General features: G+C 38.0%; 1 protein-coding gene and 1 long non-coding RNA gene across 3 annotated transcripts in view; both read left to right on the forward strand.

The window, feature by feature from the left end:
• Positions 1–2,857: 2,857 nt before the first annotated feature.
• On the forward strand, positions 2,858–55,840 carry LOC136852610 (urea transporter 1-like). 2 transcript variants are annotated; one of them, XM_067127495.1, is made up of 9 exons: positions 2,858–3,288; positions 23,169–23,294; positions 27,988–28,107; positions 44,421–44,575; positions 45,327–45,555; positions 46,456–46,603; positions 51,842–52,026; positions 52,532–52,669; positions 55,420–55,840. In XM_067127495.1, the coding sequence occupies exons 1-9, from the start codon at positions 3,214–3,216 to the stop codon at positions 55,441–55,443; spliced, it is 1,200 nt and encodes a 399-aa protein (XP_066983596.1). In that variant the 5' UTR covers positions 2,858–3,213; the 3' UTR covers positions 55,444–55,840. The 2 variants fall into 2 exon arrangements, with proteins under 2 accessions (XP_066983596.1, XP_066983597.1); XM_067127496.1 differs by lacking the exon at positions 23,169–23,294 and having other exon boundaries at positions 2,889–3,288.
• An 8,719-nt stretch (positions 55,841–64,559) lies between these two features.
• LOC136852612 (uncharacterized) overlaps positions 64,560–72,089 on the forward strand; it is a 7,603-nt gene continuing 73 nt past the window's right edge. Inside the window, exons 1-3 of the long non-coding RNA XR_010857197.1 lie at positions 64,560–64,979; positions 71,294–71,491; positions 71,806–72,089. The exon at positions 71,806–72,089 is cut by the window's right edge and continues 73 nt beyond it. This is a non-coding gene — a long non-coding RNA (uncharacterized lncRNA). The remainder of the gene's footprint in view (positions 64,980–71,293; positions 71,492–71,805) is intronic.

The following is a 72,089-nucleotide window of genomic DNA, read 5'->3' on the forward strand; positions in this document are numbered from 1 at the left end:
TATCAACAATAGTAATCATTCCTTATAATTCAAATTTTGCTCCCAAAATATTTCTCTATTTCATAGGCTTTGTATTCTTAGGTACTATAAAAACCAACATAACAAATCTGACCTGGCATTACCATCTAAGAAGGGTCAAAGATCAAATATGAACCCTGAAATTTCTCAAAATTTAAAAATATTCGCCTATCTTTCATATTAATATTTAGTTTGTAATACACATAAAATTTAAAAATATTCGCCTATCTTTCATATTAATATTTAGTTTGTAAGTTGTTCCTGTTGAATACACATTTTGCAAGACGTCAACTGACACAGAACATGTCAACTTTGTCAAAAAAAAAAAAAAAAAAAAAAAAAAAAAAAAAAAAACAGGATTCACGTAACTACGAAAGACATTGTATTCAATGTTTATTCAGTTGATTTACACAATTATGGTGCTGGTTGGTTGGGTAAGGGGTACAGTTACTAACACAGGGGTCATTCAAACGGGACCCATGAATTCTGTCCTAACAAAGATTATTGAATTTCTTTCTCTTGTCAAAAGAAGACAATGCGTTGCTTCAGCTGGCGTCAGGCCCCTCTCTGCAGCTCGTGCTGTTATTCCGTAAGACAAGGTTTTAATTAATTTTTTTTTTTTTTTAGTGCTTGACATAATATTACGCACTTGTAATATAATGTATCTTGGCTGTGAAAACTTGCTGATTCTAGTGATGTGATGCTGAATAGCGAAAACTACGTTGATAAAAGGATATCACGTGAGATATATTGTCAACCTGATATTTTTTTTTATTCTGTGACGTAGTGCAATGTAAATAACGGTGTCAATAGCGGATGTACCCCCAATTTAAATCTCAATGCGGTAAGCAGAAAACTCACAAGGTGTTTAATCACAAGTTCTACAGTCAGTGTCCTATTGTCATAATTCATGTCTTTTATTCTACATACATATACCTAGGCCGTTTCCTCCCATATATGTCTTTTATTCTAATAAGCATTTATAGTTAGAGAATTATATTAAAGACTTTATTTATATGTTCTTGTGTTGTGTTCTTATTTATTTTTCAGCAGAGAAATTTTGGTATCATATTAAGACACTTGAAGTTGGTAAATATACACTTATATTTGTGAGCCAAAAGGTTAACGAATGTCTTAAATCATTCTTCCTAAAATATTTTATTTCAGACTCAATTTTTTTCAGTCTCACTCTCCATTTTAATAATGATTATGATGGTGTTTGGATCATCCCCAGTCATCGTTTGGACGACCCCCAATTAGGGGGTGGCCCGACAAAGTGGTAACCTTTTTAAAACCTCTTACCAGTGGGCAAATATTTTGAATTATGAGGACTTTCAGGGCTCATATATGACCTTTGACCCTTCTTAAATAGTAATGCCATGTCAGATTTGTTCGTAAGTTGTGTTTTTAGATAGTACCTAAGCATACAAAGCCTATGAAACAAAAAAATATTTTGGGCGCGAAATTTGAATTATAAGGAATTAATTACCATAATTACTACCATTCTTAAATGGTAATGCCATTGATTTTTTTTTCTTAAGTTGCATTCTGAATGACTGTTCAACAGGAACAACTTATACACTAAATATGAACAATGGGCACATACTTTGAATTTTTAGTGCTTCTAGGGTTCATATTTGACCTTTGACCCTTCTTAAATGGTAATGCCAGGTCAGATTTGTTCTTAAGTTGTGTTTTTGGATAGTACCTAAGCATACAAAGCCTATGAAGTAAAAAATTATTTTGGGCGCGAAATCTGAATTATAAGGAATTAATTACCATAATTACTACCATTCTTAAATGGTAATGCTGATGAGGTTTTCTTCTTAAGTTACATTATTGCTCTTTACTATATGTTTCTGCTATGTACATATAGTTTCGTGAATGGGAGCGGAAGTTGAATTATAAGGAATTTAAGGGTTCCCTTTTAAGGGTCCCTTCTTCCAAACCCCAGGAATGCGAAACTTAAGAAATCCCTCCGAGTCATTCCTATTGCATATACAGTCGGTTAAAGCAGTCAAACCTTTTGGGCACAACTTTTGAATTAAACGACGCTGGGCCCCTGAACTACACGTGCTTCTGTTTCAACCATTCGGGAAGGGGTAGAATTCTAATTTTTCTGTTTTTTTGCATTTCAATGATCTTTTCCGTATATACTTCGAGTTAACACAGCTAGGACAGGTTTTATTGGTTTTGGCCTTAATTACTGCCGAAATATGTAGTTATCTGGGAGAGAGAGAGAGAGAGAGAGAGAGAGAGAGAGAGAGAGAGAGAGAGAGAGAGAGAGAGAGAGAGAGAGAGAGAGAGCCTGTCAAATGAAAAATCAAATTTTTGGTGTCTGAGATTCAATGTATTTGGGTTTGCTTTCTCGTTAACGATAACCTAAGAGGCTTGATCAAATATTTCAGGACGATTCCATCAAACTGACAGTAAATTTTTCGGCCCAAAACCCGCTCCACGGCAGAGAATGATAAGGTACCGGTTGAAACATTTTCATTGCCTAATGATTACCGGGAACGGGAAGAGTTCTAAACAAGTACTGGTTCCTAATTACCAAGATGCGGATCCTTTTCAGCTCTCATGGGCAAGCAGTCACAGAAAGAAATTAGTAGGAGACTTTATATGGGCCGTTTTCCTCTACGACGATTCAATAAAAAAGAAAAAAAAAATCCCTTGATGCCCCGACAGAGAAGTGGCAAATACCGGAATTTGTGGTTTTTAAGTTACAAATGACAAAAAGGTTCAAAACAAATCATCGAAAATGCCCGACGACCGAAACGTGATGAATGCAGCACTGTTCATCCAGCTTCATCCATGCGCGCGCATGTCGTGGGAGATCATTATATTGGTCAGCATTGGGAACCCAAGGCAGTATCACTCTGCGAGCTAAAGCAAGAACTTCGCCGGCCTGCTTTTCGAGGGCTGTGGCCCGTCGCTGACGCGAGCCTTGTTTCAGATACATTCGAAAATTCTTTGAACACCAAGACGCACGGTCGCAAGCTACGTAACAACATTTGGATTCTGATTTTGTGAAAATTTCATAGCATAACGTTGAGAAACTTTTTTCAATTTTTTTTATTTACTTTACTATCTCTCCAAGAAAAGTGGATTTAATAACAAATCTGGCTTCCAAAACGAAAAAGTTTATATTTTCAAAACAAAAAACTACGTTTACCGAATAAAAACCATATTAAAATGGCGAACGACACTACCATCCAAATTACGTCAAAAGACAATAAACTAATGAAGACATCACTCTTCTTGGATCTGGTAAGGCTTCTTTATGTTTTTGAGCTTTCTCTGTAAATTATTCAGCTTTTATCTCTAGCATTTTGTTTTCAGCACCACTGTTCCGTTTATTTTGCATCATCACTGCTCCGTGCTGGCTTTACAGAACAAAAATTGATTCACGAACACTGATGTAAAAACAGAAAGACCAACTGCTTTTCAACAATCTAGTCTCACAACTACCAAGGTTACTGACGCAAAACACAAAGAGCTATGTGTGATGTCACTTGGTAAATATAGCTGGTATTCATGTATGATGTACGTTCATTGATTGCACAGATCTTTATCACATCAAAGTGTGCACATAAAAGAATACTTACCTCTTATTCCCAATTGATTCTACTGTCCAAATTAAGTTGACAAAAAACATTCAAGAATGAAAAATAGATAAAGTTAATATCTTACAAACTTTTTTTTGTCTAACTTTCCCTTTTCGATGTTCAAGTTAAATCAACATGCACAGCAATCATTCCACGCCACTCCATCTGCTTCTACATACGCAATTTACGAGGAAATCTGATTGGTATCACTGTTCTAAATCATTCTAAAAGAGAATATCTTCCCCGACCAAGATTTCCCTACTATTGATAATGTTGCAAAGACAGGTAACCCGTCAAGTTCTTTGAAGAGGTCCTGTTGTTTTAAATTAAACAATAGCCTACGTATTAAGACATTTAATCAATTCACTTTACCAAACACCTTAAATCTAACGCATTTCTTTTGGAATGCCGGTATATTTTCCGTTGCCCTACATAAACTTAAGCTAGTCTCTAATTACCTTTCTAATGGCTTTTAACTGAAACATCTACTTCCTTACTCAATATTAGTGGTGAGGATTACTAATCTCCACCAATCGGGTCTTATCTTGATAACATCTGAATGTAAAGCTTGTAATTCAGTCAGATTTATCAGTGTAAAAAAAATTCCATGCTTTCTTTCTTATCACCACTCCTTTTTGTGAAAATTCCAGTTATTATATAAACATTTGGGGACTTACGTTGCTTCAAATCTGCCTTAATTGGCTTCTGAAGAGTAAAGCATTTTGATTTTATTCAAAATCTTTTCCCCAAGGTTATTAATTTAATAATTTTATTAAGCTTTAAGGTCGTCTCATACAGGTTTTGAATATGATTCTCATTCTACCAGTTTTTTTTATTTATTTATTTATTTCCTTCTTGACAAGAACGAGCAGAACAGACTGTTATTAGAGATACTGCCCTCACCCTGTTTTCTACATCCTCCCACTACCACTACGTTTCACTGCACTCTTGATTTTAAGCATTGCCTCAGCCTCTTTTCCTTGAAACTTGTGGAGAGTTTCCCCTCTTAAATGACCATGTAATACTTGCCTAATACTTGTCCAATTTCGTACGCTATTAATAGACGGAGACATTCACGTTACAAAGGGAAGTAATTTAATATTAGTGGATGATTCGCAACGGACCCATTATTGATGTCCCTGTTTAGAAAAGAACTTAAATACGTACCCGAAAATGTTAATCAGCAGCCGACAGCCTATGGAGATGCGCTGCTGTATACAGTACTTTCCTGCCAAATTCCTGGCGAGAAAATTAGACCACTGCTTATATACTTCTGGGTTCCGTTAGTTTGAAATGTAGAATGAAACAGTGCAAGCCCTGTCTTTAGGTGTGGTTTTATTTTATGTACAAAGGAATGAAGAACGGTAAGCTGTGAAGAATGTATAATCCGGAAGTTCACGGATGGAGGATGACATGTAAACTGTCAGACGGGCGTCATGAAAGAGGAACTAAAAAGGGAGGTTTGTAATACATAGCATCAAGAGAATGGTGCAGTAGGAGTTGGGAGCTTAGGCACGCTGCTTATTTGCAATGTGTGGAGTTGTATGAAGCGGTTAGTGCTGTTAGAGGAATCGTAATATACAGTATATATATATATATATATATATATATATATATATATATATATATATATATATATATATATATATATGAATATTAAGCTACAAATGTTGTTTAATATCAAATTCGTTCTACTTGGGGAATATCTCCCAAGGGAAATTATAACTGATAAATGATTCAGTACCTGGGAGACTGGAACTTGACGAGTGTTTAATATGTCGACTGAAAGTCACCGATAGGTACTGGATGCCGTTCGAGTCTCCCAGGTACTGAATCATTTATTAATTGTGATTCCCCTTCGGTGGTATTCCCAAGGTAGAGCAAACTGAATATTAAACATTTGTAGCTTAACAGTTCTGTATGTAAAATGGCACGTTGATTCACACACACACAATATATATATATATATATATATATATATATATATATATATATATATATATATATATATATATATATATATATATATATATATATAAGGATTCAGGCGAAGATATATGAAGGCATACAGCAGGGTCCACAAAACACATCAAAAAGGCCATAATTTATTTATGAGACGTTTCGCACATGTACTATGTGCATCTTCAATCTGCAAATATAACAAATTTGTTATATTTGCAGATTGAAAGATGCACATAGTACATGTAAAGAAACGTCTCATAAATAAATTATGGCCTTTTTGATGTGTTTTGTGGACCCCATATATATGCCTTTATATATATATATATATATATATATATATATATATATATATATATATATATATATATATATATATATATATATATAAAAATCAACCTTCAGTCAAAGCCCTTTTTGTCTCCAGTACTATAATGTTACCAGTGACAATATCGATGTTATTTTCAAGATAAATCATGTGGATAGTATTTGCATACTTAAAACATTCGGAATAAACAATTACTTTGGCACACTGAGGTTGCAGTCGATATATATATATATATATATATATATATATATATATATATATATATATATATATATATATATATATATATATATATATATATATATATATATATATTCTTCCACCTGAAGGTGGGGAAAAGGGACCTTACCAAAAGGATGCAGCAAATCTGACTATTACCTCCAAGAGTAAAAATAATAAGGAAAAGGGGCTGAAGGTCCTACTTTAGAGGGATTCTGGAGATAAACTCTTTGGATATCCAAATTACAAGTATTTACAATACAAAATCAGAAGATAAGGAGGAATAAGGCATGCCACTGGGGTCCCGTTGCAGCACATAAAACGAATACTAGATGTTAACTGGGTGCCAGGAATTGCACTTCAATGGCAAGGTTCATAAGGCTGTAATGGGGTTTCCTTCGGTGCAATCAACAAGCATACAATCATGGCAGAGAGATTCACAGTGGCAAGCATTCCTTTCTGCAATAGAGAAAGGCATACTATCACTGGGCAAATTCACGATACTAGCGAGGATAAAAGGCTAGTGGTGAGGGCAACAGAAATCCTCTTTTCATAAAACACTACCGAATAAATTTGCCACACAAATTTCATGACAGGTCAGGTCTATGTAAGAAATGCATTTTAAAACAAAAACGTTTAGAAGAAAAAGATAAGTGACTAGACAAACTCAATTCCTTACTGTACTTTAATTCTGAAAAGATGTCTTCTGCAGTCGTACCAAAGGAGGGGTAGGGGGAGGGAAGGGGGAATTGGCATTGGATTTAAGATATAAGGACTGGGCACTCAGCCACAGAAGGATGTTCACTCTGAGGGAGCAGGCAGTCAAGAGGTGACTCGGTTGGCGTCGTTTTTGATCTCTCCCTGAATCTCTGCGAGGCAGGGCTATTTATTAGCTCTGGGGATTACCAGCTTCTTGATTCCAGATGCATTTTGGGTACCACTAGCCGGTTAAATATGGTTAGATGTGTTCAACTTTCTATTTTTGGAGAAGGTTGGTCAGTAATCTGTGCCTGGGCCATTCAGGACCCTTCAAGGTGGGGCCAGTAACCTGAAATAAGGTTTTTCATAGTCACGGAGATCAAAAGAGGATTAAAGCGCCTGGCGTCGGTCTAGCTTCCCATGGAGACAGGGTGCATCGTGCCCTGGGAGATGCACTGGCTATGCCACCAGAAGTCGTCAAGTTCTGGTTAGAGCGTTTGTTCATTCGTTTTCATGGGTGTGTCATAGAAAGTGTGAATTATTTAATTTCAGTACAGGTTACACATTTTAGGATTAGATCCCTTTGTGCTCAGATCCACTTCCCTGGAAGACTTTGTGACTGCCTGTGAGGTGAGCTGGAACTTTATTTCAAAAAAACCTGAATGGGTTTAATTAACTTTGTTTAACTTGTACTTATTCTTTGCACCAGTTACCAAGCTGAATATCTTTTTCCCCATTTATTTTTTATCTGCTATTTTGCATATTTCTTTTGGGGTTGGTAACGTGGGAAAATATCCATTTATTTTTCTCTGTGCCTGTTTTTAAAAGTTGTGTTTTCCCCTTTGTTTCCTCAGATGTATTGAATAGAGGTCAATATAAATGGAGGGGACTGTTACTTATCATGACTACGGTCATGCTGACTTATTTTGACTCTCGTTGTACAGAATCAACTGGTGGACGTTGATAGCACTATGTTATATTTCTTATTTGGTTAATTGGGTTAACAATTCTGGGATCCAGATATTCCCGTTTCATTCCTATTTTGATTCCAATCTACTTGCCATTTAGATTACTGAATAAATTATATTTTTGTAGTCATGTTTTTGCTGTTTTTCCTTAGTTCTGTTAGTGACTTGGATAATGAGAGAGAGAGAGAGAGAGAGAGAGAGAGAGAGAGAGAGAGAGAGAGAGAGAGCTGACCCAGTACGCAGGCTGGCCATTGCTACTGTGGTATCTCTGAGATATAAGTTGATATGACATTGATCTTAAAACAGATGTGGAAGGAGGTTATGACCCTACGTATCTGACCTTGTATAACAGGGCACAATAACAGCTTCTGAAGGGACTGGTAACAGGGACATTAGGCTGGAATAGGGCGTTCCAATAATCTTTGAGACGTTTGGTTGGTAGTACTTTGATGGCCTAGGCGTTTTTTTTTGTTCAGCCAAGACAGCCAGATGATTCATGGTCAGTAGCTAATAGCCTGTGCTGGTGTGAGTGGGTTTGTGTGTTGTGAGAGGCGTCGGAGTGTTTGTTTTTCAGGTTGGGAAATTGTTTCCAGGTATTTTTGCATCACTTGGGGTTTTGAAGACGAAGGGCAGATATTTTCATGCGAGTGTTTTTTATGTTGATTTACTGTTTAGTGTCGTAGAAGGGAATAAGCCGGTTCAAGGGGAGCGACTGTTTTTTTTCTGATTACGTTGCAAGTGACCTGGAGTTGCTGTGCGAAGCGACGTACTCATGATGTAGTTTTGTGGGCGGAGTATCCCGCTTCCTTTCCATTCACTTTGAGCGGATTTTCTATGTGTGGGGGTAGACTGGGTAGTTAGAGTGGGAGCCACTTTTTTTTTTTTTTCGCGACCGGCAGTTGGCATCGGCGATTAGGAACTACTTGGGGATTACAGAATACTATGTGTTTTTTTTTTTTTTTATTATTTGTGGGGAACTTGGGTTATTGCGTTGATAATTGCTTGACGGTTGGGTAATTGGGATAAATATTTCTTATGCTACTGGGTAAACATTTCTTAGTCTTGTTTTTTTTTCTTTCTTTCTCCTTTTATTTTTTTTCTCTCTCGGAGGATTTCCCATTTGCCTTCACGAAGATTTTCTTTTGGAATTTTGGGTAGTGTATGAAGTTGAGATCGGGTCGTGTTGTTGGGACTTGGAGTTTTATCAGTCCCGACAATATGGCGGAGGGTGCCGGTGACAGGGATTAGGTAACTCTCTTTCACAAGTTTACATCAATCACCTTCGGGGTTCAGCCATTTCCAGAGTTGGTTGATGGGGTTGTTCCAGTACCTCTCAAAATTTTTATAGAGGGTGTTGAATTACCTGGTCGGCAAGAAAATTACGGATAGGGTAGAGGCTTTGAATGAAGCAAAAGGATTCCTCAGTTTAGATAAAGGGGACATAGGACAAAGTTGTTGGAGTCATCAATTTGGAAATTGAAAGACATGGGATGATCTCAAGAAGTTTCTGATGACAGAGCCGGAGATGCAGTTCGAGACCTTACGTTGCTCTTCAAGATTTGCAAGGGCCAGGATTCTTTGGTTAGTTTTAATACCAGGTGCTTTGATGCTGCGAGAGATTTTTCGAAGAAATGAAGAGCGTCCAGTCCAGTTGGGTAAAGGGTGACAATATTTCTGTGGATGACCTAGAGAAATTGCTTCAATTCGCATGGATGCTCAATGATGTTCCTGATGCCACAGTAGATAGTTTTGATGAAAGGATAGAAAAGGGGTCGGACAAAGCCTTGCTTTTCTTGCAGGTTCGCAAACACCTGTCGAAATATCCTGCTGTGGATAGCACTTACATGAGTGGGATGCCAAGGGCTTCTGGTGCTATTCCAATGCACCTGCCACAGGGTGATTCTAGTTACCCTTCTACGAGGTTGTGTGCCAAGACACAGCACAGTAGGGGTTCTATGGGTTCAATGTCACAGGTCCATTGCTTTAACTGTAATAGGCAGGGTCACACCAAAAAGTTTTACAGGGTGAGATATTGTGGGGTCTGCAAGACTTCAGAGCACGATTGGTGGTTTTGTCTGGTTCTTAAACAGGATGAATTTTGGAGTGCGCCTCAGGGCTCTGGCATTTCTAATAGAAGAACTCGAGGAGTTTTTTTGAGGGTTTCTAGGGACCGGCAGAATTTTTGGGGGGCCCGAACAAAAGGGGAAAAGGTGATGGGTGTTTCTTGTGATATAGGACTTCTGGCTGAGCCCTTAGAGCCAAAGCCAATTGTGAAAGGGTCTGTGCATGGTGTAGATGTCTTGGTGTTTATTGATACTGGTGCATCTGTTAATCTGATGAATTATGATATATATCGGTCAATGTTTTCCCATTACTGTTTGAGGCCTACTAAAGACAGCATGTGATGTTCAAGCAAATAGGTTGAGTGCTTTGGGTTGCACAGACTTTTGTTTGAGCTTGGGAAATAAAGTTTTTATAGTGCCATTTTTGGTTTTACAAGGGGCTGCTTTGGGGAATACATTGTTATTGGGTTATCCAGCATGCCAGTGAAACAGAATCTCGGTTCACAAGGGGGTAGGCAGTATAACTGCTGGGGTACCTAGGGTTTCTGTCCTGTACAAGGATATTGATGAGATTAAAGGGGATCATGATAAGGGATCGGGTGCTGATAGCGGCTTACGAGTTGGTACTGAATAAGTTTCTGAGGGGAAGAAGTGTGGTTCTGGGCCCAGGTATGGCTGCTCTGGTGAAAGTCTGAGTGAAAGATGTGAGGGTAGCGAGAAGCTCAAGGGGGTAGTGAGTACAGTTTCTGTAACCAATATATCTGATACAGGGGTTAGTTGGGTAGAATTACTAAACAGGAACGATTCAGTTCAGAGATGTCAGAAGGATACATATGTGGTAGATTTTGAAGATTGGGTTGATGACAATAATTCGGTTGCTATTGTAGGGGACGCCATGAATTTTCAGAGGCAGAATTGCAGGTTAGGAGACAGGTTTTTAGGAATCATTTAGCTAATGCTGATTATGAAGAGTACATAAGAATAAGAGGGGATAGAAGATGTTTTGGCTGAGTTTGCATATATTGTTGCTCTTAAAGGGGATAAGTTGGGGTTAACTAATGTATTAGAGCACAAGGTTCATTTGGAGGATCAGGTTAAGCCTATTATTGTCCCTTCGAATAGGATTCCTTTTAAGATTAGGAAACATGTAGAGCAAGAGGTCAATAGCTGGGAAGAGGAAGGTATAATAGGCCCAGTTCTTCTCCATTTAATTTTCCAATGTTAGCGGTGCCTAAGAAGGATGGCTCAGTACGTGTGTGTGTGTGGATTTTTGTAAGTTGAATGATAAGTCCATCCCAGACCACTATCCTGTGGCATACATGCTGGATTTGTTTGTAGAAATCAGGGGTAAAAATATGTACTCTTCAACTGATCTGATGCAGGGATTTTTGCAGGTTCCTCTTAGTGAGGAGAGTAGCAAGCATACTGCTTTTTCTTTGCAGAAGGGACATAATGAGTTTACACGGATGCTGTATGGTTTATCGGGTAGCCTTATGACTTTTACGAGATTAGTGAATACAGTTTTGCATGGATTGTTAGGGAAGTCTATTTACATCTACATGGACGACATCTTGATTGCCACTGATTTTGTAGAGGAACATTTAGAGGTCTTTAGGGAGGTTCTTAGGAGACTTAGGTTAGCGGGTTTGAAAATTAAATTAGCCAAGTGTGAGTTCTTGAAGAAGCAGATAGTATATTTGGGTCATGTTATTTCAAAGGAACGTGTCAGAGTAAATGGGGGACACAGTTAGGGTTTTCCATCCTATCATCTCCGTTGACAGACGTGTTGAGGGATGATGTGCAGTTTGTGTGGGGTGAGAGGCAACAGTTGGCCTTTCAGAATATTAAAGAGGTTTTAATGAGTCCCCTGGTGCTGAAGTTTCCAGATTTCTAGCAACCTTTCATGTTGATGACAGATGCCAGTCATGAGGGCATAAGAGCTTGCCTTATGCAGAAATTTTGCATCCCACGTGTTTCTACAGTAGGAAGTTTAAGACGCGAGGGAGTAATGAGATGTCTATGTGCACGACGGACAAAGAGGCATTTGCGGTAGTGTCTAGTTTGGTTCATTTTAAGATGCTATTGTTGGGCAACAAAGTTGAGGTTCTTACAGATCATAAGCCATTGTTGGATCTTTTTAATAAGCTGGACCTTTTTCCTAAGATAGCTAGGTGGTTTTCGACAATTAGGGATTTTGATGCCAAGCTTAGGTACATAGAAAGTACACATAATGTTATAGTTGATGCCCTTAGTATGAGTTTTTATGATTCAGATGGTTCTCGTGTTTGTTATGTATCTGGGGATTGCTCAGGCTGGGATATTAGTTTAGTGGAGGCTAAACAGGATGAGGATAAAATTTTGGCAGACGCAAAGGCATTTCTTAAAGGGGAATTAGTTGGAAAGGGTTATAGGATGCCTTTTCCGGGTCTACAGTTATGAAAATTAAATATAAGCTGAGGAGTAGTGAGGATAAAGGAGATACAACACAGATGGTTGTCCCAAAGAGCTTAGTACATAGTTTTGGATACTGTTCATTGTAAGTCTGGTTGGCCACATTTGGGTATTGAGAAGACGCATCACAATGTACGGGGGAAGTGTTTTTAGAAGTACATGCTTGCATCAGTGGAGAGTTTTGTGAGGGGATGTTCAGTTTGCAATACGTGCAAGCCAGCGAGGGTTACTTTGTGTAAACTGGGCTCGTTTCCTATCCCCAGTAGGCCATCCCATCGTGTCTATATGGACATACTTTCCAGTTTCTGTTATGGGCACAGACATTTGTTGGTTATTGTGGATGAATTAACTAGGATTGTAGAGATTTTCCCTTTGAAGCATAAGGTAGTGGAGGAGGTAGCAGTTGCGTTTTTCGAGGGTTTTATTGGTTGTCATGGGCTTCCTGATATACTTATTACAGATAGTGGGAGGGGTGAATAAGACGTTAGTGTCTTGCAGAGGCTATGGGAATTCGGAAAGTAACTGTTATTCCGTACAGACCAGAAGCCAATGGGTTATGTGAGAGGGCCAATACGAAGGTAATTGAGGCTCTCAGAATAACTGTAGGGGGTAATGATGTGAATTCGGATCGGTATATCGCAAAGGTTCAGCATAGCATTAATATTATGGTTAGAAATACTATTGCATTGCAATGTCTCCCGCTGAGACGGTCTTTGGTTATCCAGCGCGAGGAGAGTTTGATTTATTATCCATTCCGTCTCGTTGTGACTGATATGGTTAGATCGTTGGTCTCTACTGCTAAGGAGAGATATGAGCGCCTTCCTAGGAATCTTGAGTTGAAGATGCAGGAAATGGTTGATAGGAGAAATTCAAAGCCAGATAATGGTAAAGTTGCTGTCGGTGACCGGGTTTTTGTGAAGATAAATGTCAGGAATCAGTTGAACTATAAATTAGGCCTAAGTTTGAGGGTCCATTTCAGGTTGTGGAAATAAAGAAAGGGAATAGGTTTGTTGTTCGAGATGGAAAAACGGGATTGTCTAGGTTGACACATATATCTATGGTTAAGAGGACAGCTTAAAGGGGAATTGATGGGTTCATTTTTTTTTTCTCTCACTTCTTTTTCTTATGTACTTTTGTTCTCTTTTCATTTTTGTTTGCTGGTTTCCCAGAAACATACTTTGGGGGTTTTTGAATATGGGAGGATGCTTGTCTGTGGAGTTTTATAGATTTTGGTTTGTCTAATTTCGGTCTGGTTTGTTGTTTTTTACCTTTCTGCACAAGTGCGGTGGTTTGGCATGATTACTCGGAATTTTGTCAATCTGAGGTCAGACATGTTAAATGTTGTTGTTTCGAGGTCTGGTTAGTTATAGGTATCTTTTCTTTGGCTTTTTGGATGCTGAAGTTCTGTTTGCTCAAAGCCTTTGGGTGACTGTCTATGCCAAAGCAAAAAGTGCGGTGGTTAGTTTCTTTCATAATGGGGCGTTATGGTTTTATATATTGTTTTGGTGACTTATGGTTTTGTGGCTTTTTGAGATTACGTTTTGCAGATTTGTTTTTGGTTTTCTGATCTTTTGAGGTGTTAGAGTCGTTGTAATGGTTTCATGTAATTTGTTTTTTTTTTTGGTAGTAAAGGTGATTTTTTGTATTTATAGGGACATTAGCTAGTATGTCGGCTGCAAGCTTAATCAGGGTTGAACAAGTGACGGCGGAATTAGCTATACGGGTAAATCTTTGACGGCATTACAAGACAGCAATAATAAATTGCGTGAGGGTTTGAGAAATTGAGGACATCTTTGAATGGTGGTTAATGTTGAGGGTGTTGAGGGTGTTCAGGGAGGCTTAGATGTTTCAATTGCTTTTTCCTCTTGTCAAACTACCTTACTTACTGTTGAGAAAGAAGCAGAGTTTTTATTAACGGTGATTAAAACTTAGGTTCAAGCAGTTGTAGCTGCTTCTATGGGGCATATTTTCGGGGATATTTTACCACTGGGGGCTCTGGAATCTACTTTGAAAAATGCAGCACATCTTTATGGTTCACAAATAATTTTCACTGGGGGGAATTTGTATCGTTATTATGGGACTTTGAAAGTACACTTGTGGAGGTTCCTGTTAGTGATATGAAATTGTTGCACAGTTTTATTATCCAGCATTTTCCTAGTAGTTTTGATGGTTCGATGGTGACATGGGATGGAATAGAGACTATGTATATTTTGGGTGATCAGTATCAGTCCTCTGCTATTAATTATAAGTTGGGTGTACTTTAGTTTATGACAGATACATTTGTGGCAGTAGGATTTTTGCTCTTAGGAACGTTGACTTGTTAGGATGTGAACCGTCACTTGTTCATAATCAGGCACCTTCAGGCTGTGACTTTACAACATTCCCGCTGGAGTTCAAGCGGCCTCTATGAAGACTCTCATGGCAGCTTTTTGTGCAAGCTGCCATCTCCACCTGATGTTATAATACATCGGATACCTTTGATGCTACTTGTTGGATCATCACACCAAAATTCTAAGTGCTCAGCAGGATTGTGTACAACTTGAGCACTTGTATCTTCATGCGTCACCTTCATAGGGAACATGGCATTATCCCTGTGCCTTCTCCTAGGGGGGACATAACCATGATTCCTCCATTTCCCCCACTGCCTGAAGAAGACTTCTTTGTTCCAGAGCACTAAAATTCTCTCATCGATTTTCTTGTTGGTGGGGGTCTTAGACATCATGCTGTGTGTAGTGTTGGGGGTCAAATGCGCAAAGAAACTGTGAAAATAAACACTTGGCTAAGAGAAGCCAGCCCCAGGTGTTGCTCTTCAGCTGGTGTACGAGTCAGGGGAATAGAATTCATTGCTTCTCTTGTGCCAAGGGCGGCAGAATTGGTGGCAGTGCTACTGAAAAACATTTAGGATGAATATGTTAATTTCATTTTTTTCAAGCTAAGCAGTTTTCTCAAGGTTATTCTGGGAAAAGGTAAATGGAATCAGTGCCTACGTATTAAGTGAATCAGTGCTGACAAAGGCCTGGCGTCAGTCTAGCTTCTCATAGAGACAGAGTGCATCGTGCCCTGGGTGATGCACTGGCTATGCCACTGGGAATTGTCAAGTTCCAGTTACAGCGTTCGTTCGCTTTCATGGGTGTCATAGAAGGTGTGATTATTCAATTTGAGTACAGGTTACACATTTCAGGATTAGAGCCCTTTGTGCTCAGACCCACTTCCCTGGAAGAATTTATGACTGCCTGTGAGGTGAGCTGGAACTTTATTTTAAAAAAAGCCTGAATGGGTTTAATTAACTTTGTTTAACATGTACTTATTCTTTGCACCAGTTACCATGTTGAATATCTTTTTCCTCATTTATTTTTTATCTGCTATGTCTCTCTGATTTTTATTGATGTTTGATTTTACTATGTTTGATTTTGTGCATTTCTTTGGGGTTGGTAACGTGGGAAAATATCCCAGATTTAGTTTTCTCTGTGCCTGTTTTTAAAAGTTGTGTTTTTCCCTTTGTTTCCTCAGATGTACCGAATAGAGGTCAATATACTCGTAAATGGAGGAGAATGTTGCTTATCATGACTGCGGTCATGCTGACTTATTTTGACTATTTTGTTGTGAAGACTCAACTGGTGGACATTGATAGCACTATGTTATATTTCTTATTTGGTTAATTGGGTTGACAATTCTGGGATGCAGATATTCCCATTTCATTCTTATTTTGATTCCAATCTACTTGCCAAGTTAGATTACAGAATAAATTATATTTTTGCAGTCATGTTTTTGCTGATCTTCCTTAGTTCAGTTAGTGACTTGGATAACGAGAGAGAGAGAGAGAGAGAGAGAGAGAGAGAGAGAGAGAGAGAGAGAGAGAGAGAGAGAGAGAGAGAGAGAGAGAGAGAGAATGTGCTAACTCAGTATGCAGGTTGGCCATTGCTACCATGGTATCACTGAGATATAAGTTGATATGACACTGATCTTAAACAGATGTGGGAGGAGGTTATGACCCTGTCTGACCTTGTATAATGGAGCACTTGTAAATGCCAGAGTGTAGAAACAGCTGTCGTGACAGAAAACAACAAATGGAACAAAGGAGTTTATCTGTTTTTCACCGAAGATTGACGCCTGATAATCAGAAAAAACTCTGACGATATGAAGATTCCAGCAAAAACTCAATGATACCACAAAAGCACACACACATATATATATATATATATATATATATATATATATATATATATATATATATATATATATATATATATATATATATATATATATATATGTATTTATGCATGTACGTATTCCAGCATATGGCTTTTATTGTTTTGGAGGGCGTGGCACCATAAGAAACAACCATCTGGTTTCTAACCAAATTTTACCTCAGAAGACACTCGTACCTATTTATGGCAAAATGCTGCACGCCAAGAGATATATCTACGGGCCTAGCAAATGTTATATATATATATATATATATATATATATATATATATATATATATATATATATATATATATATATATATATATATATATATATATATATATATATATTCTAAACCCAGAAAGGGGACTCACCACAAGGGATGATGCAATCTGACTACAATTCCTGGGTTGCTAGAATATAGAAGAAAACAAAATGAGCTGAGGGCTTTACTAGAAAGGGGAATTTTGGATAAACTCTTAGGATAACTAGAATCACATATATTTACAATAACACAAATCAGAAGATGGGCATAATTAGGACAGGTAAATGGGATCCTGTCGGAGCACTAAATTAAGATGAACAGATGAAAAATAGATGCCAGGGATTTCACTTCAAGGGCACGATGAATCAAATTGCAGTGGGTTTACCATAGCAATGAAAGCACATATGAAGCAGAAAACTCTGCCTGCAATGGAGAATGCATGCAATTAACTGATGAAATTAGAACAATTAAGGGTTCAAGCAAAGAAAAAGGAACTATGTGACTGGTGAGAAAACTCCATCTGCAATGGAGAATGCATGTGATTAACTGACGAAATTAGCACAATTATGGGTTCAAGCAAAGGAAAAGGAACTATGTGACTGGCAAACTTGAATTCCTGGCACTGTACCTTGTGTTGGAGAAATGGGTCCTCGCAGATGCCGATGATGGGGAATTAAGGGAACTGACACTGGACATATACTGAGCTGAAAGTCAGCTATGTGGTTTGTGAAATGGCTCTCAGGGAGTGGAGCTCAAAGGGTAGTAGGTGTTAGGACTGCATCTGGTGTGTCTCTGAGAGGCGTTGTGTGTTGGTCCACTTATCCCTTCGCCCAGATTAATTTACCATTCTTGCAGGAGTCATCTGTTTTCTATCATGCCACCTTGACCTCATGTTTTGCTTTTTTGACCACATGCTAAAATGCTGGGCCTGCATGGGTGATCTCGTGTCAGGTGGTCGCCCAACTTTCTCTTTTGGTGTGCGTGCCAGCTGTCCAGGATTAGTGCCTCCTTTGGCGCTGACTCAGGAACTCCCTTAAGTAGTGCCTGGGACGATCATACAATCGAGGCTTGTCTCCAAGGCTGGTGAAGTGACTAGAAAGGAGTTTTAATGCAGTCACATGGTCTAGGAAGGGAATGAAAAGACTGCAAAAGGAAAGAATAACAAGAGCTTTGTAGGAGAAGCATATTCTCTACAACCGCAAAAGGAAAGAATAACAAGAGCTTTGTAGGAGAGGCATATTCTCTACAACCGACTGAATGTTGACAGCAATATGAAATTATTTTACTTTAACCTCTTTTGAAAATGATGTCCTTGAAAGGAGAGTTGGCTTGGAAAGAGGTGTCCCTCATGCAACTCCCCCAACAAGTTGACATATTGCACCTTAAACTGGGTGAGAATGTCTACAAGCAAGACAACTTTACTTTAACAATGTGTGGTTTGTTATTTCCCTTTGTTGCACTAATTTGCTTAAAATTAGTATTTCTGCAGTAAAATACAACTGCAAGTTATTTCACTTCAGTGTTAGTAATTGTTATTGCAGAATAGAATTGCTGCTGGGATTAACTGACTTGAGAAATATTTGTTATGAAGCTAAAGCAGCATAGTTAGTAAAATATTAAGAAAGTATTTCATGAACGTATATCTCATGACTTAATGTAACAACATAAGAATAAGATTACCAGGTTATTACAAGAATAACATCTAGATTCAATCATGCACTTAAATATAGGGTTAACTTCTTTAAGCAAAGTCACACGGTTAGTTTGCCTTGATGAGGAGGTATAAATGAGGTACTCGTGGGCTTATGTTAGGTGATGCCACGGTACTCGGGTACAACGGGGTACGGTGCCAAACAGGCAATATAATCGCAAAAGCCTAGTAGCTCTAATTTAAGTACAAGTTAGAGTGCCATACACCATGTAGCTGTATGGTTAGAGAATCAGGGACTCATGGAGGCCATCTAATCTGATGGTTGGCACTCGGGATAGTAATAATACAAGAGTAATAAGAAATGTGAAATGATAGAATCAAAGAAGGAAGTCTCTTACGCTTTCTAGGGGAGTTATTCTGAGTGGAAATAACGTGACTCTTCACTCTGCAGAGAGTGCCATGTTACTCCAGGGGTGAGGGGGTAACAGGGAGCCATTGATAGGGGCATTAGCTCTGATGCCTAGAAAGGACATCAGTGATTTTGTTGTCTGTACCCTTGATGTGTTTGATTCTCCAATTGTAATCTTAGAGATCGATGCACCAACTTATTAAATGTTTATTTTCGTTCCTGAAAGTTGTGAGATACTTGAGGGGATTATGATCAGTTAAGACTGTTAAGGGGAAGTTATGATCAGCATGATAGGACTCGAACTGTTTCATGGCCAGAATCATACCCAGAAGTCCTTTTTCTATGGTACTGTACTGGGTTTGAGCTGAGTTGAGCTTCTTAAAATAGTAGGCTACTGGGTGCCTAACCTCATCCCTTTCTTAGAACATGACTGCCCTAGTGCCGAACTGCCATGTAGATGGGCCGGTCGTAGTCGGGTGTATGCAGAACTAGTTGGCTGATGAGTACTGCCTTGAGATGGTCGTATGCCCTCTCACACTCACGTGTGCAGTGGAAGGGCTGTTTGCCGCAAAAGAGGTTAGTTATAGGGGCAGCTGCATTAGCAAAGTTAGGAATGAACCATCAGAATTATTGGACCGTCCTGATGAAACGCCGAGCTTCCCTCTTCGTCCTCGGGTATGGCATATCCCGAATGGCACAGAAGTTGGCATCTTTAGGCACCAGTCTACCATTTCCTACTCGGTGACCGAGATGTTATCTCGAACGCCCAGAACTGGGACTTCTTGTTTATAACCAGGTTGGCTTTTTGTAGGGCAGCATGAATTTGGTCAAGGATCTGTAGGTGCTCCTCCCATGAGTGGGTGTAGGTAACTATGTCGTCTAGATATATGACAGTTTTTTATACTTGCCAGGATCTTGTTCATTAGGCTCTGGAAACAGCTAGGTACATTCTTTAACCAGAAGAGCATCACCTTACACTGGTAAAGGCCGGTGGAGTGGTGAATGCAGTCAGAGGGCACAACTCATTGGACAGGGGCACTTGCAAGTATCCCTTTTCTAGATCGATTTTGCTCAAATAGGGGACACTGCCCAGGCTGTCTAAGCAGGCCTCAATTCACCGAAGGGGGTACGGTTATGGTTTGGTTACTTCATTCAACTTCCAAAAGTCGATACATAGCCTATCTCCCCCTCCTTCCTTAGGAACCAGGACTACTGGGGAGGACCACTCACTGCAGCTGTCCTTGATAGGGCCGAGGTCGAGTTGGAGTTGTACTTTTGCTCCTTGATCCTCTTTTCCTTCTGCAGACTGACTCAGTAGTGGCCTTGGGCGATAGGAGTGACACCTTCCCACAGGTATACTGTATGTTCCACGATGTTGGTGCATCCAAGGCGGTCCTGGGTGACCTGTGGGTTTGCGCTAACAGTTGTATGTCCTGACGCTGGTGACTCTTGAGTCCTGGGGTAACAGGCTCGAAGTACAGTAGGACTTCGGAATTAGTCGAGGGAGGTGGCATCGTGGTGATGGTGCCCACGAGGCCCCTGGTAGCAGGAAGGACTTCTCTGGTTTCCTTTTCCTCTTAGGTTAAGTAGGGTTTTAACAAATTAATGTGCAGCCATTTAGCTCACCTCTGCCCACAGTCTATGAGGTGGTCAAGGTTCCTCGCTTGCCGAGTATCTTGTGGGGGCCCGTGAACTGAGTTTCGAGGGGGAGAGTGGCTCCTGTCCAGGGCACCAGGACCTGGTCTCTGATTTAAAGGATTTATTTCTGGTTTTCTTGTCAAGTTTGAGCTTAACCCTCTCTTGAATGGCTGCCTCCATGGCTTGAGCAACTGCCCAAAGGTTCCACTGGATGTTGGGCAGATCCTTCGGTCAGTCCACCTTTGTCAGTTCGGCCCAGGTCTCATACCGTGTGTCGAGGGGGCTCCGGGTGGAGTGAACATAGAGAAATTCGAAGGGTCTGTACCCTAGGGTCTCAGAGGGTGCCTGGCGGATAGCAAAGAGGGCGTAAGGGAGGTTCTCCCAGGTTGCTCCTCCTTCGTGTTCTAGTTTGGCTAGAGTAGAGCTGAGGGTTTGGTGGAATCTCTCCACTATTCCTTGCTTTTCAGGATGGTAAGGGGTGGAGTGGATATGTTTTATGCCATGGCTGGCCATGCTGTCACAGAATTCTTTAGACATGAAATGTTGCCCTTGGTCACTTTGGATTGTGGCTGGGGGAAGTGGCTTTTACAGTGTTCTTGGAGCTGTTACTTCTCATGGGGATAGCCTCAGGATACCTTGTAAACCAGTCTATGATAGTAAGGCAGTGGTTGTGTCCGGTCTTGCTCCTGATAGGTCCCTGGGGTGCATAATAATTGATGATGACATCCTGGAAGGGGATGCCGACAGAGGGAACGTTCTTGAGAGGAGCCTTGGGGACGACTTCATTAGGGCTCCCTGTGATTTGACAGGTGGGGCAAGAGGCTACGAAGGCCTTGACAGCCTTTCGTAGTCCTGAACAGTAGAATCTTCCTTCGACGTCTCAGACAGTCCTGGTGACACAGAAGTGCCCTCCGATGCCATCATGCACCAACTGAAGGAGGTCCTGTTGTAAGGATGGGGGATACTTGGTAGAGTACCTTGTCCTGCAGGAGGAGGTCATCCTTTACAAGGTCCTTCATTTCTTCCCCGTCAGTGATAGCTTCTGAGTGGAGGCGCTGTAAGGTGGAGTCCTCTGTCTGGGCACGGATAAGTTGTTCCCTGCTTAAGGTAGGAGGGGAGGCATCTGCCCCTGTGATGAGGAGGAAGGAGTCTGCCCCCGTGATGAGGAGGGCGGCCGCAGGCGCAGAATCAGATTGGTTGAGTGGGGTGTCAGGCTGTTCCTAGGGCCAAGGCACTTCTGATAAGGAAAGATTGGCAGGTGGCAGATCAGCGAGTAGCGGATCGAAGCCAGCAGTAGGTGCCTCCTCCTCAGGTTCGTCAGGGGTCGTGGCTATCATGCAGCAAAGAGGGATCAAGGTGTCCCTTCAATGAACGAGATCTTGGCCCACTGGAGGAATCAGCTGTGGTAACCCGTAGATGAACTGTTGGGAGGTCCCTGACATCACCATTTACCCAGCAGATGGTTATCTGCTCGTCTTTGCGGATGGTGGCATTGGGAGGCACTTGCTCCTGAGTGATGAGGCTGACCTCTGACCTAGTGTCAATGATGTTTGGCAGCATTCGAGGTAGACTGGAGCCATCGAGGGGCGCTGTGGCCAGCATCGAGGCCTATCCACTTAGCAGGCTGTCGGAAACTGGCATATATATATATATATATATATATATATATATATATATATATATATATATATATATATATATATATATATATATATACATACATACATACTGTATGTATGTATATTTCTTAAACTAAAACAATTCAAGAAAGTACATTATTACCATTTCAGCCATTAATTACTCCTTAGCAAGTGTATATGAACACATTACTGTAATTAACAAAAAGCACTTCAACCTTTTTTCTTTCTAAAGAATAATTATCAGAATTCATTACGAAACTAAAAAAATTTCCTTTATTCGTCACTTTTCTATAACTCAACTCCACATGATTTTCTCCCTTCCTGTACAACGGGCACTCCAAACCCAACCACTCTTTCTCGCCCCCTCTCTTTTAGTGTTTTCTTTATTGAAACTAACTAAAAACATTCTACACCTGGTCCACTAATAAACATCAGGTAGTATGGATTCCTTATCTCCCAGAAGAGATCTCTTTCATTTTCATAACTACATTCATAACATAGAAACTAAAGTCCCAATTGGGAAATGCATCCACAACAGGCAAAACATAATTAGAATGATAATACTTAATTTCTTCCACCTGGTTTCGAGTGGTAACGCATCAAGTGAAGCTCAATAATTAGGTCCCACAAACAATTTTTCAATGACCTTTTATATCCAGTTATTTTCCATGATTTTTCGGCCTTTGAAAGCGCTGGCAGGAAGGTACCCCTGTTGCATTAGGTGGCGATCAATTAGCGCATCCCATATTTATCTAAGTAATGGTAATACGTTGTATAATTATATATCTCTTGCCAGCCATACAGTATCAAGAATACTGATAAGTATAAGAAAGTATTGCGAATATTTAGCGCAACAAGTAACCAGAATATTGATAACAAAAGATATCTGATAAGAAACAACAATGTGCAGTCAACTACCAAGATACCAATAAAAAAGTTGCATAACCGATACATTCAATCTGACCCGTCATGATTTTTTTTTTTCTCATTTTAAGTGAGCTGAGCTTCAATAAACCATTTCACAGATCAAAACAGTTATGCATACTACTGCCTCTCTTTTACAGACAGAACGAATGCGAAGCGTTTGCGGAGACTGCACCACAGTTTATGACACTCTGGGAAAGCATCCTTGGCTTTCTCTTTGGATTTTATTGAAAGTGGCGGACAGTGTTCTCAGAGGCATCGCACAGGTAAGTTTTAAATATCAGAATAAAAAAAAGTAAAATTAACACAATACACAGAATATGACTTTCACTAACACATCTTAAGGAAATTATCCATACACTAAAAAGATTAGCCAATACCCATTTACCTCTTTAACGAAGCATTTTCTACCTGATTTCATGATTTTTATAGAAAAGGACTGTCTTAAACAAGAATCTCTTCTACCAATACATAAACCACACACACACACAAAAGCACATATATACAGTATATATATATATATATATATATATATATATATATATATATATATATATATATATATATATATATATATATATATATATACAGTATATATATATATATACACATATATATATATATATATATATATATATATATATATATATATATATATATATATATATTTTGAGAGAACAGAGAAAAACGTATTTTCTTGAAGTAGAAATATCCTATTTCCATTTGGGTCAGTAGAAAGGACCTCGAACTCATAAATCTCCCCGCCTGTCACAACAAGTCGCCAACCATAACTCCCAGAACACAACAAGCACTAACGAGGCGCTAAGAGAAATTGCATCTGGCTGTGACTTAGAAATCCACGAGGGTCCTGCGAAGAAAACGCCTGGGAACATATGGTTAGTAAGGTGTGGGAAAACACCCTCACCTCCCTTGACTTCGAAGGAGAGCCCAAGGAAATAAGCCACTCCCACAGGTCAAGCCTAGATGTTTTGGCCAATCAAATGCCATCAGTGCCAGAGACCTAGAGAAGCCCTACAAGGAGCAAATACCCAATAATCAACAGGAATTTCTTAAAACACACCTCCAAGAGTTGGAAGGAAGCAAGTGGAGGAGGTGCCTCAGGAAAGCAGTACCTGCCCAGAATATGACGTCATGGTTGACACAAGGGAAAATGGGAGATACAAGGACAGGCAGACAGGAAGAAAGGGGAATCAAAGCAGAGTCAGAGAGAGTCAAAAGGGGGAAAACAGCAGAGTCTAAGCAGAGTGGGAAGATAGAGAGAGAAAACTATTCCGAAGTGAGGGGAAGCAGAAAAGAAACAGAAGGACAGAAGAAGAAGTGTGTTAGCGCATAAGACTCAGAACAACAGTCCCCTTAATCTAATCTGTTAAGTCTCTCGAAACCATTAGTTTAAAGTCTCGAACCAATTAAGAAACTATTGGTGGAACTGTAAGACAAGAAGTGCAAATAAAGAAGAAACAGGAACAATTAATCATTTTCCCTTTAACCTTAGTAATTTATAATTTAATAGCTGTTTTTAAAGAACCACTTGTTCCTGCTACAAACAACTTCCACGCCGCTACCCCGGTTGCGCTACCTTAGTGTTGGGCCCTTTGAAGGAAAAGAAACGGGGCCCGACAATATATATATATATATATATATATATATATATATATATATATATATATATATATATATATATATATATATATATATATATATTCTCATATTCTCCTCGACAAATGGCGCTGAAATCGCCTCACCAGAATTCAGTAAGAAATTTCAATGATGAAATCGAATTTCGTGTTAAAGTAGATGAGTGAGGGACAATTTTTAAGTGAAAATGGCTCTTGGAAAAAGGTCTGTTTTACATTCACTACTGTTCAATATTCTTATGAGATACTGAGAAAAGTCAAGGAAGGAACAAGAAAGATGTACGTGGATGTCACTGGAATAAGAAAAGGTGTGAATTGAGTGATGAGCACATGATGTTAGCAAAGTGAATAGCATTAATTATAGTCTATTTCATTCCATCTGTCCACTAACCAACCAACGTTGGTTTTAGGTACATGTGGCAATAGGCATAGCTAACTCTCGATTGGCTGAAATCAGTGTTTCCAATATCGTAGGCTTACTGTGATCAAGATGCAAACTATTCCTTGAGTAATACACCTGAATGCTTATATATACAAGGAGCCCTCACACCTTCCTAAATAGGTAAAAAACATGCCGATTTATATCGATAATACAAGACAAGCACGCAAAAGACGAGCTTGTATCAGTCTACGTAGATTGAACTCAAACGAACGATGGGCTTTCAATGATTATGTTTAATCTCCATTTAGGTAAATAAAAGACATCTGGCTATGCGAGTGCGAATAAAAGGTACTGTAATAATTTCTTGCATGTAAATTACATGAGTAGGGTAATATTCGAAATAGCATGAAATATTGCTGTCTATGAAGCTGTCTGGGGAAGGTGAAAGGAGCAACCACCTCACCAGTGGTTGGTGGGCAGGAAATTTCAGTTTGTGCCTGGCAATGGCATTGCGGGTTCCTTTTCAGACTACTTTGCATATTTATATAATTTTTTCTTGAGCATTCAAATCATTATAAAAGCTCAGTGACTGGGCAATTTCATAAGTATTTTACCAAATAACTTATCGAGCAAAAGTTTGAAATTTTCACTGAGTTCCCGTCATCGTGTGTGAATTGATGGCATATTTATGGCATAAAAGGCAAGCCCAGCCTTATCTTTTTAATGTAAGGCACTGAAACATTACTTAGAAAAAAAATGAATAAATAAAGGTTACAATAAGAAAGTAATTTTGACTTATATAAAATGAAAGTGTGCTTAAAAGAAGATCAGTAAAATCAAATATCTGCAAATAGGCCTATCGCTGGTTTGCCAATGCTTGGTGATCTAGAGGTTAACACCAGTAAAGGTTGTTTTTCCAGTTTACTGATGTGGATATAACTTTGGTGTCATAATAACATTTTTTTTCATATTCACGCAATGAAATTGTACATAAAATAAAGTTTGAATGATAAGCAAATTTTGTGATCTGAACAGTTTGTGGGCATAGGTCTACGCCTGGGCTATGCCAGTGAGATCTGAAAGCCCATCGTTCGTTTGTGTTTGATTCGAGTAGAATGTTTTATAGAAGCTCGTCTTTCGTGCGCTTTTATTGTTATATTATCGATAAACACTGGCGTGTTTATGATTTGTATAAGAAGGTATCAGGGTTCTTGTATATATAAACATTCAAATATGTTACTGAAGAAATAGTTTAATATTTATCACAATAACCAACGATCTTGGAAATGTTGATTGTCAGCCAATCACGAGCTACAAATGCACATGCGCCACATCTTCACCCACGGGTGGACTGATAATATCAAACTGATTACGGTGACTGTAAAGGGAAAAGCTGTAGTTTTTCAATAGAAGAACGATGAAAGTAAATCATAGCAGGAATTATAGCACGAGCAAGGTTATGGGCACAAATGCAAGTCAGGAATACTGAAAAATAGCTGCTTGTATGAATGATACAGAAATGGGAATTACTGATTAAGTTGGTATTTGAATATAAATACACTGAATAATGGAAGCAACAAGGATAGCAGGAAATCTGCAAAATGTTTGGAACGCTGGAGAAGTTTCTACCGAAGTAAAAATTGGTTTACGTGTGGTGCGTACGTAACTGTTACAATTAGATAAGACTGTCGTCTGCAGCTGGCAACAATGACTTATTTCAGAGTACCATCTACCTGAAAACGAGTATGTATGGCGAGTTCGTCTTTCGTAACTAATTTCTTATGCATATGCATGTTATACCTGTCGCTCACTGATGAACTACATCTCATTCTAGCCAGCGCTCCTGACATAAGTAGAGACATAAAAGCATCCCACTATCTCGATGGCTGTCTCATTCTGAAAATAAACTACAGCCTGTAGTCCAGGCTTATCTTTTTATCGACTGAAATAAAAATCTTCAGTAGCATTCTTAAACGAAGCCGCTGCAGTCTCAGCAGACGTCCACGGTTGCCTGACTGGTTAAACAGAGGCTTTCTTCAAGCTGTCATTACTGATTCTCTTCACACGAACTTTCATCCTTGACGAGACGCTACAATAAGGCTAACAGCAATCATGGCGATACTTCTAATTACCTCCAAGACTTATCTGCGTTCTTCCACCCATGTGCTTTTCACATTTTATGGGCTATAATGTTTCTATTACTCAAATTCTAAATGTCATTTCGTATGTTGAAACTTTTCTTTGACTTTCATCTAAATTTCAACTCTTTATCTCGCATAACTTTGGGTGCCTTTTCTTCCATTTATTCCCTAATTATGTGAAGTTTGCTGTACCCACGTTTAACAATTAATATTCATAAATAAACAATTTACATTTAAAATCATTCTTACGTTATATATAGTAAAATTCAGTATTATCATTCCGTAATGTAAAACAGTAAAGGCGTGAAAATAAGCAGTACGTTCGAGACAAATGTTCCGTCCATTTAAGTCCCTGGACTATTTTCAGAAATTAGGATTCTGCGGCACAAGTGCCACCTAGGCAACCTTTAGTTTCATGTATGCAACTAAACCAAAAACTTCAACTGGAACATTTGTTAACATATCCATTTCCTAAGGACTGTATTAGCTAATGTTAATGACAGTAGCAATACGTATAATGTATAATGTATATATACATATATACATATATATACAACCCTCTGAGAAATAGAGCATTTAAGTGATGTGATATATATATATATATATATATATATATATATATATATATATATATATATATATATATATATATATATATATATATATATATATATATATATATATATATATATATATCACATTACAAACGCCATTTGATCAGATGGGTTGGCGCCAGTATGGTTATCCCTTCATAATATATATCCGTTTTTAAATGTTGCAGGTATGCTTCGCAAACAACACAATTTCCGGACTGCTGATTTTAATAGGTCTCTTCGTTGGGGACGTTAGAGCAGGCGGGGGAGCTGTTTTGTGTTCAGTACTTGCTATAGCTACTGCAAAGGTAAGTTATGTTCTCTTTGCTTGTACTGTGAATGACAAATATCCTCAATCATATCATATCTTTTGTTATTTTTCATTTTTTTACTTTTAAGAGGAAGTCCGAGTTGGGAAGGTAACCAAATATTACAGCAAAACCTTCAAATGAAAAACCATGTACCGGTACACAAAAATTAAAATGCTGACAGAAAAGTTAGGCCAATCACAAAAGCAAATGGAATGACAACCATATATTAAGAGAAGTCAATGGAGCCAAGAAAGGTAAACACAGAAAATGTAAAGATAACAAATACAGACATTCTTTTTACTGGAATATTGGTTAACATCAAATTTGCTTTTCGGAGCCTTCACGAACAATAATAATGGTAATAATAGTCAGACGATAAAGTTCACGAAGTGTAACCGAGTATGGTATCCATTAATATCTTTTTCACATCAACTGTTTACTAGTATCCTACCGACACACCTATTAATTCCATTATATATGAACCCCATTTACAAGCGGAACAGAAAGGCAAAATAGCAATTTCCGCAGTTTTAGTATATTCCTGGCACAACTGACGTTCTAGAAATAACCCCGGCATCAAGAATTAGATTGTTTACCCTGTTCCTGGTACGGCACTGGAACAAAGCTAAGGTCCGCATCCCTTTATTTGTGTGCAAAGTTTCTGACTGGCAGGTAAACTTCAGTCCATCTCATCTTGCAGAGGGAAAACTTCTTTTTACATTTATTAAAAGCATAAGCATGAAATACCGATAGTCAAGCAGACCTTGGCATAATAAAGAACAGTTGCTCCTACTAATCATGAGCTTAGCTCTAGCTAGTCCAGAAACCTTGCAGCTATGATGTGCAGGATAGGTCAAGTATATCTGCCATTTGCTTGTTAGGAGGTGATTCCTTTCATTTTAGAACTATATAATGAACTCCCCGTCAGCAGATGATTCAAACCTGTCGGAATAAACTACAATGAAATTTAAAGTCTCACAATTACGCCTGACAAGTTCCTTGTTCAGTCTTCTTTTGAACATCAAGGAGCAAGGATCCACTGACACTCAAAGACAGAAGTTGAAGTCAAAGAAACAACTGAAACATCTTCCACAGCATTTACAAGGTTTCTGGCTAAAATAAATAAATGTAATGCCTAAGTAAGGTGTTGCTAACCGGCGTTTTGCAAGAGGCTGACGAAAATATTTCTTGCTGAGAGAGAGCAAAAACTCTGGGTCTGGGGTGGCAATATATGAAAGTGTAGGTCACTCTGAGGACAAACTAAACTAATTTGCTGCTCCCAAGAAGCTTGTATGTGATTCGCAAAAAAGAAAAAAATAATAATAATAATAATCTTAAAGATGTCTCCTCGACAATAATAAGGAACAGTCTTTGGCCAATCTGTATATCTGTCTCTTGAGAGATATATTTCAACATTTTGTATATTTGGTCAACTGCCGAAAAGATTCACTATGTATGGTAAGAAACGTTACCATGTCTTGAAGTGCCTTCGATTAGCGCTGAGAATTCGCCAATCACAACAGCGAAAAGATATGTCCTTCAATCAACACAAAATGACTACAGAAGGATGAAGCAATGTTTTATAGACAGGAATAACTACACTTAGCCGAACGAATCTGTAAAACTGTTATGAGTCTCTGCTAAGTATTCAGCTAACAATAAAGTAGGCATTCAATCCCCACACTGAGTAGACAAGTGATTTAATAATAGCTTTTTTGATTCAGCACAGGAGATTTACCCATACTGTTTAGTTTGAAGTAGTCAACATACAATCACGTACAATTTCCAAACAAGCACATTAGGAGATCAGTGGGATCTGTCAAGTCAACACAAATTCAAAATAGTAATGAAAGTACAAAAAAAAAATAAATAAATAAATATATAAATAAGAGCAGAGTCAAACAATGAAGACAGACACGGCTAGAGAATCCAAAGCAGAGCGAGAGACGGGTAGATAATGTCACTGGACCAGCCTTGACGCATTACTTCTGTGAGGATGTTCTCATCAGCGACCGTACACCTGACTAACCATACGGCGAATACTCTATTTCTAGGCTTAATACGACATCCCAGAGCAAAATAGTAATTTACAGAGAGAGAGAGAGAGAGAGAGAGAGAGAGAGAGAGAGAGAGAGAGAGAGAGAGAGAGAGTACAACCTGTACTCAAAGTAAAAGTTATCAATTACACAGCCTTTGATTTAACAGCAATAGTAATATTCACAACAAGAAGGGTGGGTATGTATTTCAAGCACCGGAGAATTCAATACACCGGATAGGTAAGATGTTCTGAGGCAATTTCGAAGCCTCAAAAAAATCCGATGAATGAGTTTGGATGTCATACTGACAGGTAAAACGTAAATTTAATCTAAGAGCTACATATAAATTACAACCTACAGCACTTATCACGACTAAATTTCTCCAGGACCCTTTAAATTTACGAAAGTCAACAATAGCAGTCGGGTACTGGACTATGACTGGTAAAGTTCTCAGATCTTTGATGATATTCTGTAACCCAAGCCAAACAGCACTGCAGTTGAATAGCAAAAAATACTGCATCATGAAATCCCACTTATGTAACATTCAGGAGTAAATCAGTAAGACAAAAGATGAGTCAAACTACAAAATGAAAACTTGACCAAAGATGCCAACAATCCAATAAAAGATGCCTTTACTGAAGGCACATAATTCTACTAACTCATACAGTAGAGAAAAAATTCGCATAAATATAGCCCTCTCGAAACCTAAACTATGTGAGGGGTTCGAAGTAACGTTTCACATACTTGGGCTGGGAGTTTTCATGCAGGCACTTCTGTTTGGAAAAGGTTAAACCTCCTAGTGTTCCAAAGGGCAAAAGAAACCGAAAAAAGAACAAAGTACCTGAACAGTTCTTCTAGACATGCCTTGTGAAATCTCGGTTCTGCGGCATCTATCCTACATAAAAAAAAGTTTCCCAGTAAAATTTATTGTTTTACTTATAAAAAACTAGCCTGGAGATAGCACCACTTTCAGTTTCTCCGTGAATAATGGCACTTACCATAGAATTAAAAATAATACAAAAATTCATCTAGCTTTGATGAAGGGCACCATCTTCAGGGAATACATAAATAATTTCAAAAATCTCCATCCCGAAGAAAAATTAAGAAAACACTTCCTACTTTATCTCTGAAAAACAGAAACACGCTCCAAACAAACTTTCAAGAGGATACGCATGAACTTAACCTCAGTATAACAAACTCATCTAAATAACAAGTCAAGACCAGAGTAATATATATATATATATATATATATATATATATATATATATATATATATATATATATATATATATATATACAGGGTGTCCAGAAGTATCTTTACAATTTAAAAACATATTACAAAAAAAAAAATGAATAGACAAATATACGGAAATTATTACAAGAAGAGTAGATACTGAAGTTTTTTTTTTCTCACTTAGTTGCACAAAGCACATCAAGAAGGTAATCGATTTCTGGGCTTGTTTGCTGTAGCATAGCCTCATCAATCTACCGGTCTGGAAATGTTTGTTTTAAGAAACCATGAACATGCAGTCCCCAATGTGGTGGTGCACCATCTTGCTGGAAAATGATGGCTGGTTGAAGGTCATCTAGTTGTGGTGCCACACATTCAGTCAAAAGGTCAAGGTAAACATCTGCAATAACATATGTCATGGTGAAGAAAAATGGACCAATGATTCGATTGCACATGATCCCACACCAGACATTCATCTTTGGACTATCTCGGTCAAGTTCCCTAGTCACATGGGGATATTCTGATCCCCAGATTCTCACATTATGTGTATTCAGCTTCCCTGAAACATGAAAGGTTGCCTCATCACTAAAACAAACTCGGTTGATGAACGTTTCATCCTCAGAAATTTGTTCCAGCATGTTAACTGCAAACTCTTTTTATCTTGGTTTTTTATTTGGCTCGAGTGCCTGTGTGAGTTGCACTTTGTAAGTGTACAATCGCAGGTTCTTGTGTAAGACTTTATGCAATGTTGAACATGATAGCTGTAAGTGTCTGGCAGCAGTACGAATGGACTTTGTAGGAGGATGATCAAAGGCTTGTCTTATGCGGTTGATGTTTTCTTCAGATGTTCTTGGTCGTCCACTCCTCCCTTTATTCAACACTGTCCCTGTCTCCATAAATATCTTGTGCCATGTAAGAATTGACGGACGTGACGCTGGATCTCTTCCATACTAGTTGTGTGGTTTCACCGAGTCTGCGTATCTGGTTTTGTTTCATTAAACCATGACACACATTGTGCCTTTTCTTGAGGATAAGCCATTTTTGGGGGGTTCATTCAACAGTACCTCTTTGATAAATGTTAAGTACATAGAGCAAATCTAATTAAGATATCTCATCAATGGCTTTTGTAATATACATTTTTTGAATTGTAAAGAGATTTTATGGATAACCTGTATACACACACACACACACACACACACATTATATATATATATATATATATATATATATATATATATATATATATATATATATATATATATATAATAATAATAATAATAATGGTGGATGATGATTTGAGGATGGGAGGGGTTCAGGTCGTTTTGAGAGTGTATGTAGAAGAATTTGCCTGAGTTTTTTGCCTGTAGTTTTGTATTGCTGATCTTGGCAGTTATTATGTTTTTTGCCCTTCCCAAGCCCAATGGAAGGTTGAAGTCAGGAAGGGCATCAGCCCGTAAAAGATCTACCATGACAATTATGCAATGAGAGTCAGAGATTCAAGGACATCGTCCAGAAACGGCCCATAGATAAATCGCCCTAACTCTTCGGCCTGGAACTTACACAAAGGCATCATGACATCAGAGACCATCGAACAGACGAAAGGACACGTGACGAAAACACCTAAAAAAGGCCATTTTAAAACAGCGACCCCGACTAGAGATTAAGCCGAGAAGAAAACGAAGGCTAAAGAACCAAGCATTTGTACAATAAATCGACTCAACGCTTTTTTGTTAGGAATGTTGAAATTCTATCAATAAATCTGAAATTTTTGACTGAGGACTGATATATGATTTCCCATTTTGCTGTACATACTTCAGACTAGTTGTATATTTCTTCTGAAAAATTAAAGCCTAAAGAGCACCAGTCGACTCTTACATTAGTGCTGATTTCTTACACCAACACTTCGAATAGACGCTAATGGTCTCTTTAAACCATTTCTTCACCTATACTTGATACTGATCATCTCAAATGCAACCGTATGTTATTTAAGACGAATTTTCCTTGAGGTCACGTTGATCAATACCTTAATTATGTTGTATATTCTTATTTATGGTTTCACTATGCTTTGTCAAATGTTCTATGAATGTTAAGTGTTGTTACATCTGGCCCTTTACTATTCGAGTCCCTTATCACCAACGATCTCAAAACCACTGTTGTTCCTAACACAAGCATATATGTACCACTGTTGTTCCTAACACAAGCATATGTGCTGAAGGTTCAACTGTCCAATCTAGAACTAATATAGTGGATTTTAATAATACAGCCTTAGGTGGCCCAGAGGTGAAAACGGTATGACTGAACATTACAACTTTTGGTACACGGCCACAGCCTAATTTACTCCTTACAAGCAAAATTTATAAAAACAAAAGGATATTTTACTAAGCCGGATCATAAGTGAATTGGAATTATTTCATATTATAGGATATTAAGTGCAATATTTGTCTTTGTCACTGAACTAAAATAGAAGAATTCAATCAACTCGTTTTCAACAAATATGCAAACAATACATTGTTTATACCAGTTTTAAAGGCCCTCAGCTCACTTTTGTTAGTTCCCTATCTACCGTTGCACAGACCTCCCACATACAATGTCAAGGTCATCAATCCACAGACCGGTGAGTTCGATCGAAGGTATTATGAAGAGTTCCACCCTAAACCAGTGAGCAAATGATGTCCGTCCTTCTGCCTGTCTCTCCATCTCACTCTCCCTCCCTATCTAGCGCATCTACTCTTCCTTTCCGGCTTTTGTACATAAACCCGTTAAACACGTTTGTTTTATCCTTGCCATAACAATCTCAATTTAAAACAAATAACGAACTTGAGAATAAAGTTGTTTTGAGGCCAAGAATAAATTTCTGTATCATAACAACACAAATCCATATCTAATTTGTGAGCTCTGATCCCAATTCAGTAAACTGCTATAGATAATCTTTTACGGTATGTCAAATTTGAAACTAATAACTATTTGTACATCATAACAAGTAGAAACCTGTACTTGATTATTAAAGAAACAAAATCGTGAAACACATACACATGATATATATATATATATATATATATATATATATATATATATATACACATACATACATACATACATTATATATATATATATATATATATATATATATATATATATATATATATATATATATATATCTCTGAAAAACGTGTCCTTATGTTACAGGTTGAGGTCCCTTTAGTCAAGGGGTAATAAATCTAAATAACACATACACACAAAATTAAAGTATCCATCTAAAGAAGGAAATATTATCTTGCATAAAAGCAAAAACCAGGAAGTGGCGGAATGCTCAGACAACACACACACACGGGTCATTACGCAATCAGGTAGCCTACATACATTATGCACCCAAGTAACTTAAACCTCAACAGCTGTTAGTTTACGAAAGATTATAAAACTACAAGAATACGTATTTTCAGGTTACCTATTCAAAAAATGATACCAATACAGGATTTTTCATACACTTGGCGACTGCTTGTAAACGACTGAACAAAATGATTCTTATTTTACGAATACAGTTACCAAGAAGCTAAAATAGTCTTTCACTTGAGTTACTTCCACAAAATCTAAAGAGGCGGTAATCATACCCAAATGCCAAAATCCATTTTAGCAGCAATCTTGAAACATAACAATTAACACGCCGGGAATGAGATACTACCTGATGACTACGATGCAGTTCATAGCTGGAACGAACACACGTGCTACCTGCTTAGAAGTACAGAAAATATCTATCCGTGTTTCCTGTTTTTAGTCTGTGATGGTAGAAACAAACAGTGACCTGGAAATAAAGTTGATGAATGATAAAGAGGAACTGATATAAAAAGACAAAACCGTTTTGTGTAGCGGTAAGTGGTGTGGAAACAATAAAAGAAAATGAACCCTGACAACCAAGCGGATAATTCCAGACCAAGCCAGTTACAAGATACAAGGCTACACTGGCCTTTCTCTTTTTCCTTGCTTTACGACGCTGAACTTTGTTATGGACACACACACATACATACATACATACACTCAGGTGTGTATGTCTATGTATGTGTGTATATATGTGTATGTATATGTATATATATATATATATATAAATATATATAAATATATATATATATATATATATATATATATATATATATATATATATATATATATATATGTACAGAAGGAAAAATATAGATTGTGATTCACCATTGGTTAAATACACATTAATGAATGTAAACTGCTTTACATATCTACTACCTCCAATATTCTATATCTCTTGCGTCCTGTCAAGGTGGTCAAGCGGGATCTCCAGTCTTGGTTAGTGACGTCACTGGCTGGGTTCCCAGATTTAATCCATGAAGATATTTCTTCATTAGGTGTATCAGAATGTTTGGCGATGACAACGATTATTAAAATTTAGTCATCTTTTACAAATGTTCTAAACTTGGTTAAATTTTTGTTATCCCTAATGCATTTTAAGTAAATTCACTGTCGTTACTAAACAACGGTATTCTTTTGACTTCGAATAATCTGAAATTCTACTGTGGTACAAGTGCCTGGAAAAAACGGACCATACAGATAAAAATATTCTTTTTTATAATATCATATCAACAAAGTTGGTATAAAACTCTTCATCAAACTTCATTTCTGAAATGCTAGTTTACGCAATCATTGCTATCAACATCTACGCCAATACCCAGAGATAGTTTCATGTTTACTCCTCCAGATACTCTTATTCTCTCTCTCTCTCTCCAATTTACAGCCTTGTTTCTGTGCTGATAATTTGTAAATTTCATAAGTTTTGTTGCCTATATTATAATCAATGTTATTTTTGTTTCTTCTGTCAATGTTGGGCTTGTCCAAAATCCGCGTCACCTCATATCACTAAAAAATAAATAAAAAATTAAAACATAAATCTTTGTGAAATTGAAAGTGCTAAAAACTGTTCATTCTATACATTTTCCCAATTTATTCAAATAATAAATGCTCATCCAAAAGGTTCCAACACTCGCCAAAACCCTACCAGGTAGACCGAATTACCCGATAAATAAGTGACCAGAAACAATGTTTATAACCCTATGTTTTCAAGGAGCTTGTTTTTCTTGTTTCCTCTTAACACTTTATTTACAAACTATAAGCTAAAAGAAAAAACACTGTTAGCTTCAATGTCACTTTTCAATGCAAAGTTATTCAAAACCATTCTTCTATTAGAGCTTTTGATTTTGAGACTACTTTCCAGTTTTAATCATTAACCAACTATTCATCTCCGAGGCACAGAAGTGCAATGAGCTTTTATAGCTTGTTTGTGTAAACCTGACTAACTGTCGTTCTGATCCCTGTTCATTGGACAAGAATTTTACTGGCTTTAAAAACTTGTCTATTCTCTGCCTTAGACTATCAGTTTCTCTCGCGCACATAACTCTTAAAAAAAATTGCCCATCTCATAGATTTATTGACCTCAGACTACTTATAATCATTCATTATTAAATTTATACTAACGCTAAAATTACTTTTACAGAATTTTCCACACAAAGGAGCTTTGCTATCTTTGATCTTTGGGTCTAGAAGGAATAATCACTACCAGTTAACCAATATTACACCCAAAAGCAAATAATCAGATGTACCTGCACTAAAGAATTATGTATGACTGTTTGTCAAGGATATCAAGCAAATTATCCAGTCGTCACAGACTTAAAAAGTCTCTAAGCAGTTTATAATTAGCCAAGTGACCTTCCACAGTCTCAAATTCAAAGTCTCTGAAGGGCAAGCATACTGGTTTCTGTCATCTTTTCGGTTAAACCTCTCGTTCCAAATCACGTTAAATTTCTGTTTGGTTTTGCCTCTTAAAACTCTTTATGTATAGATCTTGTCGCCTTTCCTCTTCCCCAAAATACTTTGATGTAAGTGACGCAGAAGGGTAGGTTAACTGGGATTTTGTCCTAGACATTGGAAGGTCGCACCTGAGTTCCGAAGGCCGAAGCAGCAGTAGTTGAAGGTGTATGTGCCGAAGGGGGTGATAATGGCATTTTTTTTTTTGTCCTCCTTTGCGTCCAGGACTTGGAAGTATCCCTTCAACAGGTCGATCTTCGTAAATATTTTGGCGCCCTCCATCCTGTTGGTTATGTCAGTGATGTTCGGTAGTGGGTGCCTGTCAGGTACTGTCTTGATGTTGAGTCTCCATTATTCGCCGCAGGGTTGCCATGTGCTGTCAGGTTTTGGTACCATGTGTAGGGGAGATGACCAGGGGCTGGAGGCTTTTTGGCATATTCCTGCCCAGTTCCATGTCCCGGAAAGCTTGTTTGGTGTGGGTGAGTTTTTCTGGGGCCAAAAGTCTAAAATGGGCGTGCATTGGGGGACCTTCGGTAACTATGTGGTGCTGGATGTAGTGCTTTGCGGGTTTGGTCAGGTCGTGATGCAGTTCGTCCTTAAATACCTATGGGAACTCCTGTAGGAGGCTACCTATCTCTGGTGCTGGAGTCGGTGTGAGTAGAGCTAGAGGGGTGGGTCATGTGATCAGCTGCTGTTTTGCTACATCTACCACCATGTTGTGGGCTTTTAGGAAATCTGTTCCTAAAAATGAGATTGTTATGTCTGCTGTGACGAACGTCCAGTTATACTGCTTCCTGCCCAAAGACACTTTCATGGTCCTTTTCCCATATATTTTTTGCGGGGTTCCGCTGGCAGTGGACACCATGCATTTGTGCGGGTTGGCGGTCACGAATGATTTGAATGCTCTGGTGTCGACCAGGAACTCTGTATCTGACCTTTCATCTACAGTGAAAAAAACATGTTGAGTCTTTTTGCCTGTAACTGGAAAAAAGTCAGGGGAAAGCAGGCTTATGCTGCTGCAACCCTTATGCATGTTTTTTGACATGCAGCATTTTCACATTTTTGGGTTTCAGTCCCAAACCTTCAGTGGTAGGAACAAAAGCCGTTCGGACATTCTTCTGTTTTGGGCTTGTATTTGGGTCGGTCATCTTTGGGGTCACAAGTATAATGAGGCAGCGGGTAAGAAGCAGGTTAAAGGTATTCTAATTCACTGACACAAAATCTCTGACAGGTCAAGAACTCTTGCGAGCAGAAAAGTAGCATTTAACATTATAGGAAAACAGAGGGACGTCTATATACAGTCAGATGTGTTTTCTCACACCTGAAGAATGGTTGACAATTCTATACACAAATTAGGAAGAGAGTTCAAATACATATGGTTGGAAAGCCTGCAATGCCTTAAATACATTAGTAATTACAATTCTGACAAGGGCATAAAGTATCTTCTGAAAAATGCATATAAGATCGTTTGAATCAGGAGCGTTGGATCTGTGTTTATTGAGAGTCTCGGTGCGTCGTGTAGATTTTTGTTTTGAAGCGAGGATGGCCTGAGGGTTCCGGCGGCAGCTCTGGACCTCACACCTTTCAAGCAGCTGGGCCAATTATACGTTTTCTAGTACTGAACAGACAGTTGCAGAAGGCGCAGATTTTAACTTTACTCTCCGATCACAACAGCACGACATCCTGACTGGACAACCGTCTTGTTCGTGACCAGAAACACTAAACCAAAAATAAAAGCAAATAAGCAACATCACTGCAATACCTGATGTCAATACTTTTAGGAATGATATCTAACAATCCTCGCCTGCTATTTGTTATGACGATTAACAACAAAGCAACAAAGACAGACAAAATGCCTTAAGAATATGACGATTTGATAAGATAGTTCCACAAATTTTTGTTTGTTCATGTCTTACCTTTTACCAGACTACAACTGAAGTGTAGAAATAATGTTGCATTTAATTACGAAAATGGAACGGTCTCTGTGAATATTACTAACCAAACACTACAAAGAATAATTAACGAGCCAAAAGTGAAGCCCAAAACTGAGGGTGGCTGAAAATTTTTGAAATAATTCCATCAAATCTTTATAAAAATCTTAAAAAATGTTCTTCGAAATGCCATGGTTCAAAGATAAATTCATGACTTTAGTCAATAAAAGTATTTAAAAAATAATTTTGAAAAGGCTTAAACATTTAATAAATAATTTCAAAAAGGCTTGCACATTTTCTCAGTTCATGAAGGGGGTTACCTCACTAACCAGGACAGCCCCTCCACCCTCCCTTACTAAATCAAAATTATAATCCTCCGAGATCAGAGCGTTCCAGGACTATTCCCTAACTGTAAATTCTGTCTCAGCTTCGCCAATGCACATAACTTATTCTCATTAAAAGACACTTGACTATTCATTCGTTCGTTAATTCCCTCAACCCTCCTTTCCCGTTGGCCAAAAGAATTAGCCTGATAAATCCCATAGGCCACTATGTTACTTTGCATATGATAAAAAATTAAAAAACTACTATAGTACAGTAACTAACTAAAAACATAATTAGACAAGAGAGAGAGAGAGAGAGAGAGAGAGAGAGAGAGAGAGAGAGAGAGAGAGAGAGAGAGAGAGAGAGAGCCTAAACAGTGCTTGTCCAGCATTTTAACCTGGGACCCCAAAAGTCAGATATTACTACGTCGTAGTGGATGTTACCTCTTACAAGGAAATACAAGATATATATATATATATATATATATATATATATATATATATATATATATATATATATATATAATATATATATATATATATATATATATATATATATATATATATATATATTATATACACACACACACACACATATATATATATATATATATATATATATATATATATATATATACACACACACATATATATATATATAATTATACACAATCATCGAAATTAGCTGTAACAACAAGACATAGTCATTTTCGTGTTCTGAATACAATTACAAGAACGTTGCGATGATAACACATTTCTTACTTTTTGTGGGCGGGATTCCTTTTCCACAACATCAAAAAAAATTTATAACCGCTACTGACGGAATGCTGCTTATAACACTGATATCAAAAGCAGGAATGGTGGTATCGATCTGATCTGCATACTTAAAATATGACTACGGAAATACCATGGAATCCACCGAGTGATCGGTGAATGTGATGCATTTTGCACGAGTACCCAAAACTTATATACCTAAGTCAATTGCTAGAAGTACGGAGAGATTCATTTTCCATGATCCTGACATCGTCCTTACTCATCGAAATAAAGATTCTTACGAAGAAGCTATAAAAGGGTGAAGGGACTACGGAGATTAATACCCCCTACAAATGTAAGATTAATGTCGACACACTTAGCGGCGAAATCCAGACTAAACCAGATCCGTGGAAGAGACAAGGCCACACATGCCGCTCATGTTCCTTGAGTTACCACGCTGAACTAGTAGGTTAAAGAAAAACAAGTATATATACAGTATATATATATATATATATATATATATATATATATATATATATATATATATATATATATATAGTGTGTGTGTGCTATATACACACACACACACATATATAGTGTAATGTACATATACACAAATGAAATTTTTTTCACATATACTAAAATACTAAATCACAGATTTTGTTTTATATCGACTTCAACATACGTTGGCAATAACTTACCCCAAAAAGGGCATCAACTGATAAAGAGCTACTGCCCGGCCAGGATTCGGACCTGGGGCTTAGTATAAGAAGCAATAAATAACGGACTTTTGACTACTTAGGCCTTGGGTCTACATCTTACCTTGGGTTTAGAAACAACGATAGACGGGCAACTTTGACCACTCGGCGTTGTTTCTAAACCTACAGTCCACTGTTTGGATCCTGGCCGGGACAGAATACTCATCAATTTTAATTCCCTTTAAGAGTAAGTTATTCCCAAGGTATGGTGGTTTCGATATCAAACGATTTTTAGGCTTAATCTTCGTTATATATATATATATATATATATATATATATATATATATATATATATATATATATATATATTAGATAATATACAGGGTACACACGAGAAGTGTTCAAGATCCCACTGAGACATCACACCCGGAATCACAAGGATAACGAGGTAGTACTGATTAGTAGTGCTTCAGAAGATGCCCTTTCCTTGCCGTTTCCTAAGTTACCTGGCTGTTTTCCAATTGTTCTGAATTAACTCTCGTAATAGAAGGATGTTTTGTGTCTGAAACCTGAATTTATAAAAAATCATAAAGCTGATTTGCGAAGTAAATTCATGCACAGCTGGAAACCATGATTTGCTCATTTCTCCTTGTGCATCAAAGATATTTCAAATTGTGTAACAAAGATACTTGTATTTAAGAAAGGGCTCCTTCTCAGTAACGTATAAACTTCTATTAACCTGTTCCACCAGCAATCTAGTTGTTTCTTGTACCAGAGCTAACTTAGTATTTCTGTTATGATTAATATTTCTACCACTACCTTTTTAATAACTTTTTCTATTCCATCTTCGATTTTCAATAATGTTAGTTAACAATAATTAATAATGGTTATGTACAAATTAATAAAATTTTGTATTTACAAATAAACAAAAGTGATGCTCATCTGCATTAAAAGTCTTCTTACAGCCAAGCATTGTCTTACAATAAAACCATACATACCCTTCTTATATGACACCACAAATCTCCTATTACAGGACAATAATTTTAAGTTTCCATTTTGCCCTTATTGCCTCTGTTCCACAATGGGCTATGTTTTACATTACCGCTTGCATAATCTACACACAAAGAGCTTCCACTTAATTTAGTAAATGACTTAATCTTCCAAATCACCCCACACTTGATGGGCTAAAATGGCACTCTATTCATGAGAACTTATGTTTGATATGTTACATAAATATTTTTTTCAACATCGACGTCCATTTGGAGACAAAAGGCTCATAGTAATAACTCTTTTGCACTAAAATGTAAATAAACTACTCTATTTGCCCCTAAAAATTTGCATTCTTATTCAAAGAATGGGGTGAAGAATCATCATGCTTATTCTATTCACTGAAATAGTTCTTTTGAGGTATAACTTTCATTTTCTACATATACATTTCTCAAAGCTCTAACACATTGGCATTTCAACAAATTAGTGCTGACATTATCATTTCATTATGTAGTCCTTCATTGGCTGAGTCGGTTGAGCTTCAGACTGTCACTCGATGGGCCGGAGTTCGATTCCCTCGGCCGGCTGATGAAGAGTTAGAGGAATGTATTTCTGGTGATAGAAATTCATTTCTCGCTATAATGTGGTTCGGATTCCACAATAAGCTGTAGGTCCCGTTGCTAAGTAACCAATTGGCTCTTAGCCACGTAAAATAAGTCTAATCCTTCGGGCCAGCCCTAGGAGAGCTGTTAATCAGCTCAGTGGTCTGGTAAAACTAAGGTATACTTAATTTCATTATGTACTAAAAACCCGCACCCTGACCCTAGGTTCACACTAAAGTCTGTAGATAGGCAGTCAAAAGTTTTTGCTGATAAAATAACGCTCATAAAACTAAAACATGAAGCGGAACATTTTACTGCTGACCTTACTTCATTATGTATTAGAACCACGTTCCTGAGTATACACACCAGTGAAAAATGATGCAGATACAATATTAACAGAGGTTGTACACTATGAATATGTACACACTTCAAAGAACCCAATTAATTGGGAAAGGGGTACCTGGTTCTTTGAACTAACTTAATGTTTACAAATTAGTATTAACAAATAGCAAGATACAAAACTTTCACTTGATTAACTCCCAAAGATATTAATCCTTTTGAGATTCTGAGGACATCATTTGCAGTTATGCAAATGTCAACTCTCAAGATTCGTCACTAAAAAAAAATCCTTTGGTTATCTTAAACTGTGCACGTAACTTGTATCTCATGTTTGTTTTTGAACATGCTTTAATTAATTACAAGTATTCAACTTTATACCATCAATACTAAATTTACATGTAGTCACAATGTTTTCTTTTCCCGTTAGCTGCAAATTTCACTGCTATGTCCACAAGCAGTAATTATGATTGGACACACACACATATATATACATACACTGTATATATATATATATATATATATATATATATATATATATATATATATATATATATATATATATATATACACTGTATATATATATATATATATATATATATATATATATATATATATATATATATATATATATATATATATATATATATATATATATATATATATATATATATATAATTATAATGAAAATGTAAATTGACAGGTGCTACATACAGTCCATCGCATTCCAATGCTTCAAATGAATCCCAAAATATTTCTATTGTATATACAACTATTTCATGACTTCTGAAATCATTTTCTCAACATCCAAATTCTTCAATGGTGTCCAACTATAAGGTTTTCCTTTCAAGTCCATATAAACCTTGCCCTTTCATCATCAAACCACATCTCCATTTTGTCACAGCTATGGCTTCGGCTATGGTGGTTTGATGTGACTACTTTTCCAAAGTTCCTCCGAAAGCTACGATTTTCTCTGATTCCTTCAAAATGCCCTCAAGTAAGTCTTGACTGTGTTGACCTCGGTCTTTGAACCGTGTCTCCCTTTAGTCTGTTAACGATACAGCATGATTCAAGGTATAGCGTTGCCTACATCGTAAACATGAAGGATAAGGGACAAAATATCTTAATTACTGCACTGTAATATCACCTTAATACTTATGCAGGAGCACTGACCTTATTCATACACAATAGTATTGCACTCTGAGGCGACGTAATGAATTTACACAACAGGTATTTTTGAAATTAAAGCCAATACCTGAAGACATAAACCGACTGCAACTTAGCAGCTGAAGTTGCAAATCAATCACCTTCTTACAGTACACCTTTTGCAAGTTATAACACAAGCGCTGAGAGAGACAAAGAGCCCAAAATCAAACAGAGAGGAAAATCTGATTGGTTGAGAGAGAGAGAGAGAGAGAGAGAGAGAGAGAGAGAGAGAGAGAGAGAGAGAGAGAGAGAGAGAGAGAGAGAGACTGGATAATCAATTCCCGTTGTCTATCGTTGCTGGCACTTATATAAGTTTTTTAAACTTAATCGCTACTATCACCTCCCATGACCTGTCCAATTAAACGCTGAACTTTTTTCACACAGTTTACTCATCAAGATGACGGTGCCATTAGAGCAGGGCTGACCAACTTCAGCCCAGTCTTGGTAGGCACTGTGACGGCGTCGTTGTATCCATTATTCTTCACCAAGCCGTTCAACACTGACATTTGGCTCTACATGATGATGACCACCGTTTTCAGGTATCTGCCCTCAGCCACTCAAGAGCATCTTAAGTTACTCGGGTTTCAATAAAGTAAAAGTCAAATGTACCACTGAGTATCTATTAAGGTTAGGAGGCCAAATTTTACCTTTGGGGGTGAGGTTACTACAAAAGCAATTAAGAATAAAGTCCCTCAGGAATTAACAACTCTGTTAAAGTCGTACATTCATTCCATGAATGTTCACTGGCATAAACACATTCATCCCTTAATAACAATTGTAATTCCGGCTCTTAAGACGATGAAATCTTTTTCGCACATCATATAAATTAGATTAACTGAGTTCAACAACCCACCTTGCATCAAATCAATGTAAACCACAGACAACTATGTAAAATACTAGCACCCGGAATACATCTTTATGGAATTATTAGACACCAAACATAATAACCATGATTTCAAGACACGGAATGTTCAATAGTAACTTAACGACTTGTGTTTTCAAAAGAAAACAGGATAATTAACCTATAACAACAATGAAAATAGTGTAGTTCCTTATCCATTTGTTATAATTATTTGTGACTGAGTTCAGACACATCTTTACATGTCTTGAATACTGAAGAAATTTAGAAATGCCTACCATTTTAATTACCATTTCAGCAAATATACAAAGTACTTTATAAAAAAATAATCATATGGCGTAGACTGACAACCACTCCAACAAAATAAGTTATCAATAATTATTTTAAATCTTAAAAGCTCATACTTTGCACTTAACTTTTAATTACACCAGCGTGTGCGTGAGCATCGGCTTAGGGGCACTGTTAAGCAAGCACAATCTTCCTGGTTACACGCTGCCATTCAATATATCCACTTCCATCATATTTTTATGCTTGAGAGCAAAAGGATACGCCGAAGAACCTATCCAAAATGCTGTTGCTGTAATCAACAACGTTACAGAACAAGTCAACGTTACGTCCGGGGCCGAAACCCCAGTATCTGCAACTATCCAGTGGGATCAGGTAGGTTGCTTTCAACTCCCTCTGTTCCAGTGTAAAAATAAATACCCTCTTGGTGTGTTTAAGGATGCACATACGCCTACAAATATGCTTCTTCCCCTTAAAACAGATGGCGCTGGGAGTTAGTCTTCCCGTTTTCAGCAACAACGCTGCTGGCCCTTCTGCACAGTCTGCAGCTCACCACCGCCGATTACCTAACAAGTACCACAATTACTACGGGCAACTGATAAATAATGAACAAATATAATAGTATGCAAGGAAATAAGACTAAATCGTTATGACACTTGAGTCCTAAGGTTCTAATTCCTTCAAAACAACACACAATTTATCAAAACGTCAACCAAATCAAATTAGGTCACCTAAATTTAACATCATAACCAAAGTCACTGATGTACTGTAGTGAAAGAGAGCATGACAACGCGCAAGCAAAAATTGAAGACTGAAATAAATACATCCCAACCCTAACAACAAACATACCGTTCTTCATTAAAACCAGAGGAATAAAACCACAAGGAAGAGAGCCTACGTTAGTTCGCATAAGACATCACACGAAGTCTTTTAGTAACTATCTATATCAAAATATATATTTCTTGGCAAGGGTGTAAAAATACATTATTATGGAGCTATAAATGACACCAGGTCCCAAACTACTGAAATACCAGAAGAGGGATAATATAAAATGCAAAGCATAAGCAAACTCGAGGGATTTATATATCTACAGGTGTAAATACTTTTACATGATGATCCCTAGGTCTAATTTTGAGGTTTATATATCTACAGGTGTAAATACTTTTACATGATGATCCCTAGGTCTAATTTTGAGGTTAACTGTTGGTTAAATGTACAATCTTTCAAAAAAAATTTATCTAATTCTGAAGAGACTAAGAGTTCCTATCCCCACAGGTTTGGCTTGGCACACTTCTCACAGTAGGACAAGTCTACGCAGTTGAGAGCATTGCATGTTCCATTTTAATCCTAATTGGACTGGTAATCTGCTCTCCAATGATTGCTGCAGCCTCATACCTGGGTGGTCTTCTTGCGACATTTACAGGTAAGTTAACGGGGAAAAAAAAAAAAAAAAAAAAACACCATACCTTTACAGTTCAGTGTTTCCGTCTGAATTTTGCGACACTCATTCCTGGTTTTGTATATACATAACTATTTGTTAAGTTACCGTTACTTATTTTTTGTTTTAATCCCCGTCTTTTAATTTTTTTTTTAACTTAACATTTTATTTTACGACAGCTTCTTTCAATATTCATTAGACTTTTATACTTGTTCCATAATAATAATAATAATAATAATAATAATAATAATAATAATAATAATAATACTGCTAACTACGTAATAATAAAATGCATATGACATTCATGAACATCACGCATAAAGTGAAGGTAAGAAGTCCAATTAATGACATCTTTTCACTTCAGCCTACTTTCTTTACGTTCTATACATGCATATAATATATATTATGATGATCTTAATACATTAATAAAAATTCTGCAATATTTTCTGCGAACCTACACATAATCTCTTTAATGATTAAAAGTCAGCGAGTTGTCCTTTATGGGTCAACCTACTTCTGTAAGATGTACATTAGATCTCAAGTATATTGAGTGGAATTTTGAGTGATCTTCCACTTCCCAACTGGTCACTTATGTATAAAAAGTTGAGCCTATTGTTACTTTAAAACGACAGTATTGTCACAATTAACAGGCAAATTCCTTTTTGGGTGTTAAATTATTGTTTTAAAAACAAAACCTGGTTCAACAATGATCGTGGACGTGCTTACATGGAGAAATAGGAGGCTGATCATCTCTGGAAAAGACCCTAACATGGCAAAATTATACCCAAGAGCTGTGGCTCAGAGTTTATGCTTCTGCTGAAAATGGATAAACTTGACCATAACTTACGAGAAACCATTTCTGGTACAATTCTGGATCACACATAGGCCTACTGGGTTACTCTCAAACCTGCATTTTATGGCATAGTCACGACAATCTTTCCTTCGCTTTGCTTAAACCAGATGACTGTCACTCATTGTCTGACAATAAGTGGAGCAATTCTGACCATATATATATATATATATATATATATATATATATATATATATATATATATATATATATATATATATATATATATATATATATATGTGTGTGTGTGTGTGTGTGTGTGTGTGTGTATATACATAAATATACTTATAAAGGTACACACACATAATTATATAAAATACCCGGACAAAATAAAGTGCGAAGACAAAGGCAGTTATTTGCAATGTCAAGTATTCATAATACTGTAACAACTTTTCACGAGACCAGGTAATCAATACCGTCTTATTTCTGCATGAGTTCAGCATCACACATTGCTAACTACACCATTTATCGATCTGCTCCAGATTCCTGTCAAATCTGCAGCCAGTTAATTTCATAGTAAGAGAGGAAGCCAAGGAAACTATCACACTAAATCTTGTTACAGCACTTTAATATTTGTAAACTCATACTATAAAAAATTCCTGTGTGTATCATTAATATCATTTATTAATTTTCGCTGTGTATCACACCTAACATACAGCTAGGAGCCAATGTAGAAGGGGTCATGTGGTTTGAAAATACAATGAAATGCATTTTCTTACTACTGAACAACGTGTATAATACAAATAATAAGAAAGACAGAAACTGAAAATATAAATGGAACGCAAGATTATTAAAGCTAACCAAGCATAAACAGAAAATACAAACGTAAATGATATTCAAAACTAAAACTGGCAAAAACGAGTAAAAAGTCACCCCCTTTAAAAAGTTCTCTTGCCTTTACAAAGTAGAGAAAACGGGTACAAATTCCTCGAGCATATACTAATTCGTACGAGCAATCTCACAGCAGCACCAGGAAGACCAGACTCAAATGGGTTATATTCCCAAAGCTAACAGTCTAAGCAAGCATGAAAAAATAAGATTTTCGCAAATGGAGGCAATCAAGCCCATAGAATTCGGTAATGATATACAAATGTACTTCAAAACACTAAATAACCGATTTGCAACAACAACAAATTTAGTTTGACTGATTTGTCTGTCAAATACCTAAACACACACAAACACGCACACGAGTCATTCATCCTCTATTCCATCTACATTCACACTTCCTTGATATTATGGGCCCCCTTTCCTAGACCTTCCTCTCTTAATCCCTGCCGACACTTTCAAATTATAGATTCCTCACTTGCCACTTGTCCTCTACTCTTTCATCCATGCGACCCTTCTTGCCATTTCTACGTATCTCAGTTTCAGTTTTTTTCCATACTTAATGCGAAAATATTTCATCTCAACAGCTTCAACTTTTTCTTTATTTGCATGCACCCACACCTTACTGCCCTAAATTAAAGTACCTTGCATAAATTAGTTGGTTTAAGGGTCACATAATGCACTGACACTTAAGACTTCCATGGACAATATGTCTCTTCCTGAACTTTTGCGTACAACCTGCAACATTCCTTCCTTGTTTCACCTATTTTGTGACTACAATCTTTCTTCATTCTACCAAGATGTACTACATTTATTGAAAAATACCTACACAAATAAACCGCTCCATTCTTCCACCACAATTTATTGTACCTTGCTTCTTTCTCTCGCTTGATTACGGTATCCACCCTCCTGAACACCAGCATATAATCTTCTTTTCCCTCACCAAACACACTCATTTCCTTATCCTACTAGTACACCTGTTGTCTTCTTACCCTCCTAAACCCAAATTCATTAACTGTCGTGCCTATGAACCTATCAGAGAATTAAACAAATTCCTCATCTACCTCTTCCACCTGTGTGTATTATAATATATATTGTTACGTGTGTCTTGGCTGATCAGTTATTGGTTAATTTACGTAAAGTTGCATGGCCCTGCAGGCCAAGAATACACGTAACCTGTCTCTTGAAGCCAAGAGTTAACCTCAAAGACAGACGTTAATTAATCAAAGGTCGCCAGTTAAGGGTAATTAACCTTAACAAAGAATATTCAAGGAATAAAGACTGTATGATAAACGTCACCAACTGCGGACGCAGAAAAATCTCAACTTGTTAAGATGGTATTAAATACAAAAAACACAACGGTTCTCCCCAAACAGTGAGCGCTAGGCATAACGAATACCAGAGTATTAAAAATTACTTGCTTGCCTAAATCCCCGAGACTTAAGGGACAATTCGGCTAACGCTAACAATATAATAATTTGGCTTAATCTAGACTTCGTAATAGCATATCCCGTAAGTGGTGGCTGGAGAATGAAACAAAGAAAACAGAAATACAGAAAAGTTATTAGTCAATCGACGAAGCTTTAACAAGAATCGGACTTACCTTGAACGTCGAGTCGTTTGCGCATACAACGGACCTCAGGAGTCTTGATACTAGCAGTCTTCCCAATTCACTAATTAATATAGACGTAGGAGCAAAAGTCGAGTAAAGGAACAAAGAAGACCGTTCCGGCATGCTACGCGGCGTACTTCCTCGTTTGTGGTCTGTCTCTCTCTGACCTCGCTCGCGTTCCCGCAAGGTGAGGCAGCCTCTTGACACGCCGCCCCAGGCACTCCGACCTTGACAAAGACATTGCCGAATGCATAGAGTAAAGGGAAAGATAGCTTAAGGCCACCATTACTAGAGACTATTGAGTGAAAACCCTCTCTGAGGTTTAGGTCCCTAATGCCATAGGCATATTTTGTTTTTTGAACTACCCAGCCTATGCACGGGTGCCATCTGTCTCTGCTGTGATCGTTATTTTGAATTGCCTGGCCTACCTGCGGGACAGAGATGTTCTCTGTCGAGGTCAATCTGACTAATATTCCTACACTTAAATACATCGAGGGCGAACAGCAGTAATATTAAATATATATATATATATATATATATATATATATATATATATATATATATATATATATATATATATATATATATATATATATATATATAAAATACGTTTTCCTCATTTCCTTATCAAACTCACGCATCCCAACTTGAGGTTCCGATGATGGCAAATGACGTTCAAGCAAATTGAAACCATAGATATCCCAATCGTATGATTTCATCCCGTGATACTCCGATGGCGTTAAATGATGTCATCTGTACAAAACAGGAATACAAAATTAACTGTAAATGTTATGACATCAGGAAGCACTGGGATAAAATTCGAACGGTGATAGAAATTAATTTGTCTCTCACGAGAAGTAGCGGTTGCGCAAGCGAATATTAGTCCAATTCTCAATGCGAAATTTAACTTAATTTCATATATATATATATATATATATATATATATATATATATATATATATATATATATTATATATCTACTGCCTTTCTAAAAATTATGTGAAAATTAAGAAATTTCCCTTCTTGCCAATTTATTTGATGTTTTTAAACATTCTACAAAACGTACTATTATACTTCAACATGAGAACACCACCACCTTTTTATTATGAAAATTAAATTTACAGTGAACAATGTTTTCTCGGAGCTCGTAAACACAAACTGTGTTTTATCACTAACGAGTTTTGTACCGTTCTTTAAGTTTAATACAGTTAATTATATTTATAACAATTTCACCCCGTACCCTCCAACTTGCTTTTCTATTTCAATTTCCACTGCAGTTGGACAATGGCATCCACAACATAAATAAGAAGAAGTACAAGGCTCTAAAGGTAAAAACTGGAGAAAACTCCACAGCTGCATTAATTGAAAATTAAGAGAGGCTGGACAGCAAGATGGAAGAAAGGAAGTGTACAGTAGAAGGCTAAAAAGTGGATGCAGCTAGGGGCCGAAGGGACGCTACAAACACCTTTCAGTAATGACTCTAGTTCACCGCAGGAGGCGCAATGATGGCACTATCTGCCTAAAGGGGATAACGACTTACTGTCCTCCCCATTCCTATTACCATTTCATTCTGACACTCACTACCCATTCACAATCACCTCACTAGGTACCAATGCATCCACTTTCCTTTTCTATTAACTTTAAAACACTCTAGGCCTTTTTTTTTCCGCTGACGAAAGGAAGTGCGTTTAGATGACGGAAAGAATATTTCTTAAGGTACATAAATCATAGAAACGCAAAACACTCCAGGTACAATGTGTTTAACTTTTAACCTTCAGAAACCTATATTGTTTATAATCATGTTACATTTGGATTCCACATTAGGGATATGATATTTCAACAGAGAGAGAGAGAGAGAGAGAGAGAGAGAGAGAGAGAGAGAGAGAGAGAGAGAGAGAGAGAGAGATATTTTTATGAAGAATGTCTTTCATTACAGCATTAGCAGTTTCATCAGCGCCCTACACGTTGGTGTATGCAGGCGTTTGGGGCTACAATGGATTCTTATCAGCAGCATGTATAACTTTCTTTATGGTGCCAAACCCAAAGATGATAATCATGGCAGCCATCAACGCCGTCTTTACATCTTGTCTTCAGGCTGCCATCGTTCCTGTATTCTCAGCGGTAAGTAAGAAAGGCTACCAACATCCCATAAGTGAACGTATGCTAATGCTGAGAAATATTTGTAATAATATCTTGAAAAGTTACTTTAATGCACTATAAAATTTATGTAAACAAAAATCTCAAAACAGTCAACAGAATACTTTAGAATTCACTTAAGTAAGTGGTGTGCGTACTAAATTATCTTAAAAGAAACATTTCTCTCCTAAACGCACCAAAGGTTTCGCATTAATCAGTAAAATGAATGCTTCTTCATTTGTTACTTTCGATATAGTTTATATCCTCAGTAAAACGAAACTTTCGTGTAAAAAAAATTATACAAGCTTGCACAAAATTGCAACGCAATTAACATGGATATGTTTTCTGTTGAAACCTGAAAAAACTATGTGATTCATTTTACTTTTCAATACATTTTTTGTTGGCGTTTGCAAAATTAATCCGTAGTATTAATTATTAATCAATATCTTACAGCCAAGTAACTTTCTTCTTTCTCTCTTGCAATATACAGAATAACCTGCCAGTATTCACATACCCTTTCTGTCTAAGCTCCCTTTTGTTCCTGGCTCTAACGACGAACGCAGGAATGGGAAGCCAGAGAGTTGCAAATCCTACATACCCAGAACATCATCTAGCTCTTTATCTAGAGGTAAGGTATTTACTCCTTTCCCCATGAACTCTGCATAATGATAAATAACTTTAACTTTTAAAGAACTTCAGAGGAGCAGGTATCGGCAGTGATCAACAACTTAATGTTGCAATACCCAAAGTTGAAGTCAAGAGCACCTTGCAAAAAGCGGAGATAGAGTAATGAGGTTTAATACAGTAAAACTTCTTGAAGATGGAATATTGAATACCTTTTGCAAATGAATGTCGAAATACATCTGTGGTTCTACAAAACATATATGAGGAGGAGCAGACAATCAATGAGGCCTGGTTTAACTACAGGAAATTTATATCAATCACCCGGAAAACAAGTACTAAGATATAGGGTAACACAAACCTAGAATACAATAAATAGAAAAGCAAATTATAAATGTAGACACATTTCAGACAGAAAATGAAGAACAAAAAGTAGAATGTACTAAGTACTCAAGTCTAGTTTATAAAATTAAACGAAGATCCAACGAGAGTACATCTGAACAAACAGAGAGATGACTGCACTTAGGGTAGACCACATAATTATCAATATCTATGGGTGAAAAAAAAGGGAAAATACCTCTCAAAGGAGGAATGGGTCCATAATATCAGAATAAGAAAAAGACAATACTGGATCGAATACAATTTGTTATGATAAAATAATCGCAGATGTGATTTTAGCTGAAACTGCAATCACATCGTAAATCAACTTGGTTGTTTAGCAGACTATGGAATGTGGAAACAGCTTGAATAGAAATCAGCACAAAGGTACAAAGGAAAGGTGACCTGACTGAATGTGGTAACTATAGGGGAACTGTACTTGCATTGGTTGTAATGAGAATGTTCAGTATGCTTTTTCACGAAAGAAATGGAGAAAGAAACTGATAAATTCTTTAGAGGTGAACAAGCCGATTTTAGAAAAGGAAAGTTACATAGTTCAAATGTTTGTATCAAGACATATTACACAGCAGTGTGCGAATTTGAAAATCCCTTCAGGGTGGCTTTGTTGTTACAAAAAGTCATTTGACAGTGTCCTTAGACCAGTGGTCTTCAAACTTTTTAAGACCATGGCCCACTTTAGGTATTTCCAAATATTCATGGCCTACTGCCCTTCAGATTTAGCATATAAATTATGTTCACAATAAGACATACAATACCAGGTACTTAAGAAACTTTTATTACATTTTCTTAACATGTTCAAAGAGAATTTTCATAAATGCATTATATGGTAAATGTATCTAAGAAATTTTCATGAGAGTTAAATTTAATAATCCAGAAATCAACGACTGAACTTTGATTACTGTAAATAAAATTCATGTACTGAACCTTACGGCTTGAAACATGGCCAAAAGATAAACATAAAACGCAACTTTCTCTGCTGTTCATGGTAATCACTAACTCAGGTAAGGCAGCTAATGAGATGTACTTGTTTCACATCTACAAGCTTATCAAATCGGGGGAGAATTGTGGACGAGGCACATTGCATGTCATCCTCCACCTCTAAGCGGTTTCTTGCTTTTGTTTTGATTTGAAGTAAGGTAGAAAAGCCTGATTTACGTAAGTGGAGGAGAAAGGTAGAAGTGTTTTTAGTGCACGCTTACCAATTCTAGGGTTGATGCACTTATTTGAGCCCAGAATTCCTGTACATAGAGCTCTTTTTGCAAACACTTTACACCAAAATCAAATTTCATTTCCAAGTATTCATCTTGGCCAGGGTCTGGCACAGAATCTGGCTCAATATTAAATGGATCTGCTATAAACGACAGATCTATGGATTCAAGATCAGGGAAGTATCTGGAAAATTCTTGACCCAAATTTTGAAGGTGGTTGATTATTTCATTTTGGAGACAAGGATCTAGTTCTTTTTCACCTTCAGCAACTTCACAAAAATTCTCAAACACTGCAAAATTACCGGCATTAATTTTCCTAACCCAGTTCTGGATCTTAGCAATGAAGGCACACAATGAGTCAACAAAATGAATTAGAGCTTTGTCTTTACACTGAAGTTTCAGATTTTTATTTCTTTTCTTTTTATTTTATTCTCTTATTTTTTATATAGTTAATTTATTTTTTGTTATAATCTAGTTAAATGTCCGTGGCCTACCTGAAAACTAAGCCATGGCCCACAGTTTGAAGATCACTGCCTTAGACCAATATTATGGAAAGTTTTGATGGGGGTCTTGTCAGAAGAATTTACCGTAAATAGTCGGGTGCTACGAGGGAATGTTGTTTTATTGTTGCAGTTTGCCCTTCTCATGGACTATATAAAAAAAAATAGGTGAAGTGGCATAATGATAGAAACTCGAGAATTAGAATATGCAGATTATGCTGTTTTAATCTGCAAAACACCAAAGTATTTACAAAGCTTGCTTACCAGAATACACCATATATCTAGAGAGATTGAACTCGAGATAAATCTAAGGAACACGGACTAAGAACAGAGTATGCACATAGGGACAAAACAACGTTAGATGGAGAAAGTATTAATGAATTTGAATCGATAAAAAATTTGGGAACAATGATATCCAGTGCAGTTTCTCCTGAGTTGGCTCATAGTGTAAGTCGAAGAATAAGCAACGCTGGGTTCCAAAACTGACAATGCTAAAAAAATCAAAACATGATTATATATTCTGATCTATCAAAATGCATTCTTGACTAATGTGGCAAGGAAAGTACAGTTAATCAGAAAGTAGATGGAATTGTTTTCATTAGGTTTTAATCCCAGTGTACTTACAAATAATTATTTTCCTTGTTTTGCAGACTTCTGAGGGTATCAACGACTAGACCAATCGCATCACCTTCGGCATTACGAGGCGAACATACTATGCAAGTTTAGTAATACATTTCAAGATAACATGAATTACACAACAAGTACACCAGGCCATGTCAAAATATTCACTATAGTTGTCGGTGTGGCAAGAATCAATTGACATTGTTCAAGGCCGATTCGCTGACAAGCAGGTAAGTCTAATCTGACTCCAATAGTCAGATTGGATTAATTCTGGAATCCCCAACTACCATATCAACGTAAAAATTATGCTTTATCTGAGGCCAATCTCTACAGAAGGAGAACCATACTTTAAGCCCTATTCAAGATCTTCCAAATGTTAGCTGTAAGAATTTTCTATACACAAAGAGATGTAGCAAATAGGAGCAAGAAAAATAAAAATGAAAGGTTCAACCAAGGAATTATTTACCTTAATGCATTCAACTGGTTTATATCAATCCACCCACCACCCATACAGAACCAAAACTCGGCATACCTATTCCTTCATCAAGTACATATCTTAACAAATTACAAGAGAGAATTCACCTAAAAATATCCACCATTACACCACTAAAAATTCATGGAAACGAGAGCAGCAATTTCTATGATAAAAAGATAAAATAAATATAGCATACTACTGACTTTACGAGCAAGCAAAATAGAACAATTTGTGACAACAAAAGCTAAGGTCATATGAATCATTTAAAGCTCTACAGACATTAATTCTGGGATTCTGTAGAATTTGGAAAAACATAAACTAAAAAAATAAAGTAAAAATAACCATTTGGGTACTATAAAAGGAGCAAAATATTGCAATAGTTGTACCTCAAATAACCGGTGAACAAACAAAATTTACAGCTCAAGTTTATGAAATCTGAATCATTAAAGATTCTTCATTAGTGTTTGATGGTTCTGGGCACAGCGAATCTCAAATGTAACTTTATATCGAATTCACCATACCATGGGAATAACTTACTTCCAAGGGAAACTGTGCATCTGTCTTGCCTGAATTCAATCATGGCCTTCGGTTTGGATAAAATAATCAGTCGATTAGGAGAGATATTGCTTATGTCATATTTCAACCCCACAATGGACAGCTGATCAACAGTTCCTTGATACATTCCTACACAATCCGCCTCTTAATATTTCACATAGAGCCCAACACTTTTCTTATTTCACCTATTTTCTTTTCCTACCACCCCGTTACATTTACGCCTCATTACCTAAACAAATCAACCACTTCCATAGCTCCATTATCCATACATTCACTGCTCCATCTTCTTGATCTTCATGTCTTACTATTATTATTTTTCAAGTTTAACTAGACCACTTACTTAACATTCATAGCTCTCCTCAAGCTGACCAGAAGGAATGTTCTCTGAATGGTCTATATATTTTTATCAATCTCATAATGATCCAGGATAAAACTAGCCTATAAAAACCATAGTACACTGCCAACTGGGCTCTATGCTCGATATCAATTTTTTCTGTAGAGTTTATATTTGCTACAACACGGTGACTATATGAAGGGCTATATATGACAAAATAAAAAATCAGTTCCCAGGTACACTAAAGTTCAAATACAGATGGATTTCTCAGTTGTCACAAAGAAATGATATCTGATGTTGTTGGAGCAGAAATTATTTATCATCCAGGACTTTCTGGATTTTGGGATTTCTTTTTAAGTTTACCTGAAAGATGTTCAGATCTTGGTTGCATTTTGTGCTCTGAAATTGTGCTTTATTTCTCCTGGTTAGTTGGTATGGCAGTTATTAAAACGAAAGGTTAATTCTTCTGGTCTGTTTCTGCTATGATCACTGATGCAGTTTTAGGAAATATTGTTTAAATCATGATACAATATTTCAAAGCATAAGCATGTATGGTAATTTCTCCGGTTACTGCAATACAATGATTTCCTTTTTCAAAATTCACTGGTGCAGCAACAATACGTCTCAGCTACTATGTGGTAATAAGGTGGTTAAAGAATTCCATAACTTTACACGATAGTTCAAGTTAAAATACTGTAAAAATGATGGAGCGAAGATCACACCAGTAGTGAAACAAAGAAAACAATATTCTTGAAGGGTTATATAGTATATAAGAAAAGTAGTTTGAACACTGACACAAATATTTACATAACTATTATACATTAACCTACATACGTACTTAAAACATCCAATAAACAGGAAGACAAAAAGATAAAAATGGAAAATTTTTTTTTGTTTATCTGTAGTGACCCAAAGGCACTTAAAAAACAATAGCCTATAGTACTAAGTTTATTCACCTTTCCCATCTGTAACCTGACTACCTGAAGTATAATTTCCAGTGTCGAAAACTTTCACAATAGCATTTTATGAGATTTCCTTCATCTGTCTTATATATCAAACACTATTAATTAGGGCTTCCTCGTCATAAACGATAAAAGCTAAACACTTTCAAAAGTTATACTGTAAAACAGAACTGCCAAGACACCTTAATACATCTGCTAATTTTATTAAGAAAAAAGAAACTAAGCAGTTGCCAATTTGCTGGCCTTCAATAACTAAAATGATTTACGAAAAGCACTGAACAATGAAGTGATTACTTCCAATTATACAAACTGAACTTTCCACGGTATTCCTGTAACTCAGGAGCAACTTACACGGATAGGAGGATTATGCTGCGAAAAACTCCATTCTTTTATCAAATATCAACAGGTGGAATCATTACTGAAACTCTCAACAAAATATCATTATGATGCGTTTTTCAAAATTGCATGAATTATGTATATGGTAATATCTCCATAGAAGTAAAAAGCCTCCCAGAGTAGTACATAAGGATGTGATTCAAACCTGAAAGCACACAATGCAAGCATTTTGCATAGCCTTCATCTGAGCCTTCAAAAGATTCCACAAAAAAATCTACTTAAATTCCTTTATCATATGCAGTTCACAGACCTGAAATTTTAATTCTCTCCTCAAAAACCAAAAGCGAATGTTAAGAGAAAGGCCACAGCCTCTTGTGATCTACTCCATGCCTATCAGTATGTTTTCAAGCTGTCAATTATTCTTGCTTTGACGTCTTACTCCATATCCGATCTGCCTGTATCTGAAGCTTGAAGTCTAATGACTAGGTAATGACTAAGGCACCTTCTAATTATGTACTATGTTACCCAATTTGTGTATATTATTTACAGAAAAATCCATGCAACATGCAGTATGAAGGTCAATATGACGAATGGTAATTAAGACAATACCAATGGCTCATGTTTATTCTAAACAGACATTACTGTACTATATATATGTTTGGAAAAACAATATATAAAACACTTTCAAAGTACTGTTTAATTATGAGCAGTAACTAATGACAGTAACAGATAAGAAAACATTCTACATTATAGACAGCAATGCAAATAGATGGCCTTGGTTGTATACATATTCGAAGGCTTACATTTTTTCAATGCAGACACAACTAGGATAACTCACACTAATTCTCTTATCTTACCAAAGTCACAAAAAAAAAAGGAACGATAAAGACAGGATGTTATAAGAGTTGTGGAAAACTGATGTAGACAATTCGAAGGATTGGCAGAACAAAATGTTTAAAAACCGTGAACCCTTAGGATTACTCATCTCCAAAGAGAAAGGTAATTATGGAAGTCCTGATGGGTGTTACAAGGCCACCTGCAAAGAGTGATTCTCCTAAGCTCCATGGAAATCTCAGAAACGGTGCTGGTTGAAAATAGATGCGACCTTGCAGCTGAGAGAAAGGATCATGAAAAGAGGTAAGGCATTGTTATCAATCAAACATACCTACTAGGAAGGGAATTTCAAAGGGACACACAAGGCATGTGGGTTTAATAACTGGACTGAAGAAAAGAACGTATCCCATCTGGAAGGTGATTTAGCAGTCTGAACTATATGATCTCTCCAGCACAAGACAGGTTATTTTAATATTCAAAATATACAAACCGGGTTCAATTATATTTTCATCATAAATTTCAAACGGATAAATGAGAAGACAAAAATGGGCATTAGCCGTGTCTTAGTCAGCAAAAGATATGACTAAACAAAGGAATTCCTGAATGGATAAGCTTACTACACCAGAGCTTATATATGAAGAATGTTGACTGTGTTTGAAACTGAATATAAACAGAAAGGAGCCTGGCCATAAGGAAGAAGAAACATAAATGGTTGATAATCAGATGCAAAATTTTTAACTGTTAGTACATGCTAAGGCACCTGAAGAGGGCTGAGAGCAAGAAAGACAATTAAAACGTATGAAAATGATCAGTGCAAGAGAAGAAAAGCTAAAACTGAGATAAACAATAGGTAAACAGGGATTTTTATCTGGTTAATGATCTAAATTATGAGGGATGCTCAAATATTTCTCGCATTAATTCTGAAAAACAACCCTTTTATAATTCAAAGCATATTGTTGTGTATCAAAGGATCCAAATTTGAGTTTTATAGAAGTTGTTTACTTGCATATTTCCTACGTTTTAGATCTGCATAAGCATAAAAAGTGAAATTATAAAAAATAAGCAGTTACCAAATTTTTGTTACTGGAGAATATTACAACTTCAGATTTCCCTATTCATATGGTGAACAAGCACACCATATTCCACAGTCAACAGTTGAGTTCTGAGTTCTGTCCTGGCAGGGCATCTCTCGGGGATGACCCAAGGTCTGATACCTGTGCCAAAAGAATCAGAAAACATTGAAGCTATTGAGAAAACTGTGATGATCAACAGAAGAGCGACAATGTATCAGGTAGTGGACACTATACATATCATAGTTCATTAGAATCCATCCTACATGAACATATAGCTAAAACCAAAATTTGTGCTCACTAGGTACCAAGAATGTGAACCCCTGAAAAATACATTCTATGTTCAGAGGAAAATCGCATGCTGAACTGAAACTGGTAAAAATTGAAGCAGTAGTTTGTAGCATGAGATGATAATTGGATTTATCTTATAACCAGTAATGAAAGACGCTGAATCATGCCCCTGCTCCAACACTAAAGATATTCAAGGCCCAACTCAGCACAAGCAAGATCACGTGCACTAAGACAATGGAGAAGTCACTATAACCTACATACCCCAAAACCATATCATTATAGGTCAGTATTACATACTTCCTTTACAGTTTCGACAGCCCAATAATAAACATGGAGAAAAAAAAAAAAAAAAAAAAAAACAGAGATATGTAAACGTTCCCCTTTTTGTTCTATGACAATGTTCCTGGACCAAAATCATGACCAAGGTGAGAGTTAATGAATGACGGTCCACTGACCATGTTTTTCCCACCTGGCACAGTTTGATTTTCACAAGTTCACATATTTGAAGGGCTGCCTCCACAGAGCTCACAGCAGCGGCTCAAGACATTCTTAGATGTACTGTTAAATGTTCAAGAAAAAATCCTTTTATTTGAACAGCACTGATAAGCTTTCAAAACACTGTAGGGAATGTCCAGGGGTTCATGTGTTTAGCCACTGAAGGATATATAGTAATATTTACTGTCTATTTCTTTAACATGAGGCCTAAATATCTTTGGTCAAATATTGAAAAACTGCTGAAAAAAACCTTGGGATTAACTGTGGGCATGCTCCATGACATGTAGTAATAGCCGAGGGGAATGACTACCAGAAGTCCAGGGTCTTCCCTATGCATAAGAAGTGGGCACAGTAACCAGAAGCAACTAGTCATACATTGGGGACAGTGCATGGGCAGCCCCATGCAATGGAGGGTGGTCACAATTAGACTAATGAATCATGCCATACAAAATCACCTGTCCCCACAAATAGGTGTTAGTATTGCCAACACTTGCAGCAGGGGGCTGTCCTCGGGGTCTTCTTCCTACACTTCACCTGTCAGGAGAGGAGACAGATGAGGTAGAAGGTAAAGAGGAGGAAAAAATGGAGGACAAGATGATACATTGTGGCACTTCCTCACTCTCCCCAAACCACATCTCTCCCTCTTCTCACACATCCATTATGGCCACAGTCAAGGCAGACATGAACAAAAGGGCAGGAACAGGAGTTACTAGAGCAGCTACAGCAGGAGCCATAGGAACATCAAGAGTCATAGCACAAGCAGAGTTGAGGGGAAATTTTGGCTGAAGCCAAATGTTCCAGGAAGGTAAACAAGGAAGGCTCTACAAGCATGCCCAGGGAAGGCCACAATACATTCAGAAAATACTTCGCTTCGTTCTTATGGGTATTTTGAAATCAATCAGAGGCTAAGGAGCTGGGTACCAGTGCAGGGGGGGGGGGGGCTGAGACAGGCTCTCCCACAATAGCAAAATGTGAATAGTAGGGTTCAGGGCTGACACAGTATGGGGAACGGATGATACCGGTGGGCATCATGGAACCTCCTTCACCTTCCAGACAGAAGAAACAGTTGAGAACCTGCAAACTTTCCTGGCTTCTACATGATGACCACAAAAAATGAGGGGTCAACCGTGAAAGCAGACATGAAATATGAGCATAATCAATCACTGTCAGGACACCTACGCTCATCATTCTTACATGGAGAAGAATCAAGCACCAGAATGCCAATCACAATCCAGTGAGAATAATCTATAACAAGCCTCAACCAACATACTCAATGAAACATTCATGTAAAGAGCTTTAATAGCAGCTATGGTTGAGAACACACAAGCCAGCTGAAGAATCATTGATGCTGTTCAACTGAGTGAGCGGGTAGGTTCCTCCACATACTCACTTTTTGTTGCTAGCCATGCACCTTGTCGCCATGTTTCAATGAATGGACCAGCTATCTCCCATAAGTACTCCATATAAGAGGAACATGAAACAAAACTAAATTCAACTTATGACAAATTAAGCAGATAAAATTTTTATGCTAATGAAGTCTTGTTAAGTGGATTTGCATTAAATAAAGGGGTATTATATGGAATTATGTCACCTTTGCCATTTACCATTTTTATGGATTTTGTCTTGAAAAATGTGGCTGGAGATAGATAGGCTAAAGATCAATAGCCATTATGACCCCAATGTCTGGTGAGCAAAAACTAATGAAGCCAGTGCAGCTCAAGCTGCTACTTGAAGTGCACTTTTAATCAGCTTACTCAACTGATCACAATTTACAGACCATCCAGCAAAACATTAGATTTGCAAATCTTGCTTGACAAAATGCAGCATATATCCAGGAAGGAATGTTCACAAATGGAAGAAATAACACTGGCAGTTGAAAGGGTTAATGAGGTTGATTCTTTTCTCATAATCAGGAACTAAGATTTTTACGGAGCAGTGATTCTTAATGTTGGCACTACTGCCCCCTAGTGGGGCAGGAATATTCAGGGGGAGCTATGTTCAGAAAGTGTAACGATATTTACCCCAGCAAATTTACAGTTTAGACTTATGAGTCCTGTACAGTGTACACACATCCTCGAGTCAGATAATTAAAAGATAAAATAGATATATAAATAAGTACAGTAAGTAAATAAATAAATAAAAAAAAATTCCTTTACCAAGTAGTGTACAAAAAAAAAAAAAAAAAATCATTTTCATTTTCACCCATCTCACGTGAAATATCAATGCTTCTTTGTCGAGTGTGGCTCCTTCCTAGAAACCACGTACTTAATGTGATTTAATTGTATTATGTATTATTTTTATCGTATTTTTCACTACTTAAAAATCATGAATTTGCGACTGAACAAGTTGATACTATTTCAATTCATTTTTGAGCAACATGGCTTTTTCTGCCTTTATTATTATTTCTTTAATCTTCAAGTAATTCGTAAAACTAAGGATGAGCTGTTTGCAACGAGTGCTGAACGCGTTCAGATCCTGCATCACCTAGGTCCAGTTGACCAACAGATCATGCGTCAGAGATCATCGAATGTATATACTATACTCAACAGTGCTTGCACGTTGGTGTGACTGAGAAGTCAAATGTAGCTAGGTAAAGAAATTGGGCATTATTTCTGAAATCTGGTTGTTGAAAATGAAAGCTTCCAGGACATGGTTAAGTGGATTGGTTATGACTCAGTGCTTGCATTATAATTATATGGTATAGTAAGTGCTGAAGTGTGTTAATGACAAAAAATTTAATAGTCTTAGCCGATTCTTGTATGAACATGCAAAAGTGAAGTGGGAGCTTACATAATCCTAATTGTTTCTTGCATTACTTTACTTTTCTTTGTCTATTAGGCTATGCTGCTCTGAAGTGTCATGACGTGTGAGTAAAAACAGTGTGAGTGATACTAATGACTGTGAGCATATAAACTTATTAAGCCATGAGAGCTATATAGAAAGGAAATGGGTGTTGCATATGATTAGGGCCATCTTGGATGCCTGAAAAAAGTCAAGTTTTTCTTTTCTCTCTCTCTCTCTCTCGAGTATTTGGAAACATTGTTAGGGTGATCATCCGGCATGAACAATAATGAAATTCCCATAACTCAGTGAAAACTTCCAGACTTTGGCAATAGCTACATCTGCAACGGAAGTGTCAGCTGTCCTAAATTCAAATTTTTACTAAATTCAGAGTAAAAATATGCGAGATACGGCATTTTTCTTACTTGGCACTTACACATCGCCTTTATATGGATATGTCAGCTGCTTATGTTTTTTCAGGAAAAAATGCATGAAATATAATAAAATAGGTAAATGACTATGCTGTATCGTATGTCTGGCAGTTGTTCACACCCTACTTTTGTTCTTTTTCTATAGCTAAGTGTCACATAATAAAAAGTATGACATTACAGTACGGTGATTCCACTCATTTTCTGTTTTCACGGCCGTTCTGAGAACTTATCTGACCTTGTTGTTTGTGATTCTTTTTCTAAAATTCCTAAGCAGAAACGAGTATTTTTGGCATTGCAGACTAAGAAATTAGCTCGACCTAGAGTTAGATATTCATGAGTGCTGGATCCATGCTTTGGAGTCATGGCGTCTCTCCTACCCCCCACCCTACCTGTTCACCATACTGTTCTGCAATATATATATATATATATATATATATATATATATATATATATATATATATATATATATATATATATATATATATATATATATATATATATATATATATATATATATATATATATATATATATATATATATATATTCGTCCCTTCTGCCCGTAACTAGAAATCAAATTTAATGGCAGCTGGAGGAGATGCCAGTAAGGAGGGTGAACTTATGTAGGCCTACCCGCCCCCCCACCAACATCACCTGATTTTGGGGGAAAACATACCGGCCTCTTAGCCCCAGCATCGTATGATGCTTGGGGGGTTAGAAAGCCGTTGGGGACAAAAAGACCAGTTAGGGCCGAAAGTGGGCTGCTATGCTGACCCTTAAAAGACTTAGCTATAAGACCTATTTCAATTCGACCTTTGGCTGGCTGTTGGCTGCTTTCAGATCAACCGATGTCCTATGCCCAACCCAAAAAATCGAATGAGACGCCCTGCGACCTAGCTGCTCACACGCACTCTGTCGATGCATTGGTGTGGCCTTTCTTTTCCCTTCAATTCCCTTCAAACTGGTAAACCTCGAGACTCCTGCGGCTGAAATTCATCTTTTGCAACGAGTGAACAGAAGGAATAAGGTACGTGTGGAATCAATCAGTCTAATGCCAGTATCTTTCTCTCCTTGTGAATTTCTCTCCATTTTCAGTATTTCCAACTTTTCATTCTCCTAAACAAAACCCCCTTTGTTCAATCAGCCTTAGCAAACCCATTTGCCCGTCATGTCTTGCCCAAGCTCAAATTAAATTAGTTCAGTAATAATTAGAGCCTTCCCACCATAGTGTTACCATGTGCTAATTAAATCTAATTGATCAATTCCTCCATCGTGCATAAATGATTTCATGTGAGAGAAAATCATTGGATTTGAATGCTAAACTGGAATTTACTTCCAGAATCCTGTTATCTGGCTCTTCGAGCGGTCTGCCCCTGCCTTGTGAACCAAAATAGTTTAGACATATAACTGCCATCCTGCCATGTGCAAGAGTCTTCTGATTATGCAGTCCCAGGGCACTACACAGTTCCCCCCTTAGTGAACAAGTTGTGTTAACAACCAAAAATTGTTTAACCAGTCTGCAGTAAAGTCAATAGTGTCGAACTATTTCAGGGTGGTAGCCTTTTCAGATTCAACGATTTGCTACACAGTCTAGCTTTCATTGCACCTTGTATATGCTTGCTTGCCATTCAGTCAGCCCGTTCATATTAATTTCCTGATTGCTTCAGTTCTAAATAAATTCAGTTTAAAGCATTTACTGATTATAATTTACCAAGGTGACCTCCACTTCTCTGTTTACTTAGATGAGATATCAAGGTAAGTCAGTTTATCCATTACACTTATCACTTACATTCTGAGCGCGCTGTGTGTTGGCCTTAAGGCAGTTAATTAAAAAATCCTTTTTTATTCTTCCAACCGCCCTCAGAAAGTAACATTGGCAACCTTGCCAACGATCTTAGTCAACTATATATACTAGCTTTGCTATTACTAGACTAGGAAGGAAACGAACCGAGGAATGATATAATTCATAAATAATTTAACTCCATTATTCACAAGCCAAAAATATAAGGGTGACAGAAACGAAGCTAAAGAAAACAAGGTAAGGGTTATTATTATTGTTGTTGTAAAATTAAGGATACGTTTGTAACAGATGGGGAAAAGTGTTTAAAAAAAAAAGAAGTGGTTAGCAGCAAATCTCTTAGTTAGAATATCATATAGGATAAAGGCAAGAGCGCAAAAGTTCGTAAGTTAGTGATGCAGAATAATTGCCCGCGAAATTTCGCGTTGTAAGAAGAATAGCAGCTGTGTTGTAATGCTAAAAGACTGATCGTTAGGAATTAGGAAGTGCTTTGCCAGGGATTTATTGCATGTGTTAGCCATGAACAGTTAGCTAAGTGTTTTGTTCGAAAACAGTTACGGCAGAGGAAGTGTACAATTCCTGTCAGTGAAGTGCAGTTCAAAAATTTGTGTTGTTAAAATACGTGTGACAACCTCTAGCAGTTCGGCGCTGTACCAGGTCGGCGCATGCGCCCTCCCAGCATCTCACTCCCACAATTCAAAGACCGTCATATCCAGTTCAAATTTACATTTAATGTTTCAAGTAAAGTAAAGGCATTAGTGATGTTTCAAGTTAAATAATTTGATTCTGCATATCAGCACTGACAGAAATGTTGAGTGTTCTTTTTCTTAAATTTTAAATCATCGTTTGTTATATCACACGATAGACAACACCAGTTGTTCCTCTCCCGCACACCCAGTCCCATTTCTCATCGTTCACTCGCCGAACGAAATTCCATTTCTTTTCAGTCCCTAACATAAAACCCTAACGAAATATCTTGATAGTAATTTGAAAACCCTTTCCACCATATAACTTGTCATGACAGGAGCTAGCTATTAAATTACGTAAATACCAAAAGTACGTTTTTTAGAAAAAAGCAACAGCGTAAATTTTCATAATATAATATAAGAAGAAATTATAGAGTAAATCAAATCACACAATGAATACGTTCCCATACAAATATGCTTTCAGAGAGAGAGAGAGAGAGAGAGAGAGAGAGAGAGAGAGAGAGAGAGAGAGAGAGAAACTCTAATATTCTTCCATCAAAACAAAGGGAATACTAAAATGAATAATTGAGTATGGAAAATAAACCCACTACTTCATAAAGCCAAGTACAATAATTACTTTTCTTTTTTATCCAAAACTTTGATCTTTTAGATCCCCATCTATTCTTCCTTTTACTCATTCACACATACTGTGCAAATTTACACACGCGCCTGTGTTCATTAACTGTCTCCCATAAATATTTTCACATTAAGTGCTTCAGCCCGCAGAGTGAACTCTCGTGCGTTTCACAGAGCATACGTACAACCATTTAATAACAGTTATTGACTGTCATGCATGAGTGGGTTTCCATTATCCAAGACTTGCGTATACCACAAGCACCAAATCGCACATTGAGTGCAAACCCCAAAACCTTCCTTTCCTCATGTCAGGGAGCAGCCACTAGTTCTTAGAACTGGCCACACATGAGTGCAAGCCCAAGGGTTTTCCCTTTCCCCGTGCCACTAATCTGAGGCACTGCCAATGACTTAAGTTACTGAAGCGCTTACCTTTCCACTTTCCCTTTTACTCCTTACTTACATTCTGCCTTGGGCAGAGTGCCGTTTCCTTCAATGCAGTTTGGTTGCACTTCTTCTTAGTGTTGTCCCCCAGAACACACTGGCACCCCATTGCCACCAAGACATAGTACTCACACATAAGCCACTGCACCTGTACCTGAGATACAGAGTGCCATCGACAGTGTATCCGCCCATAAGGACCTTTCCTCCTTCAGGATCGCTCCATCAGTGTGACCTTTGCACGGCACACTCAACCACAGTGCCACCTTATTGAAAGGGTGCGACACCACTGAAGTTTCACCCAAATCTGAGGGACATTTACTCACTGCCCAAGTATGTCCAGCCAACCCAATCAGATGCCCTTACCTACCAGGAACATGTCGGCAGACAATATTATAGAGCCTTCATGGATCTGGGGAAGGAGGTAGGTCTCATGGGACCAGAACTCGCCAAGTGGGTCAAGGAACAGCTGGATGACTTGGCCAAGCACGAGAAGGAAGAAAGACTGGAACGGAGGAATTATGAAGCTGAACACAGGAGGTATGAAGAAGAACAGAGGCGGCTGGAAGAAGCAAGAGAAGAATGGAGAAGACAGCATGAATTAGCCCTCAAAGAAAAGGAGCTCGAGCTGGAGAAGGCAAAGAAGGAAAGTGCTGAAGCTATGGCTCTCCAACAAGCCTCCAATCCCACACCTGCTGCACCTAATGCTCCGCTCTCAAGCATTAATTCCCTAGTCCCCAAGTGGACTGAGGGAGGGCCGGAAGCATGGTTGGAGGAAATAATAGAGGCGTTCTTAGAAAATTACAACACCACCAAGACTGAGAGGGCCTTAGTGCTTACTGAGCACATGGAAGGAAAAGCTAGGGTAGCCCTCCGCTCCCTGGAGAAGAGTCAAAGAGGTGACATGCTCGAAGTTCGTTGGGTCATCAAAAAAGCCTACAAAATAACCCCCGGAGAAATGGAGACAGCGGTTCCAAGGTCTTGCCAAGGAAGTTGGCTGGTCCTGGACGGAATGGGCCTGTCACAAGACCCAGTCTGGTACCCGCTGGTTCGACTCCCTGTCATGCACTAACTTCGCAGACTTATTCAACCGGACCATGCTGGAGGATCTTTTCCAATGTGTGCCTGGGCCCCTTGCTGTGTATCTCAGTGATAAGCAGCCCACCACACTTATGGAAGCCTGCTGTATGGCCGATTCATGGGAAACTTACAACCAGTCCCACTGCACATCTCATCAGCACATAGTGCCCCCCGGGTACCTCTCAGGCTCAGCTTGCCTGAAGGGCAGACTGCCTAGCAAGCCTACTTGCACCCATTGTAAGAAGTCTGGGCACACTGAATCTGATTGCTGCTACAAGTTGAGCAACAATAGGCAGCCTACTACCAACAACCAAACTCCTCTCCCTCTCCGTCCACTCAATCTTCTCCACCAACAGACACCATAGGGAAATCAGCCCACTCAAAGGGACCATGCCGAGACTGTGGAACTCTAGGGCACTATACTGCCGGATACCCTGGTTGCCCAAAGCATATCTCCTCTAGCAAGCAAGTCAACCTGATTAGTACCACATCCTCTGCGGCTGTGCCGCCAGATATGTCTCACCCTGAGCAGGTCAGGACTCAGTCCGTCTCAGTGGCACCCCTGGATGGCTCTAGCTTACCAGTTAACCTGCCAGCTACAGTACACACTGGCTCAGATATTAGCCTAATTGACCGGGCTCAGGTGCCAGCCAGTGCCACTGTTGACGAAAAGACCAGGTGGACGATGACTTGGATAGAGGAGCAAACCAAGACTATTCCCACAGTTGAACTTCAGGTAACCACCCCTTGGGGCATGCAACCTCACCGCCTTTTCATGGTGAATAAAATCAGGCACGGAGTGGAGTTCCTGCTGGGACGAGACCTCCTCTGGAGATGTCCTTCCCCAATGCCACTCTGTTGCCTAGCTACCTCCACCAGGAGGCCTTAACTCCAAAACCACCTGACCGGGACACCGCCACCGTGACAGGCGTACCACCGTCAGCCCAACCTTCTGCTCACCAAAGTTGCACTCTTCATGCAACTCTAGGCCAAATCCTCAATCCTCACAAAAGGATGGCCACCAAAATTTTCCTCCCTCACCAAGAAGGGAAATCGCCAGGTACCGCGGCAAGACCCGTAATGCAACAGGGCACTCCGTGAATTGGGCGAGGTGCCCTAGTAAGCAAAATGCAGTGGACACCACACCCAGAACCACTTCCCGAGGTTCTGCCCTCATCCCAAGACAGGAATCTCAGTCTCCCACTACCTCAGGTACACCAAGGGGTTTTGCACCCCCAGGTCCCTCGTCAGCCATGCCTGACTTCAATTCTCTGTCAGTGCCATTAGAGAGCCCTGAGCAGTGCCAAGCTCCATTTATCTCGGACATAGCACCTCCACTAACCTTAATCTCTGTGCCTGGCCATGAGTTAGTGCCAATGCCAGATCAAAATCATGCCACGGATCCTCCTATGGGAGATCCTCCAACCCTCACTGAACTGATCATCGCCAATTATGAGCCTCTGACCCCTGACATTTCTTCTCAATCACTTTCATCTGTCAAGGATGAACCTCAGGCAGACCTTAACGTTATGTCTTCTCTGGTCGACCAGGAACTGTCCAGCCAGGATGCAGACACTGGTTCTACCCTTACGACAGTTGTCACAGCAGCCAAAGTAAGGGGCCTGCCCGTAGCTACTAGGGCTACCTCTGATCCTCCTCCTGATGGCACTTCTGGCCTTTCCCCAGAGCCGGTGCCCTCATCACCTCCTAGGAATGGCGTAGCCAGACCTCGGAGGAACCTGAAGAAAAAGAAGGGGCGGAAAAGATCCAATTAACCAATAAGAGTCACAAGCTCTACTTGGCACTCGTGTTCCATTGGCACAGTGTCGTTTCCGTCTCAGAGTGATCCTGACACCTACCCAGAGGAGGTAGCCTGCGTGATCTCTGCCCAAGTAGACTAATATCTAACACCCTAGGCATCATGTAATACTAACCTTGTTTTTAACCTTGTGAAAAAACTATCCAGTACTCAAGCTGGTACACCCCTGACCACTTACCATAATTAACCCTTCAGGTTGCTCATGTCCAAAATTATTGCGTTGATCATTCCATAAAGCATTGCATAACCCACAATTATCTGCATTTAGTTAGGTCAGTGTCATTTAATTTAAAGCCAGGGTCATAGGATAGTAGACCATGTCAACAAGACACATTTACCATGTACCTGTTGCCTAGGAGTAGAGTTCCCCAGTCATCAGAGACAGCCAGTAGAAGTCTGTAGATAACTTTGTCTATGCATTAGGCTCTGCTGTAGTAAGTAAGCTAGCAAAACTAGTATCCCTTCTTAGCAGTTGGGTAAGTCCTTTTTAGCTAGCTGCAGTGCAAAGGCACAACTCATTTAGGGAAGCTAACTGCCTAGTTGAGACGAATAACTTACTTAGCCAAGGCCTTCACGCCCGAAAAGGAGTAAATGCATTTTTAAAAAGGGGGAGCTTTCACATATATATTCCATTTGTCCCTTCAGTCAGTTAGCTAGGAAATCAAATTTAATGGCAGCTGGAGGAGATGCCATTAAGGGGGGGGTGAACTTATGTAGGCCTACCACGCCAATATCACCTCGTATGATGTTTTGGGGGGTTAGAAAGCCATTAGGGACAAAAAGACCAGTTAGGGCTGTAAGTGGGCTGCTATGCCGACCCTTAAAAGACTTAGCTATAAGACCTATTTCAATTCGACCTTTGGCTGGCTGTTGACTGCTTTCAGATCAACTGATGTCCTGTGCCCAACCCAAAAAATCAAATGAGACGCCCCGTGACCTAGCGACTCACACGCACTCCGTCACAGAACACCAACTCATCAAGTTGGTGCAGCCCTTCTTTTCCCTTCAAAACTGGTAAACCTCGAGAATCCTACGGCTGAAATTCGTCTTTTGCAACGAGCTCAATGCACAGAAGGAATAAGGTACGTGTGGAATCAATCATTCTAATGCCCAGTATCTTTCTCTCCTCGTGAATTTCTCTCCATTTTCAGTATTTCCAACTTTTCATTCTCCTAAACAAAGCCCACTTTGTTCAATCAGCCTTAGCAAACCCATTTGCCCCTCATGTCTTGCCCAAAGCTCAAATTAAATTAGTTCAGTAATAATTAGAGCATTCCCACCATAGTGTTACCATGTGCTAACTAAATCTAATTGAGCAATTTCTCCATCGTGTGTAAATAATTTCATGTGAGAGAAAATCATTAGATTTGAATGTTAACCTGGAATTCTCTTCCAGAATCCTGTTATCTGGCTCTTCGAGTGGTCTGCCCCTGCCTTGTGAACCAAAATAGCTTAGACGTTTAACTGCAATCCTGCCACATGCAAGAGTCTTCTGGTTATGCAGTCCCGGGGAACTAGACAAGTTCCCTCCCTGCCCCCTTAGTGAACAAGTTGCGTCAACAACCAAAAATCGTTTAACCAGTCCGCAGTAAAGTCAATAGTGTCGAACTATTTCAGGGCAGTAGCCTTTTCAGATTCAATGATTTGCTATGCAGTGTCTAGCTTTTATTGCACCTTGTA

Source organism: Macrobrachium rosenbergii, chromosome 25 (genome assembly GCF_040412425.1).
Source record: "Macrobrachium rosenbergii isolate ZJJX-2024 chromosome 25, ASM4041242v1, whole genome shotgun sequence".
Taxonomy (NCBI): domain Eukaryota; kingdom Metazoa; phylum Arthropoda; class Malacostraca; order Decapoda; family Palaemonidae; genus Macrobrachium; species Macrobrachium rosenbergii.

Coding starts and splice junctions, on each gene's coding strand:
- LOC136852610 (XM_067127495.1), top strand. CDS start 3,214: ATGGCGAACGACACTACCATCCAAATTACGTCAAAAGACAATAAACTA. Junction 23,295..27,987: donor TTCTCAGAGGCATCGCACAG/GTAAGTTTTAAA, acceptor TAAATGTTGCAG/GTATGCTTCGCAAACAACAC. Junction 45,556..46,455: donor CAACTATCCAGTGGGATCAG/GTAGGTTGCTTT, acceptor CTATCCCCACAG/GTTTGGCTTGGCACACTTCT.